The sequence below is a fragment of the Pleurodeles waltl genome, chromosome 1_2 (assembly GCF_031143425.1).
Source record: "Pleurodeles waltl isolate 20211129_DDA chromosome 1_2, aPleWal1.hap1.20221129, whole genome shotgun sequence".
NCBI lineage: Eukaryota > Metazoa > Chordata > Amphibia > Caudata > Salamandridae > Pleurodeles > Pleurodeles waltl.
Genome location: NC_090437.1, coordinates 572,459,612 through 572,531,700, shown reverse-complemented (window position 1 = coordinate 572,531,700; position 72,089 = coordinate 572,459,612).

Sequence of the window (72,089 nt, the reverse complement as noted above, 5' to 3'; positions counted from 1 at the left end):
TGGAGCTCTCTGCCCTTTACCAATCCAGCCACGGGCCCATCCATCTGGCCCATCAAGACTCACTCTCATTTCATCAGTCCATAAAACCTTAGAAAAATCAGTCTTGAGATATTTCTTGGCCCAGTCTTGACGTTTCAGCTTGTGTGTCTTGTTCAGTGGTGGTCGTCTTTCAGCCTTTCTTACCTTGGCCATGTCTCTGAGTATTGCACACCTTGTGCTTTTGGGCACTCCAGTGATGTTGCAGCTCTGAAATATGGCCAAACTGGTGGCAAGTGGCATCGTGGCAGCTGCACGCTTGACTTTTCTCAGTTCATGGGCAGTTATTTTGCGCCTTGGTTTTTCCACACGCTTCTTGCGACCCTGTTGACTATTTTGAATGAAACGCTTGATTGTTCGATGATCACGCTTCAGAAGCTTTGCAATTTTAAGAGTGCTGCATCCCTCTGCAAGATATCTCACTATTTTTGACTTTTCTGAGCCTGTCAAGTCCTTCTTTTGACCCATTTTGCCAAAGGAAAGGAAGTTGCCTAATAATTATGCACACCTGATATAGGGTGTTGATGTCATTAGACCACACCCCTTCTCATTACAGAGATGCACATCACCTAATATGCTTAATTGGTAGTACGCTTTCGAGCCTATACAGCTTGGAGTAAGACAACATGCATAAAGAGGATGATGTGGTCAAAATACTAATTTGCCTAATAATTCTGCACTCCCTGTATGTGTATGTGCCCGAACAAGTATGTGTGTGTGCTGTGGCAGAGAGCGCGCGTACGTGTGAGTGCGCCCGATGTGTAAGTAGGTGTCGGCATCTGAGAAAAGAACATCCTCGAAAGGGCCTTGGAATCTGCCCTTCTCACTAAACTTGATTTATTGGCCAAACGGAATCTGCGGCTACTTTCAGGGTTCATGAACGAGAGAAAAAAAAATCTCTTTAAACTGTGCATGACAATAAACGGTTAAGTTTGTTTTCCGCCAGGCTTCGTTTTCGTGCATTAATGCTGCTGCCAATTATTGTCAAATCTCTCTGCATCCCAGCTTTCCCTCCTTTACTACGGAGTTTGTCATGTCTTAGACATAGACACTGTGAAACCGGCAGATGCTTGAATACACCAGGGAGGGTTGCGGTTGTCCCAAGTCTGGGTTGGTAACAGTTAACATAATTCTCTTGTGTTGGCAGATAATTTAAGAATTTGGATGCAATGCGAGGCATTTGGCTGATAACATCATCAGTTAAGGTTCTATTCGTTTTTTTTAAGAGTCAACATATGTGTAAAATATGTTTACATGGTGTCATACGTAGTTCAAATGTTTTCGCTGTTTTCACCCCAATGTTCTTTAATGCCACTCACAAGGTATTTGTGGTGGTTAATTCATGCCTATTAAAGATTAAAGAAAACTCACGGAGCTGGTAAATATTCGAAATTGAATTCGAGTGGAAGTACATAATTTACCCAGGATCACACAGTGCTGTAAAATAAGAAAAATGAGATTACAGGCCAGGTCTTCTAGTTCCAAGTTCCGCTTTAAAGAGCGAAATTGTTTGAGTTTAGACAATCTGCAGCAATCCTGGAGCAAATCCAAACGTATCAGTACACATAGGAAGTGGAAACAGTGTCCTCTTAAAAGCCCCATATGTACTCCTAGGGGCAGTGTAAAAATAGCAGTGACAAATCAGAGGCACTAAGGCCCTAAGCAAACCTACTTGAATGGAAAGCTTTTGTGTGGGCCTACTACACAGTCAGCTATTTTAATGTGCAGAACTCAAGACATGTTGCTACGTTTGCAATAGGAGAAGAAAATATATCAAACATTGGTCGATGTAACTTCTTGTTAGAGGAGGATGGGCAAAAAAATGCTTTACTGAAACAACAGACTTTGCAGCAAAAGCTTAAATGATCACCTTTGAGATATGTGCTGCCTATGGGATCACAGATTCACATGTTGACAGGGCTGGCTTTCATTCCTTAGGGGTAAGTATATGATAACCTATTAAGAGTGGTTTTAAGTCAAGGTATATGTACAAATGTTTAACTTTAATGTACAGAATGACGGCGTTCTATAAAAATTAATTATTGTTTTATAATGATCTTGTTAGGTTCTCTTATTGTACACTCTTCCCTGTCAATAACATCTTAAATTAAACAGACATCTGTAACCCCAACAGAGAAATCAGTCGAACACAAATCTGGCCCTGCATTTATAATGTCAACAATCATTTGGGGCCAGATGTATCATGAATTTTGCGATCGCAAAAATGCATTTTGGTATGTATGAATCCCAGTATGCGATTCGGTAACCGGTATTAGGAAGGGGCGTGTTAAGGGCGTCCATTCCTAATTTCGAATCGCAGAGGTATGTAGGAATGTTTTGTGACTGAAATGCGGTCGCAAAACATTCGTATTTTACCACCTACTTCAAGTAGGTAGTAACTCATTCGCAAACAGGAATGGGTCGCAAATGGACCCCTTCCCCTTTGTGAATGCATGCAAAGACATTTTTTAAGAGCAGGCAGTGGTCACATGGACCACTGCCTGCTCTTAAAAAATGAAAAGAAAACTTTTCATTTTTCTTTTAAAATACATCCTGTTACAAATGGGGTCTTTGGTTTGCTGTCAGTTTACCCTCTGTCCAAGCAAGGACCCTCACCCTAGTCAGGGTAAGTCACACACAATCCAAATGATCCTGTGCCCACCCTCTGGTAGCTTGGCAGTGAGCAGTCAGGTTTAACTTAGAAGGCAATGTGTAAAGTATTTGTTCGATAACTCATGCAATAACACAGTATAACAACACAAAAATACAATACACAATGCTTAGAAAAATATATATTATTTATCTGGTTAAATGCAGGTCAAAGCGATCAAGATTTGGTAAGTTCACGTTAAAATATCACTTTAGAGAATGATAAAAGGAGTCTTTAGTCTTTAAAAAGCAACAAGTGTCTCTTTCAAGCACAAAGTGCCTGGCTTGAGTTCAAGTTATGCACAAGGGACCACAGAGGAGGGGATGCGTGGAAAACGGGGAGGTGTGCGTAGGTTTCTCCAGGCGCACACAGACGATGCGTAGGTAATTTTCCACGCATGGAAGGCTTTGCATAGATTTCTGGCGTGCTGATTTGGATCCTCTTTGGGTTGCGGGGTATTCAGACGCCCCGGGGGCTATGCGGAAAAATCCTGGGCGTGCAGGACGAAGTCACAGGGGCTACGTCGATCCAGTGGGTGATGCAGAGAAATTTCTGTCGCACGGCAGGCGCTGCTTCGATTCTTCTCACAGGAAGTTTGGCTGCGTCGTTCCGGCTCGGCTTTGCGGCGATCCAGTGGGCCGTGCGTCAGATTTCCAGTCGCAACACTGCCGCTGCGTCAATCTTCTCTCGGGGAGCCGGGCTGCATTTTTCCAGTTCGGCGTACGGTGATTTTCTCACCACGATGCAGGCTGTGCGTTGTTTCTGGCAGGCTGTGCGTCAAATGTTCGCCACACAAGGAGTTCTTTGCAGGATGAAGTCTTTTTGGCCCTGAGACTTTAAGGAACAGGAGGCAAGCTTTATCTAAGCCCTTGTAGAGCGTTTCTCAGCAGAGCCAGGGGGCTGCAAGACAGCAGGGCAACAGCAGGGCAGCGGGCCTTTGCAGAAAAGCAGTCAGGTGAGTCCTTTGGGCAGCCAGGCAGTCCCTCTTGGCAGGTTGAAGGTTCAGGTTCAGAGTTTCTTCACCAGTGGTACCTTGTCCAGAAGTATCTGAGTTGGTAGGGTCAGAGGCCCTGTTTAAATATCCAAATGTGCCTTTGAAGTGGGGGAGACTTCAAAGAGTGGCTTAGAAGTGCACCAGGTCCCCTTTCAGTTCCATCCTGTCTGCCAGGATCCCGCCTGGGGGTCTGGCAGTCCATTGTGTGAGAGAAGGCCACTGTCCTTTCAAATGTGTCAGGCCCTCCACCCTCCCAGCCCAGGAAGGCCCGTTCAGTATGCAGATGTGTGCCGGTATGACTGAGCATCCTGTGTTTGGGGTTGTCTGAGTGAAATGCAAAAGGGAGCTGCCATCTAACCTAGCCAGATGTGGATTGTAAGGCACAGAAGGATTTCAGTGCAGAGAAATGCTCACTTTCTAAAAGTGGCATTTCTAGAATAGTAATATTAAATCCAACTTCACTGTTAAGCATGTTTTTCTATTACCATTCTGGCCATACTAAATATATGACCTGGTTACTCCTTTCAGATCAGAATCTACCACTCAAACAGTATATGAAGATAGCCCTAATGCTATCCTATGAAAGGAGCAGGCCTCTCATCTGTGTAAAATGAATTTAGGAGTTGTACTCTACCAGAACATATAGAACACACATGTAAATGTCCTGCCTTTTACCTACATAGCACCCTGCCCTAAGCCTATCTAGGGCCTACCTTAGGGGTGACGTATATGTAGATAAAGGGGAGTTTAAGGCTTGGTAATTACTTTTCAATGCCAAGTCGAAGTGGCAAGGAAATCGCACACACAGTTCTTGCAGTGGCAGGCCTGGGATGTGGTTAAGTGCTACATATGTGGGTGGCACAACCAGTGCTGCAGGCCCACAAGTAGTATTTAAGTCTCCGGCCCTGGGCACATGTAGTGCACTTAGATAGGGACTTACAAGTAAATTAAATATACCAATTGGGTATGAGCCAATGTCACCATGTTTTAGGGAGAGAACATATGCACTTTAGCACTGATTAGCAGTGGTAAAATTTGCAGACTCCTAAAGCCAGCAGAAATGAGGTCAAAAAAAGAGAAGGAGGAAGCCAAAAAGTTTGGGGGAGACTCTGCAGAAAGGCCATTTCAAACATATCCCCCTTCCTGGTTAAGGCCAGGGTAGGCTAATCAACACTCTGATGGGCTTACCTGCTTAAGGAGATATAACATGGACAATGGTCCACTACTTAAGGGGCACTTGCCAGTTCTATGCCTTTCTGAACTCACTGAGGCTCCTCTGTCTATAATCTCTAGGTCCAGTGAACTGACCCATGGGGAACCTTTCTCCTCATCTGAGGACCTCATCTTTGAATCCCCCAACTTTAATTTGCTCACAGATGCATCCCAGTATGCAGACAGTACCACCATGGCCAACAAAGTGATGTGACCCGTTCCACCCCTTGGGTCTGATTTCTGTCCCCAACCCAGGGAAAACTCTGTCCACAAGGACAGTAACCAAAAGAAGCCACTGACAGCTGTCAGGAGCCAGGTCCTGACCATCCACTGCTAAGTGGAGGCCCTGAGTGGGGCCTTTGGGTGAGCTTCTCCTCCAGCTGGGGGGCTGGCATGAAACTCCCAAGGGGCTCCTGAGGCATCTCAGAATGGGGGGCAGGAGCCCCAGGGGTCTTGTACCCCTTCTCCATTCTACCTCCCACCAATTTAGGGGTGGGACCCTGATACTGGTCAATCAGCCCAGTATCTGTACCCTGAGGCTGAACAGGGGACAAGGGTGAGTCCTTCCTCACTTTGCACCTACCTCTGGGCTCATGTACCCTCCTCTGGGGAGTGGTACTGCCAGACAACTGAACTGTCAGGGCACCCTTAGGGTAACCTAGTTGTTACCAACTAGGGATAATTTATTTCTCAGAATGCAGTCAGTTGGCATCTAACTATGACCCACCTCTGGGTCACCTCCCCACCTCACTCCAGGGATACCAGGACCATGGAGTGGAAGAAATCCTCCCCATGGGCTGGAGTCACCCTACACACCTGGCCAGTGTACTGCTCTGGTGAAACTAGTCTCTCCACTATCATAGTGAGACTAGCCCCTGTGTCCCTCAGAGCGGTGACTGGGACCCCATTCTCTCCCACCTGGTGGAAGTGACGAATCCCACCCTCATTGATCACCAGCTTACCCTCTGAGTCTATCTCCCAATTGAAGGAGATGAAGGCATGGTCTACGACCTGCCCCTGGGGACTACTTTCCCCTAAGGCCACATGGACCACCCCTGTAGAGGTTCCACCAGTGGGTGAGTTCTTTGGACAGACAGAGTCCCCCTTCCTGAGTCCTATCTGGGAGACTTCAAAGCAGCGGGATTCGGGATGGGATGCTTTGGGCCACCGCCAACCAGAACCACCACCCTGTTCCTCAGATGGGGCATAGTAACCCCTTCCCCCTTACTCGGGGACTTGTCTGGGTCATCTTTAACCTCCCCCTCACTCTGTTGGTGGGAACTCGAACCACCCTTCTTGGGGTCACTCCCAGGTACCTTTTTGGACACTCTGGTTCTAACCCAGTGGTCCGCCTCCTCAGCAAGCTTTCTAGGATCAGTCAGCTTACTGTCAACCAGGTGCTGGCGCAACTCTATAGAACAAATACTGAGCATATGCTCTCTCAGAATTAAATTATATAACCCTGTGTAACTGTTTACTTTACTGCCCCGCACCCAACCATTCAGTGCCTTACTGGAGAAAAAAGTCTACCCAGTTCTGTGTGGAGAGTTTGGTGTTGTCCCTGAACCTCTGACGGGACTTCTCAGGTGTCAGCCCAAACTTGGCAAGCAAAGCAGTTTTCATGGGTGCATATCTGGTTTGATCCTTACGATCCATTGTAAGGAGTGTGTCCCTCCCCACTACTGCTACTGGTACATATCACCACAAGGCGACCCTGTATTACTCTTCAGAGACCCCATGAATCCTTAGTGCAACTTCATAAGCAGCCAACTACTCAATGTCATCTCCCACCACATAACTTGGCACTACATTTTTAGGTATATAAACCTTCCTTTCCTCTGCAGGTCCTGCATGTATGCTGCCACCATCACTGCCAGACTCAGACTGCCTCACCTTGATATCCAGCTTTTTGAGACTCAATTCATGAGCCAACAAAAGTTTCTTTTCAGCCAAGGCTCTCTCAGTTGCAGCCTCAGCTCTCGCAGCTACATCTTGTTTGGCTGCTTCCTCAGCCTCTCTCTCTGCTTTCCTCTCCTCTGCTTCCATGTTTAACTTTGCCATTTGTAGTTGAAATTCTCTCTCCTCCCTCCTTTCCTCTGTGGTAAGGCCATGGCTAAAGACACTGCTTCCTTTTTTACTAGGGGGCACAATTCCAGGGGTAACATCCCCCACTTCTGGCAAAAAATCCTCTGAGGTGCCCTCTTCTGGACCCTCCTCTTCAACATTCTCATCTGAATAGGCTTCTGCCCAGGCTCTCAGTGCCTTTCGGTATTCCTCCTTTTTGGAGGCACACATGGTAGGTACTCCCATCCCTTTGCCGAACCCCTTCAGCTGGTTAAAAGTGTATGTCTCCATCTTGGCTAAATCAAAATCTTCAGCTCCTGCCTGAGACCCAGCCAGAGACATGTTGAATGAGGATTTAGTTAAAATGTCAGGCAGAAAACGAAATTGCAGAAAAAGACAAAAAAATTAAGTTGACCTTCAACTGTGGATAGGTAGTGTACACATAGCTATTGTATGTCACTGCACAAATACAAGTCCTATCCTCACCGCTGATCACCAGTGTTAGAAATGGGGTCATTGGTTGGCAGTCAGGTTACCCCCTGTCCAAGCAAGGACCCTCACTCTAGTCAGGATAAGTCACAAACAATCCAAATTATCCTGTGCACACCCTCTGGTAGCTTGGCACTGAGCAGTCAGGCTTAACATAGAAGACAATGTGTAAAGTATTTGTGCAATAACTAAAGCAATAACACAGTATAACACCACAAAAATACACCACACAGTGTTTAGAAAAATAGATAATATTTATCAGGTTAAATGCAGGTCAAAACGATCAAAATTTGATAAGTACACGTTAAAATATTACTTTAGAGAATGATAAAAGCAGTCTTTACTCTTTAAAAAGCAACAAGTGTCTCTTGCAAGCACAAAGTACCTGGTTTGCATTCAAATTCTCCCCAAGGGACCGCAGAGTAGGAGATTCGTGGAAAGCATGGAGTGGCATGAGTCAGTTTCTCTGGTCGCACACAGACGATGCATCGGTAATTTTCCACACAGGGAAGGCTTTGCATCGATTTCTGGCATGCTGACTTGGATCCTCTTCGGGATGTGGGGTTTTCGGACGCCCCGGGGATAATGCTGAGAAATCCTGGGCATGCAGAATGAAGTCACAGGGGCTGGGTCAATCCAGTGGGAGATGTAGGGAAATTTCTGTTGCACGGCAGGCGCTGCGTTGATCTCCTCTCGAGGAGTCAGGCTGTGTCATTGCAGTTTGACATGTGGTGATTTTCTCACCACGATGCAGGCTGTGTGTCATTTCTGGCATGCTGTAAGTTCAAATTTTCACCGCACAAGGAGTTCTTTGCAGGATGAAGTCTTTTTGGCCCTGAGACTTCAAGGAACAGGAGGCAAGCTCTATCCAAGCCCTTGGAGAGCACTTCTCAGCAGAGCCAGAGGGCAGAAAGGCAGCAGAGCAACAGCAGGGCAGCAGTCCTTAGGAGAAAAGCAGTCAGGTGAGTCCTTTGGGAAGCCAGGCAGTTCCTTATGACAGGTTGCAGGGTCTAGTTCAGCGTTTCTTCACCAGTGGTATCTTGTCCAGAATTGTCTGAGTTGGTAGGGTCAGAGGCCCTGTTTAAATATCCAAATGTGCCTTTGAAGTGGGGGAGAAAACAAAGAGTGGCTTAGAAGTGCACCAGTTTCCCTTTCAGTTCCATCCTGTCTGCCAGGGTCCCAGTAGGGGGTTTGGCAGTCCATTGTATAAGGGAAGGCCACTGCCTTTCAAAAGTAAGTGTCAGGCCCTCCACCCTCTTAGCCCAGGAAGACCCATTCAGTATGCAGATGTTTGCAGGTGTGACTGAGCATCCTGTGTTTGGGGTTGTGTGAGTGAAATGTACAAGGGAGCTGTCAACTAACCGAGCCAGACGTGGATTGTAAGGCACAGAAGGATTTAAGGGCAGAGAAATGCTCACTTTCCAAAATTGGCATTTGTAGATTAGTAATATTAAATCCAACTTCACCATTAAGCAGGATTTTCTATTACCATCGTGGCCATACTAAACATGACCTGATTACTCCTTTCAGATCAGAATCTACCACTCAAATAGTATATGAGGGTAGCCCTTATGCTATCCTATGAAAGCAGCAGGCCTCACAGCAGTGTAAAACGAATTTAGGAGTTTTGCACTACCAGGACATATAGAACACACAAGTCCATGTCCTGCCTTTTACCTACGTAGCACTCTGCCCTATGGGCTACCTAGGGCCTACCTTAAGGGTGACATATATGTAGATAAAGGGGAGTTTAAGGCTTTGCAATTACATGTAAATGCCAAGTTGAAGTGGCAGTGAAACTACACACACAGGCCTTGCAATGGCAGGGCTCAGACATGGTTAGGAGCTAAATATGTGAGTGGCACAACCAGTGCTGCAGGCCCACTAGTAGTATTTAATTCACAGGCCCAGGACACATGTAGTGCACTTTGATAGGGACTCACAAGCAAATTAAATATACCAGTTGGGTATGAACCAATGTCACCATGTTTTAGGAAGAGGGCATATGCACTTTACCACTAATTAGCAGTGGTAAAGTGTGCAGAGTCCTAAAGCCAGCAAAAATGAGGTCAGAAAAAGAGAAGGAGGAAGCCAAAAAGTTTGGGGGTGACCCTGCGGAAAGGCCATTTCCAACACATCCCATTTTCCTTTAATGAAAACGGGCTGCATTTAAAAAAAAGAAAGATTGCTTTATTTTAAAGCAGTCACAGACATGGTGGTCGGCTTAGCGCAGCAGGCCACCATCCCTGTGAGTGTAGCCATTCCCAAAGAGTCGCAAATTGCAACCCACCTCATGAATATTAATGAGGTAGGTCGATCTGCGAGCCTTTGGGAATCGCTAAATGAAACTCCTGGAGTTTCACATTTAAATAGTGATTACCTAATTGTGATTAGCAGAAAATCGCAATTAGGTAATCACTATTAGGAAAAATTATACATCTGGACTTTAAATACTAAGACACAGTTCAGTTTGTGGTGTGCGCTATTCAGGTGACTACCCGATAAGCAGTGTTTAATTTGAACAAGTGGTTGCTGGTAGGGCCCAATGACCCTCACTTTGGGGACAAGCACTAATTTTTCCCCTCATTAGATACTAATGCGAGCAAGAGAGGGAGAACAAACACACACAGGAAAGGAGAAGGAGGATAATGGCAGAAAAGGGTGCACAAAGGGAGAAAGCAGGGACCTGCAAGAGTGAGATTAAGGGGCAGCAGTGTCTGCTAGTGGGTGAAAGAGGTCAGAGGTGAATTCAAGACAATGCAGCCTTGGTATTCTTCAAGCCTAATTTAAAAAATACAGTGGAACCAGAAATTTGGGCACCATGCTCGTTCTTTTACAAATTAAGCACTGTTCAATGCTCTGAACAAACGTTACAATACAACTGATACAGTCATTTTATTTATTTGTGCTCAATTATAGTATTTGTAAACCGCTTATACACTTCAGAGCTGGTAGCTATTAGGGGCCTATCAGCACATTAATATTAGAATGTGTATGTATTTTACGGTCTTGGGGTGTTCCTATACAAAAAAATCTTCTTTCCACCCAGGAAGCTGAACAGCATGTTTACCTGTCAGGCGTTTATTGTGTGCATTGATAGTGTCATTTATTTCTGTAACTTAAGTGCTCATGGACCCCTGACCTCCAATCTTAAAACGTTTACAATAGTACAGTCCTCTGAGAGCCAGATGAGATTTCTCTTCTCAAAGTGTAGCTTCTACTGGCTACTCCCTTGTTCTCTACAGCTAGATGGATAAAATCTAAAATCTTCTTTTTCGAGTCATTCATGTTTTATCTGTGACTAGACTCTGAAATTTAAGACGAGACTCTGGAATTTAAGAAGAACCATCATAAATTGTGAATATTATTTTCAGGATGGCAAGTGATTTTAATTTGTGGTCTTTCAAATATTTGAAAAACATTCAGCAATTGAATTTTGCTGTGTAAGTTAACAAAATTTAGAGAGCTTAAAGTGAGAAAGAAATATTGTAAGAGAAGAAGGGAGAGTGGAACGAATGAAAAGAAGAAAGAAAGCAAGAATAAAAATGGAATGATAGAGTGAAAGAAAGGAGGAGGATAAAGGCAGGCAAACAGCATGGAAGGAAGAAGGGAAGAAAAATAAAGTACGATATGTAGGTAGGGAGTGGCAGTTCCTACTTTCTGGCAGAGGAGGCTCGGTTCTCTGGCTAAAATGCCCCAGAGGGATGAAAAATAAAATGGTAATAAAGTTAATTTATTGCCATTTAATTTTCTATCCTCCCATTGAGTTCCGAGTTTAAGGATGGGGCATGGCCACTGCTGTTGAGTGGCAACAGTGAGCTGTGCACAGTTTAGAGTGTGCATGTCTTTTTGTCCGGCTGTATTGCGACGTTCAGCCAGTCATGCGCACTTTACACTTCTCTAACCCAGCTGTCCTAAGACAGCTGGGATACTGAAAGCACAGGCCTCCAGTGCTCTGAAGTCCTTCAGTCCTGACACTTCTTTCATGCTGGTTTCCAGCATGAATGCAGCACCAAGATTGCTTAAGGGAACTTGCTCGAGCCCAAGAAGAGACCCTATCGAGGACGTCGGTCATCGGGCAGCAAGGAAGGTAAGTGTTTTTTTCTTTTCATTTACACACACCACTCACCTTACATGCATGCATGCATGCACCAATACCACATTTGCCCGCCCCACACTCTGCGTTCATGCCAGCTGCTGCTGAAGTACAAATGGAGTGAAATAAGAAATAAAAAGGAGAAATGATTGAGCAAATAATGGGAAGGCGAGACAGGGAGGACAGATTTAATAAGGGTAATAGGGAAAATAAATACATATAATGAAAGACAATAGAGTAACAAAGGTAAGATTGTCTGATAAAATAAAGGAAAGAAGGTAACATAGAAGGATAAAAATGAGAAAATTTGTTTGTGTCTCAGTTGTTTTTTTGGGTGTTTTCTTCATTAATGGATATGAGACTTAGTGAGTTTGAGATGTCTCCTGTCTTTTTGTCAACAGGGGAGAATTTGGAAAGGTTGGTGGATCTCGGGAGAGTGGGGGAGGAGGGTGTTATGGTGTCCATGCTTGGCATATGTTGGAGTTTGTTGACAACATTCTTGCTAAGCATGGTGTAATCATGATACTTAACATATTGTGTGTTCTGCCTACAAATGTGAAACTCCGTTAAAACATTATGACCCTGGCTCAATGGTGATGATTCATGTGGCCATATGAGACAACATTCTGGATATCCCATGGATGATGCTGGTGAAAATCCCAGTAGTTGATGATGACAAAAGAAAGCAAAAGGCAAAGTCTGTTAATATGTGACAGTAGTACACTAGTGATAAGTACTATGAAAAAGTGCATCTTATTGTATGGTTCTTCCCCAATTTTGCAGACTGATGCTGTTGGTTTTTTAACTCTGCTTACTAGGAACAGTGCCCTCCAGTCCCCAGTACAGGTGCTATGACCCCTAAAATATGGTAAAATTGGTCAAACCCCAGATGGCATTTTGCATTCCCCGTAAGGCTGTAATGTACAGTGCAGGAAATACATCAGTGGCATGAAAGTTAAACTTCACCTGCCGACTGCAGCACATATTGTGCCATTCACCAGGCCGGCAAGGAAAAAAATAGCTTCAAACCTACAAGTGTAGCCTAACTGCTGCAGCTATAACCCCTTTTTTAACAGAAGGAAAGCCTACTTTTAAATATTAAGTAGGTCACTCTTCAGTAGGCCTTGCAGCTCACAAGATAGTGAGATTGGTATGTGAAAGTGAAACATGTCAAAGTTAAGGCTTGCACATTCCTGCAGTGCCTGGCCTCCATAAGCTATCTTCACTCCATAAGTGCAGTGGCTTTCTGCAATATATTTATTTAAAAAATCAATTCAAGGGGGTTGATGTTTTGGGAGTACAATACAGATAAAGTGACTGCTAGAAATTGGGTTTCTGGTTGGCTAGGGTATGCACCTCAGCCAGGCAGAACCTACCCACTCTAGTCAGGGCAAGGGAGTTACACGTCCAAGATAACCCCTGCTCACCCCCTTGGTAGCTTGGCACCAGCAGTCAGGCTTAACCCGGAGGTAATGTGTAAAGCATTTGCACAACACACACAACACATGTGACGCAATATCCCCACCACAAAGGAAACACAACACCAGATTATATGAAAATATACTGCATTGTACACAAGGCAATTATCAGACCAAACATCACATATCAGTACTATCCTGCTACCTTAGCAGTTGTCAGAATGTTACACATTAGTTACTCTGCAACCTAGCAGTAGTCACACATAACACACAGGTTACTCAGTATTCTGCAACATAAGCAGTAGTCAGGAAAACGTGTTATTACATCACAGCACTTGTCATAAGAATATCATAAAATGCCCATAGTAGGAACATTAGAAAACATATGGCAAGTTAGAAAAACATATTAGCAAGCATGTCCATAAAAGGAACATTTGCATACACATATGTAAAAACATCAAATGCAGGTAGGTACTATATGAATCAAACAAAAGTCTGTAGAAAGAACTTTGGATTGCAACTATATTGGTCCTTTAAACAGTACCTGGTTGGATGAAGGCACCTCCAGTGCCTAAAAGGCAAACAATGGGTCCCCGGCGCTCCTATGCGCAAAACGGGGGCCTCCCTTATACTCTGGGGTCAGAGGAGGGCGACATGCACCTCCTCTCTTTTATAGACAGTCCCCTCTGGGAACTGCGATTACTGGGGGCCCCCCAGGGCCTCAACCGTCCCTCACGAGGGGGGTAAAAGCCAGCAAAAACAACTTAGGAGAGGGGCATCACGCACCCCCTCCGGTTTAATAACAGGCCCCTCCTGGGACCCGCGATCTCTGGGGGCCCCCCCGGACCTCCACTGGCCCTTCCACCAAGGGGGGGGCTACAATAATACCCGTTTTACCTAACAGCAGAAAAGGAGCTTCCTGCTCCTAACGCAGAGGCCAGGGGGAAGGGGGCACTCCCCGCGCCTTCCCCTGGTCCTGCCGTGAAGCCACAAGAAGATCGGACCGCTCCTGGGGCCCGAGCAGACACTCGCCTGCACCTGATGGGGTGTGCAAGTGTTCTTCCAGCTTCCCTGGCCGCTGCGGTGATCTTATTTAAAGGGGCACAATGCAGCAAGGAGCCTACGAGCTCCCAAGGCTCCATAAGCGCGCTGCAATCAGGGCTATGGCAGCCGCAACCACGGAGAAGCACCCCTAGTGAAGAAATGGATGCAGGGGTCAGGGGCCACAGCACCCTGCCCCTGGGGAGCAGAATCTTAAGACAAGGTCCTCAGGTGGAGGGCCCAGCTACAGGCCAGCACAAGGGAAAGGCAGCAAGTGGCAAGTGTCCTTCACAGTGACCAGGCAGGTCACAGGTCAGCACAGCAGCAGCAGTCCATGGCGGTTCCTGGTGAGTCCTTTCAGCTTTTGGTGTCCAGTTCCAAGATGATTTCAAGAGTCTCAAAATTGTGGGGAAAATTCCCCTGTACTTATAGTCAGTTCTTACAGTGTTTTACAATGGTAGGGAGAGGAGGTTCCAGCCAGTTACAACTGGTTCTGGGAGTGCCCCCTCTCTCCTTTCAGCACAGGCTCCAAACATCAGTGGGGGGTTAACGACCCTATTGTGTGAGGCCAGGGCACAGTCTTTACAAATGCAGGTGTGCCCCGCCTCTCCCTTCTCTCAGCCCAGGAAGACTATTCAGTATGCAGATGCACCTCTGTGACACCTCCACCCTCCCTGTGTACAGGCTGTCTGAAAAATATGCACAAAGCCCCAACTGTCACTCTGCCCAGACGTGGATTGGAGTCAAGCTACAAAACACCAGAGTCATAAGCACAGATAAATGCACACTTTCTAGAAGTGGCATTTCTGTGATAGTAATAAAAAATACACCCACACCAGTAAGCAGTATTTATTATCACCATCACAACCATACCAAACATGCCTACGCTACCCCTCATAAATCAGACAATACCCCTTACACATAAGGCAGGGGATTTCTAATGCATTCCTATGAGAAGGCAGCACTCACAGCAGTGAGACACCAGTTAGGCTGTTTGTCACTACCAGGACAGGACACGCAACTTGGCACATGTCCTGCCTTTCTACATACATGGCACCCTGCCCATAGGGCTAGCTAGGGCGTACCTTAGGGGTGACTTACATGTAGTAAAAGGGGAGTTCTGGGCCTGGCAAGTAAGTTTAGATGCCAGGTCCCTGTGGCAGAAAACTGTGCACTCAGGCCCTGCGCTAGCAGGCCTGAGACAGGTTTGAAAGTCTACGTCAGTGGGTGGCGCAAGCAGCGCTGCAGGCCCACTAGTAGTATTTAATTTACAGGCCCTGTGTATAGAGATACCACTTATACAAGGGACTTATAGGTAAATTAAATATGCCAATTAGGTATAACCCAATCATACCAACTTTAGATGGGAGAGCACCTGCACTTTAGCACTGGTCAGCAGTGATAAAGTGCTCAGAGTCCTAGAGCCAACAGTGAGAGGTCAGAAAAAACAGGAGGAAGGAGGCAAAAAGACTGGGGATGACCTTGCGTAAGGCAAAAAGTCCAACAGTGACTTTTTGAAGGAAAATTGTTCCATGTTCAAAGCTCCAGCAGGCTAATTGGCATTAGCCTGCTTGCAGCTGGCCTGTCAATGCTGTCTTTGATAAGGTACAAAATTGCTCCTAGAGTGGAGACAAAGGCTTGAGCCTGGCATGATGATGTGGGTGAGGTATGTGACATGTCTTAAACAAAGAAGGGCATATAAGGAGGGTGCACAAACCTAATTAACTTGAAGGAGACAGGAGGAGACCTGTACTTTAATAGATTAGTGGTAAGGTAAGCCTGAAGAGAGGGGGTATTTGATTCAATGATACCCTTTAGCCCTACTGATGCAGGTCTCAGAGAAGGAGGTAACTTGCCCCAGAACCAATTGGGGTGCTAGAGTGGGAGGGGACTGCTCAATACCCTGGAAACACCCTAAGTTGTGCCAAAATCTCCCCTTGGTGAATCAGGGCTCTACTGTGTTAGATTTGACAGAGAATGGTGCACTGTGGGCTAGTTTTCAATGAAGATGTTCTGCAAAAAAGGATAGTTTTGCACTTGGGACCATTGTACTTATTGTTCAGGGAGCACCCCACCCACTTGCAAACAAATTAAACAAAAGTTGGACCTCACCCCAGCTCCTCAGAACATTTTCTCGACAACTAGCAGAAAAGAAGAGGACTGGACGTGCTGTCTGTGACCTGTGTGGAAACTGGAAGGGATGACCTGCTCCCACTTGTACCAAGGACTAAGAAGTGAATGTCAATGCTCAGGTGGCTGACCTCCTGTATGGCTGCAGAAACACAAAAAAGCTGCAAGATACCTTTTCCTGGAGTGACCAGTGGCAAGTGGACACTGATTGCACAGTGCTGGTGGCAGCTGTTGGAGCCAGTCCTGGGCTCTATGTGCTATCCTTGATGTGCTGGAAGAAGTGACCAAGGGCAAGTGCTCCAAAAGTTTGGAAAAGTTGAGACCAAAGGTGCAACCTTTGTGTGAAAGAAAATCAGGTTTGTCCCACTCATAGCTTTTTGCTGCCTGAAAAAAAGACGTCAGTGGCCACTTGCGGCTAAATTATCCTGTTTCAGTGTAAAAATGTTGGAAAATGGATTATTGGTATGGCCAGGTAAGTACCTACACTTAGCAATAGGCCTCTAACCTCCACTTAGCTCCACTTAGGTCCCAATAAATTAAACCCAGCTCAACCCTTGGTAGCTTGGTAACAAGCGACAAGGCTTAATTTAGAAGACAAAGCGTAAAGCATTTAAAAATCACAAAACAGTAAATAAGTAAAACACAAAACACAATACACAATAAAAAATAAAAAAATTACACCAAAATGATTAAAATCGGATAAAGGGAACCAGAGATATGAATTTTTAAAGAATGAATGTTTTTTAGCACTTAGAAACAAATAGTGCCAATCTGGTCACCTGGTCGCACCTCGACCGGGGCAAAGTCACAGTTTGAGGCCGACCATGATGGAGCCCTGCTCGGCTACAGCTCGCGGGAGGCCTCGGTCAAAAGTTTACCTTCGGACTTAGTTGTTTTCTTGAAGATTTTTTTCAGCGGGACCAAGTCGCCAGTCCAATCCGACCTCCTGGAACTCTTCCTCGGATGCGCGTCACGGGGGCCTCTCGGTGGAGATTTTTACCTTTGAAAGTAGTTGTTTTTTTTTTAGGTGAAAATCCTTCAACTGGAGCAAACCTGAATCTTGCTCGGGCGTCCCTGCAGCCCTCTTCGGATACACTGCCTGGGAGGTCCCGGTCAACTTCCTACGTTCTGACAAAGTCACTTTTTTGGAGATTTTCTTCACCGGGACGAACCTGCAAGTCAGGCCGGGTCGCGGTTGAGGCAATCCGGCTCGAGTTGCTGCAGTGGGTCGGTCCCTTTATGGAGCTTTTATCAAAAAGTTCTCCAAACGTCTCCAAACTTCTGGATCTCTCCCAGGTGGGGGGTGCGGACTACAACTCCCAGAATGCACTTGTCCAGGCTCCAATTTGACCACTGGACAGTGGTCAGCTGGTCAATTTCTTCAGGAGTTGGTGTAGGGCACACTGGTTAGCAATTTGTCACCTGTAGCAAACAGGGAGTCCCTCCTTGAACCAGTTGAAGTCAGGCAAAGTCCTTCTTGTGGTGGAGCCCAAGTGTGCAGCTGGTGCAGTCCTCCTGAGTGCAGTGCCCAGGTGCAGGTCAGGGGTCCAGCAGGGCAGCCCTTATTCTTCTGTAGTTCTTCCTTGTTGGAATCTGGTAGGGATCTGAGGTGTGGGTGCAGGCCTGCCAGTTATATCCTTTCTCCTGGGGGAAAACAGGGGTGTCCTGGTTCTCCAAACAGGTGCAGGGTCCTTCCCCCTGTGATGACCACTTCCTGTGAACTGTAGCAAAAATCAATCCCAGTGAGCAAGATTCTTCCAAAATCCACCATGGCTGAAAGTGATTTTTGTAGGTTATATCTGGCTGAGCCCACCCACTGGTGTGGCTACAAATCTTAAACACACCCTTCTCCTGCCCTCTCCTAATCTAGTCAGGGGGGCACCTAATTGTCTGGGTTTCCAGGATGTGAAGGAGGTGCTTGGCTACTTCAAATGTCCTTCCCTGCCCTTGGAGACTAGTTTGGCAGCCCTTCCACTTCCTGCTTTTCCATCTGCTGAGGGAAGTACTCCACCCCCAGGCACATTCCATTGTGCTGAGCCCAGGCTGCTTCACACCTCATCAAGGCAGCCTGGCCAGGCTGACAGAGGCTGGCCAATCAGAGCAGAGCACTATAGGGCTGAAGGTGGCTACTTTTTATGTAGAGTTTAAAACTCTTTAACTGCACAAGTTATATTAAATTCAACAATTGTAAGTTGTGGGATTTATTATAACAATTAATTTGATACCAAACGTAATGTAGTTGACACTTAAGGGGACTTTATAAATTAAAATAAAGGCTCCCCATTCTAGCCTATGGAGGCCATTCACTACAATGAGGGAAACATGAATTTGGCTGTTTTAACTCACCAGGTCTTATAAAACTATTTTTATAAGCTCCCTGCTTATAGGTACATGGCACCCAGCCCTGGAGGCACATAGGGCACACCTTAGGGGTGACTTATATGTAAAAATAAGGTAGTTTAAGACTTTGGAAGTATTTTCAGTTCCAAAGTCGAATTTGCATGTAACTTTAATTTAAAAGCAGCCAGCAAGGCAGGACTGCCTTTAAAGTGACACTGGGCACCTCAGCAGTGCACCTATGGGTGCATCACCTATGCTGGGGTCCCTAACCTACATGCCCTACCATATACTAAGAACTTCTAGGTAGGTTGACTTAGCCAATTATAATTAGCCTAATTTGCATTCAGATTTTACACAGAGTACATGCCCTGGGACTGGTTAGCTGTACCCAGGGCACCATAAGAGTCAGGAAAACACCAGCAAAAAGTGAAAAATGGGGGCAAAAATTTAGGGGGCCTCTGCAATCAGCAATGTTTTCTCACAATCCGGCTTTGGTGTGACCTGCTCACCTACAACTTCCATACTTATTCCAGTGGAGGTTTTTGAGCTCCAAAAAAGAGACTGAGGTGGTCATAATGTTATTGGTGGTGACTGTTAAAGTGGCGGTAATACCACCAACAGGCTGGCGGTAATTACCACCAAATTAAGACTCCCGTAGACAACCAATATACCACACCATCCACTAGGGCGTTAACACCACTTACCGCGGCGGTAGCCATCAACAGCCAGGAGGAAGAAAAGGTACTGCCCACCATTTATGGCACAGCACACCGTCACAATTTCCATGGTGGTACTAACGCCATCAAAAGCCTGGCGGAACACAACACAGAAGGCCAAAGACTCACCATCAGAGACACAGAGAAGATCAGCGCCGCCATGGAACTGGATCTGCAGGTCTTCCGGATGCCTTTCTACGCCATGCTCCACCTGGAACACCAACACCGATGAAGACGACGACAGTGAGTGCAGCCGCCTAGCACACAAGGGAGGGAGGGAGGGAAAGGAGAGTGACACACGCACAACACACACCATTTACACACACACCATACACACAAACAGCTGCAGACAAAAAAACAATGTCAGAAGACACACCTCATAATAATGCAAGAACAACAGTAAGGCAGAATTGAAAATTAATTCACATGCCAACAACCACCATAAGTACCGAAGTAACAAATATCATACATGAACAATTGTCCAGAAAGGGGCAATGCCCCGTCCAAAGTACACATGGCCACAGAGCACCGTCCAAGCCCCAACTTGATCCTGACATTCCCCGCACCAAACTGTGTAGGGGCAACATGTTGGAAGTGGGCAGGCACCTCAGGGGGCAGGGGGGTAGGGGGGCACCTCAGCTGAAGTGGGGAACTTGCCCACTGGTTCTGGGGGGTGCTCCATGCCCATTTCCCAATGCTGAGGAGTGTAAGGTCACAGTCTCTGAGGTGGGGAACTCGCCCACTGCTTCTAGAGGGGGCTCCATGCCCATTTCCCAATGCTGGGGAGCGCACAGTCACAGTCTCTGAGGTTGGGAACTCACCCACTGCTTCTGGAGGGGGCACCATGCCCATTTCCCAATACTGGGGAGCGCAAGGTCACAGTCTCCGAGGTGGGAAACTTGCCCACTGCTTCTGGAGGGGGCTCCTTGTACTACAGTTCTGGAGGGTTGCCTACATGCCCTCTGCTGGAGGCGAGGGCTGTATTGTCTCTGCTGGTGGAGGTGTCCCCTGGGCAGCCACTGCTGGAGGTGAGGGCTGCATTTTCTCTGCTGGGGCAGGTGTCCCCTGGGCAGCCTCTGCTGGAGGTGAGGGCTGCATTGTCTCTGCTGGGGGAGGTGTCCCCTGGGCAGCTTCTGCTGGAGGTGAGGGCTGCATTGTCTCCTGGGCAGCCTCTCCTGGAGGTGAGGGCTGCATTGTCTCAGCTGGAGGTGAGGGCTGGTGTGTCTCAGCTGGAGGTGAGGGCTTCTTACCTTTCATTGGTTGTTCAGTGGGAACCATTCTTGGCATTGGTTGTTGAGTGGGAACCATTCCTGTCATTGGTGGTTGAGTGGGAACCTTTCCCTTCCTGGCTGGTGGAGTGGGATCCTTCCCTTTCCTGGCTGGTGGAGTGGAATCCTTCCCTTTCCTGGTTGGTGGAGTGGGATCCTTCACTTTCCTGGCAGGTGGAGTGGCATCCTTCACTTTCTTGCCTCCACGATGAGGAGGTGCCTCAACTGTCCCTGTGGACTGTTTGGCTGAGGTGCTGGGCTGGGTCACTGGGACCCTGCTCTTACTGGCCAGATGGGGGCTGTGGGGGAAAGAGGTCAATTTGGGTAAGGAAAAGCTTTTTAGGGATGGTGGGACGGGATGAAGGAGGAGGGATGGGAGTGGAGGGAGTGGTTGTTGGAGGAGTACGTCTGCTGCACTTGGGTGTGAGGTGCATGGGCAGTGTGCTGAGGTGAGGTGGATGGCTGTTGGGTGTCTGAGTGCCTGCATTTGTGTCCCTTAGGAGGAGGGACTGACAGGGTAGGAGAGGACACAGGGGATGCGTGGATGGATGTTGTGGAGGTGTCTGCTAGTTAGGTGTGTGTGCTGCTTGGTGTGGTGATGGTGGTGCTGGCTGTTGAAGCAGTGCATGCAGGTGTGAGTGCAGATGTGAATGTGAGGGAGGAGAAGGAGGAGGGGGAGACAGTGGAGGCAGTGCATGTTGTTGTGTGTGCAACTGTCTGTTGTTTGTGTGAGTGCTTGTGGCCTGAAGTGTGCTGCCTGTGTTTGACTGTGCTACTCTTGTCTGATGTTTTGTGTGCATGCTTGTCTGTATGTGTGCATGGGATGAGTTGGGGTTGAGGAGACTGGGACTGGGAAGTGGTAGTTGGAGGGGGGACCGTAGGAACAGGGACAATGGCTGCCATCAGAGAGGAGGCCAGAGCCTGGAACGATCTCTGTTGTGCCGCCACTCCACCATGGATGCCCTCCAGGAATGCATTGCATTGCTGCATCTGGGATGCCGTCCCCTGGATGGCATTCACTATGGTTGACTGCTCTACAGGGATGATTAACAGGAGATCAATAGCCTCCTCACTCAGGGCAGAAGGGCTCTCTGGGGCAGAGCCTGAGTTGCCTGGAGTGAAGGAGATGCCCACCCTCTTGGGTGACCGGGCACGGGCAACTTGGTAAGAGGCAACTGGGAGGACGGTGCTGGTACGGGGGTGGCAGATGTACCTGGACCTGGGGTGGTCGCAGAGGTGTCAGCCACTACCAGGGAGTTCCATCGAATGAGGAATCAGAATCAGTGTTGTCACCTCCAGTCTCACTGTGGTGCCCTCCTAGCCCTCCATCCCACTGGTTCCCTCGGCGTTGGTGGACTCTGCCTCCTGGGTCCTGTGGGATGCAGCTCCCTCAGTCACTGGTGCCCCTGCTCCTCTGCCAGATGATCCTAATGCACACATGGACAGGATGACAGATGAAAAAAGGGGGGAGAGGGAGAAAGGGAACACTGGGTCAATTACAACACCAATACCACAGTTGCCATACACATTACCATCACACATAGGGTTCAGGATTGAGCACTATGCACCACACTAGCAATCAATTGGCTAGGTGCCACAGGAAGATGAGGGCCAAACACCCTCCTGGGACCCACTAAGCCCTGCCTGACATGGAATGCAACCTAGCTAGGTTTCCTGAATTTGCTATACTCCCATTACCCTTGAGCTGGGTCACACTGCAATGTCTGTCCTGGCATTAAGGGGTACCCACTGACTCACACCCACCACCCAGATCCCATGCCACCTACCAGTGATTGTAGTTATGCTCACTGTACTCACCCCCTTGTGGCTGCTGAGAAGCCCTCAAGCGCCCATCCAGCTCTGGGTAGGCCACTGCCAGTATGCAGGCCATCTGGGGGGTCAAGTTCGACAGGCATCCTGCCCTCGTTTTGAGGCCATCCCCAACTGGGCCCCCAGAGTCTTCTGTACCCAGCGTCTCAGGTCCTCCCACCTTTTCCTGCAGTGGGTGCTCTGCCTGCTGTAAACCCCCAGGTTCCACACATCCTTGGAGATGGCAGGCCACAATCACTTCTTCTGATGGGTGCTGACCTGAAGAAGTAATACAGATGGAAGGACACCATTACACATACAATCCAGCCTATCACACATATGACCCACAAATCCAATTTCCATCTCCATTGGCACACACATCACCCAGCGCCCACCATGTACAATACCAACAGACATACCACCCCCTCAAATGACACAGTGCTTGCACTCACATCTCCATGCAACCTTGCCACATGTCCCATGCCCAAGATGTAATCACCTGTTGGTCTGGAGGCCCATACAGCAGTCCATACTGGGGTAGGACCGCTTTCATCAAATGTTCCAACTCCTCTGATGTGAAGGCAGCGGCCCTTTCCCCAGTCACACGGGCCATGGTAGGTTCCAGACACAGGTCACATCAGCACAGGCAGTGTAGGTGTTGTCCTGTGGAAAGTCTGGAATCAAGTGAGGATTTACATAGAAAATGTTGGTCACGTCTACTGTGGTGTACACTGTCACTGCTGCCGCTGATCCCCATTGGCCACTGTACTTCATAGAGCCCCATATTAGCCAATGAGGAATTGCATGGTGGTGCAAGACTGCCTTCCGCCATGACGCCCAATGTCGGCGGAGTTACCTCACTTCCACCTGTCCCTCGATACAGGACAGGTGGTTGACATTTAATGGTGGTGGACAAAATTCAGATAATCCATAACTGCATAATTGCTGATGATTGCACGTACATTGCCATTCCCACTGTCTCATCACATTAATGCTTTATGCACACTGAGGTGGTGGTTCCATTGTTCAAATTGTGACAGCCTACTCACTCTTGTGTCCCCTTGTGGACTTGGCTACACTGGAGGCACATAATATTCACCTATAGACTGGACAGGGCCACAATCACAGAGCTGTGAGCCCAATTGGATCCTGATCCGATATCAGCTATCAGTCATACTACTGGGATCCCCCCTCTTGTGCAAGTCCTATCAGTGCTCCATTTCCTGGCAAATGGTTCTTTCCAAGTGACAGTGGGCTTGGCAGCACAAATGTCACAGCCAATGTTCTCAATCGTGCTGGCAAGGGTTCTGTCTGCCTTTGTCAAACACATTTGCAGCTACATTGCTTTCCCCCTTGTGGATGATTTGGCCACTGTGAAGGCAAGATTCTATGGAATGGGACATTTACCCAACATTTTTGGGGTGATTGACTGAACACATATTACGTTTGTCCCCACCTCTACAGCCAGAATGAAGAGTTTCCACTAACTCAATGTGCAAATAGTGTGCCTGGCGGACCAGTACATCTCCCACGTCACTGCCAAGTATCCTGGGCCGGTGCATGACGCCTTTGTTCTGAGGAATAGCAGCATCCCAAATGTGATGACACAACTACAGAGGCACAGAGTGTGGCTAATAGGTGAACATGAGTGTCCACCCAATATATGTCAGTGTATGACTTCTGGTGTTAACCCCATATCATTGTGTAAGGCTAATGTTTGTCGCTCAATACTTGCAGGTGACTCAGGCTACCCAAAACTGTTGTGTCTCCTGACCCCTGTGAGGAATGCCAGGACAGGGGATGAGTATTGTTACAATGATGCACATGGACAAACCAGGAGAATTATTGAAAGGACCTTCGGCCTCCTGAAGGCCAGGTTCAGATGCCTCCATCTGACAGATGGATCCACATGCTACTCACCCAAGAAGGTCTGCCAGATAGTGGCATGCTGCATGTTGCACAACCTGGCCCTCAGATGACATGTGCCATATCTGCAGGAGGAGAAGGCTGAAAATGCCCCTGTGGCAGCAGGGGACCCTGAGGACACTGAGGATGAGGAGGCAGAGGATGAGGATGTGGACAACAGAACATCAATTACACGACAATACTTCCAATGAGACACAGGTGAGACAGTGGAACTGACCATTCCTCTCACTATTGTTTTATCTGTGTGGCTGTAGCAGGATGGCATTCACTTCCTTTGCATCTCAACTTACTGTCACCTATGGCTTCTCATTTTGCAGATGTTGGTGATATTACAACGGTGTACTGATGTGATGACTACAGACAGCTTCCGGTCATTAATTGTATGCTATCACAGTTTTCAGATCATTTGCACATGATGTGACTGTTTCCATTAATGCACATTTTCATCACATAAAACACTATCAGTCAAGTTGTGTTCAAGGGTGTTTATTGTAGTGCAAATGACTGACAGAAAAGTGCAATGGAATGGGGTGATGGTAGAGGAAAGTCCAGGGTATGGTTCCATTCTGTTTGTAGCACAGGTCCAGTGTCCAAGGGGCCATAGGAAGGGGAGCAAAGGCAGTTAAAAGTGGACAAGGTGACGTGGTGGGACACAAGGGGGACATTCAGGAGGGTCTTATTTCCTGGTGGTGGTCTTTGTCTTGACAAGTGTCTCTAGGTTCCTTCTGGGTCACAGGGAACGTTTATGGGGTGATTCACTTTCTGCAGGGGGAGGGGTGCTGGTGGCCTGTGGGTCCTGTGGCATGGCCCTTCTTGTCCTGGGATTGTTGGTAAGCCCCCCAGACATTAGTGAGTGCCTCCTGGAGAGTCAGTTCCATGGGCCTGTCCTCCCCCGGCACACAGCGGTCCTCCCAGTGTCCCTGTTCCCCTGTGCCTCTGTCACCTGAACGGTGTGCTCACTGGCACTGACCCCAGGACCGTGATTATCTTGGGTGTGAGGTGTGGACTGGGGTCCCTGTACAGGTGGGCACACTGATGATTGATGTGTCCTGGGAACAGAGGTGTGGGGACGCCATAGTCCCATTTTCCTGGAAATGGATATTTGCTGTACCTGTGCTCCAAACAGCTGGGGCACCTGTTGGCATGTAAGTGATGTATTATGCCTCATGTCTGTGACAAATTGTACATCCCTCTATCGTTGCTGCTGCCCCGCTACCTTTGTTTGTGTATGGTGAAGTATTGTATGTTAGTTCTCCATGCTGTGCATGCTTTTGTGATGGGTGGCCATGCAGGGCTGAGAGGGCTGTCCATGCATAGGTATAGCATGCTGGGCTAAGCATTGGGGTTAGTCATATGTGTAGGTGCAGTGGGTGGGATGGAGTGGAGTGATGGGAGTCAGGGTGAGGGGGTGTGATGGCATGCAGGTATGGGTGGTGATAAGTAGAAAATATTGACTCACCAGTGTCCAGTCCTCCAGCAACTCCAGTGAGTCCCTCATGATGCAGTATTACCAAGACTTGCTCCTCCCATGCTGTGAGCTGAGGGGGAGGAGGTGGGGCTCCACCGCCAGTCCTCTGTATGGCAAGCTGGGGCCTTGCTGCACGGAACGTACCTTCCTCATAGGTCATTCCACCTCTTCCTGATGTCATCCCTTGTTCTTGGATGCTGTCCCACGGTGGTCACCATGTCCACGATTCTCCACCATAGTCCCATCTTCCTGGCAATGGATATTTGCTGTACCTGTGCTCCAAACAGCTGGGGCTCTACCCTTACTATTTCCTCCACCATGACCCGCAACTCCTCATCAGTGAAACGGGGGTGCCTTCGTGGGGACATGGGTGTTGTGTGGTGTGTGTTGGTGAGAGGGTTTGAGTAATGTGATGGGGTGTGGGATGTGGGGTGCGTGACAGATGGGTGGGTGTTTGTGGTGTGTGTGTCTAGTTGTCTCAGTGGTCTTGGTTTCAGTCTGGTGGCAATAATTGGTGTTCGTAAAGGGTTGTGAGTAATGTGGGTGTGTGTTTCACAGTGCTGTGGGTGGGTGGGTGTGGTGTGTGTATCAGTGTCAGGTGTGTGATTTTGATTTTGGCCAATGTAGTTGTATTTGGGTGTCCATTCTGAGCGCGCCGGTATGTACCGCCAATGGTTTAGTGCCACAGAATGTCCGCCGGTGTGAATCGTGGGTCATAATGTGGTGGACGTTGTATTGTTGGCGTAACGGTATGGGTACCGACACTTTACCACTTACCTTTGGGCTGGCCGATTTGTGTATGTGGCAATATTCTGTCAGATTGGTGTGTGTGTGTCATAATTTGGCGAATGGATATCCACCACCGCAGCGGTATGCTGATGGCCGTCACCGTGGCGGTAAGTGGGATTTACCGCCAATGCCTTAATGAGGGCCACAGTCCCAATGTAGAAATCTAGACCCGGTGAGCATGTGAAAAGTACATGAGGACAAGATATCTTCAGCGGCTGTGAAATTTGAAATTTCAAGCTCTGACCATTTCCTTCCAAAACCAACAGTTTCAGCTGGACCTCTTCCAAAGGGTAATCCGACTTCAAGAGAACTTTGTCAGATACAACCTTTAACCATGCCTCACTGGAAGATTTTGATATCTATAAAGAGACTAAGGGCCTTATGACGAGTGCTGCTGCTGGGGCATGGTCCATGCGGAATGGTCCATGTGGTGGTCCAGGGGCCCCCCTGCCCAGCACCATCGGAATACGCACTGCCTGCTTTGCAGACAATGTGCATTCTGATGGTGCTGGTATGCTACGGTTTTGGCCTTGGCTCCCTTAATGCAACAGAGCTACAGTATTGGCCTTAAGGGAGCCGAAGCCAATACCGTAGCACTGTTGCTACCGGCCAATCCGGTGGGAATGGCATCATACAATGTCCCTGCCGGTCAGCCTGTCAGGAACATTGTAATAGTCTTTAGTGGGTACGCCACCGCCATGGCGGTGGCATCCTCCTTGCAAGTTTGGTGGTCGGCTCATCAACCAATGGCCATACAATAACGACACGCCTTTTTCAGCCACCACCTGCAACCTTTCACCACTGAACCTTAACTTTTTTTTCCAATTTGTTTCATTTTTGGTTTCTGAACCGTGCTTCATTCACGCACCTAGATGTCCGCAGTTGGTGCTTTGAACTTTTAATCGCTAATTTTTGATGCAAACTTAAAAAAATCATAACTCCAGTTGTAATGATTTGATTTTTGTTGTTTTGATATCAAACAATTTAATGAACTGTACTCTATTTTTCCATATTGGTTTGGAATGTGTCTTGTATTGTGTTTTCACTTTCTGACTTTTTTTGTGCTGCATAAATACTTTACACATTGGGGGTGATTCTAATTCTGGCGGGCGGCGGAGGCCGCCCGCCAGAATTCCGCCCCCATAATACCGCTCCGCGGTCAGAAGACCGCGGAGGGTATTATGAGTTTTTCCCTGGGCTGGCGGGCGGTCTCCAAAAGACCGCCCGCCAGCCCAGGGAAAAACTCCCTTCCCACGAGGATGCCGGCTCGTAATCGAGCCGGCGGAGTGGGAAGGTGCGACGGGTGCAGTAGCACCCGTCGCGTATTTCAGTGTCTGCAAGGCAGACACTGAAATACCTTGCGGGGCCCTCTTACGGGGGCCCCTGCCGTGCCCATGCCATTGGCATGGGCACGGCAGGGGCCCCCAGGGGCCCCGCAACCCCCCCTACCGCCATCCTGTTCATGGCGGCTTTCCCGCCATGAACAGGATGGCGGTAGGGGGGGTCAGAATCCCCCATGGCGGCGCAGCAAGCTGCGCCACCATGGGGGATTCTGAGGGCAGCGGTAAACCGGCGGGAGACCGCCGGTTTACCCTTTCTGACCGCGGCCAAAGCGCCGCGGTCAGAATGCCCTGCAGGGCACCGCCGGCCTGTCGGCGGTGCTCCCGCCGACCCTCGCCCCGGCGGTCGAAGACCGCCGGGGTTAGAATCAGGGCCATTGTCTTTATGTTAAGCCTGACTGCTTTTTGTGCCAAGCTACTCAGAGTTAAGCACAGGTCAATTTTGTGAATTTTTGTGGTTTGCCTTGCATGGGATTGTGGCAGTTGCGTGAGCAGGCCCATACCCCAGTCAACCAACAACCCAATTTCTAACACACTTCACATCATATGTATTAATTAAATGGTAAAGAATAATAATGCAGTTAGTGAGTGATCGAGGGGCAACGGTTAGGAGCATTTCCAATGTGTTTATTGCTGTATTCTCGCAGAATGCTGTTTAGTTTTTTTAAAGCAGATTTTTAATTGAGCTTGGGTGCAATCACACATATATTTTCAAGGAAATCCACCTACATCCGTTTTCAACATGCAGGTTTGTGGAGGGCCATTGTTTATTGTGCAGGTCCTACTTCTTGTCACAATGTTGTATAGTGTTGCAGCCTGTCCGTGACATGGGGCCAGATGTATTAAAAAGTTTTGCACTCGCAAATGGTGCGAATCAGTAAATTCGGCCGTTTGCGAGTGCAAAACAGTGGTCTGCGATGCATGAAATGCATTCGCAGACCACAAGTAAGAAATAGCTAAAATTGCGATTTCTTGCGTTGCGACCTGGAAATTGAGAGTTGCAATTTGCGATTCGCAATTTCCAGGTCGCAAGGCTATGCTGGAAAAAAACGCAAATTGCGATTTTTCTAAAAATGGCATTTTGCACTTGCAAAATACCATGAAATGCAACCAGGTGGTAACCTGGTGCAAAATTTTAAAATGCAGTAAAACTGCATTTTTAAATTGAACATGTAAAGCATCCATGCCCTTTTGGCATGTGTGTACCTTACATGTTAAAAAAAAAAAATGTTGGGGTGCAGGAGATGGGGCCTTAGGCCCCCAGCACCCTGGCCTTTTGCATTTCAAAAATTGCGATTTCTGGTTCAGAAATCGCAATTTTGGAAATGCAAAATATTCGCAGCTATGGGCCAACAGGCCCATAGCTGCGAATGGGGCCGGTATCGCAATTTGCGATTCGATAATAGCATTTGCGATTTTTAAGAAACCGCTATTACCGATTCGCAAATGTGATACATGGCCCTTTGCGAGTCGGTACTAACGATTTCTTAAAAATCGCTATTACCGAATCACAATGGCCGTGATGATACATCTGGCCCATAGTTCCTGAGAAAATACATGGTGATCTGTACTAATTGGAGAATGTTACATTACTTCCTGCTTGCTAGGAATTATTTTATGCATTCTAACACGTTTATTCAGATTTATTATTGCTTTTACATTGCGTGATGTGTTTTGCGAGTTCACCATAGCTCACTGGTGCTGAAGCAATCCTCAGTTCCCTGCAAAATCATCCTAACGCCAAATTTGTTTTGCACATATAATAGCAGAATTAAAGGTACGTATATGATTTTAGAGCTGGGTTATTTACAAGTTAGACAACAAGCTGTTCAATCAAGAAAGGCAGGAAGCAGATTTTTAACTTCATCAAAAGCTGATCTATAAATAGACAAATACAGACATGCCAAGTTTGAAATCCCTAAATGCAAATTCTACCTCTGACAGGAAAACCTAAAAGGTCAAAGAATCACCTGTGAATCCCTGTATGTAGTTAATGCCAATAAGTGAGAATGTGTACTGAAATATATAAGAAGTACTACCTGCCTCAAAAAGAGAATACTTGAGCTTAATAGGGTTGTACAGCATAAAGGCACCAGTTAATGAGTAGCAAAACATTATTTGAAACGTCATAAGAATAATTTGAGAGTAATGAGATTTTATGCATAGACATGGTGATGAGACATCAACGAGGAGGAGACAGAATCAAAAGATTACAACAGTTTACATTAAAATACAACATTCGTTTAAGAACTATGGGCATGATTATGAGTTTGGCAGTCTGATAGCCATCAGCTTCACGGTCGTACCACTGTATTATGAGTCATAGGGGCCTATGGAGCAAAGACCGCCGTGGTCCCCCTGGCACCGCCAGGCGGCACAGACCGCTGTGGTCATGAGCCTGCATAAACAGTCCTGCAGATCCTGTGTTTCCGCCAGACATATTATGAGGTTGCACACTGCCAATGTGACCATGGCAGTTCAACCACTACATCTCAGCAGGTGTAAACAGAAAGTATAAAGGGAGCAATTCAGCTAAAGGGAACAATTCATCTGCAGGCAACGTTACACCGTGCCACCATGGAGCCCATCACACACATCCTGCTGCTGCTCATCAAAGATGCACAAAATCCACACCGCCGTGGACGCAAGTATTGGTACGAATATACACTTACCTGTGTCATTAACATTAACAATAGATCGTTGCACCGTCATCCACATGATATGGGGCACACAGTACGGGCATCAAGTACACTTGTCATTGTGTACACAGTAGGAGCAATTCACACAGAAGGACACATTTTCAGCTATTAAATGCCCCCTTAGGGCAGGTCACTCACTCTGCACCGCAGTACTACACAAAAACACACATCTGCACATCTTACGCACAGGGACTCTGCAGTGTACACAACATTGAGTTTTTGCAATGTTGTAATACATCGATTTTTAGAGTTAGAACAGTCCCATCTGTGTTCTCATGAGACACATGAATGTGATGTAAGAATGGACACTCTCAATCAATCAATCAATCAACCAATCATTTCTGGAGCGCACTACACACCCATAGGGTCTCAAGGCGCTTGGGGGTCCTCAGAAATCAGTTGAAGAGCCAGGTCTTGAGGTCCTTCTTGAACTGAGGCAGCGATATCGACTGTCTGAGGAGCGGTGGTAAGGTGTTCCAACCTTTAGCTGCCAGGTATGAGAATGATCTTCCTCCAGCTGAGGACTTCTTTATGCAGGTACATTGGCGAGGGACTGCTGGGATGAGCGGAGATGTCTGGAAGCGGAGTACCAGGTGATGCAGTGGTTGAGCTAGATGTGTCTGCTGTCGTGGAGGGCTCTGTAGGCAAGTACAAGGAGTTTGAAGTTTATCCTCTTCTCAACCATGAGCCAGTGGAGGGTATTCAGGTGTTCTGTGATGTGTTCTCGCGGGGAATGTCTAGGACGAGTCTGGCGGCGGCATTCTGAATTTGTTGTAGCTTGTTCAGGTTCTTCTTGGAGGTTCCAGCACAGAGGGCATTGTCGTAGTCAAGTCTGCTTGTGATTAGAGCGTTTGTCACAGTTTTCAGGCAGTCGGTTGATATCCATCTGAAGATCTTTTGGAGGAGTCAGAGTGTGTGGAAGCAGATGGAGGTGACGGAGTTGATCTGCCTGGTCATGGTGAGCATTGGGTCCAGGATGATGCTGAGGTTTCCTGCGTGGTCTGTAGGGGTGGTGGGCCTGCTGAGTGTAGAGGGCTACCAACAGTCATCCCAAGCTGACGGTGAGGGTCCCAAGATGAGGATCTCAGTTTTGTCTGACTTCAGCTTTAGGCAGCTCTCCCTAATCCAGGTGGCAACTGCTTCCATCCCATCTCTGAAATTCTTCATGGCAATTGAGGGGTTCTCGGTCAAAAATAGGATCAGCTGGATGTCAGCAGCGTAGGAGACAATGCTCATGCTGTAGTTCCTGATGATGGGGGCGAGTGGGATCATGTAGACGTTGAACAGCATGGAGCTCAGCAATGATCATTGGGGTACTCCACAGCTGATGTCAGTGGGTTCTAATAGGTGTGGTGGGAGCCTGACTTTCTGTGTTCTGCCTGTCAGGAAGGAATGTATACAGTTAAGGGCCTTTCCACGTATTCCTGCCTTATGAAGTCTGGTGCATAGTGTACGGTGGGACATTGTATCGAAGTCAGCTGAGAGACCCAGTAGGATGAGGGCTGCTATTTGTCTGTGGTCAAGGAGGGAGGTCATCAAATGGATGTGAGAAGGGTGGTTTCTGTACTGTGGCTGGTTCTGAATCCTGATTGGGAAACGTCCAGGATGTTGTTGTCCTCGATGTGTTGGCGAAGCTCAATGTTGATTGCTTTCTCTGTGACTTTAGCTGGGAAGGGTAGCAGCGAGATGGGGCGGTAGTTCTTGAGGTCCGCCAGGTCGGCTGTGGGTTTTTTCAGAAGTGGGCAAATCTCGGCATGCTTCCAGTCTTCGGGGTAGGTTGCCTACTCTAGGGAGCAGTTGATGGTCTTGCAGAGTTCGGGCATGATCAAGGCACAGACCTTGTTGTAAATGTATTGTGGGCAGGGTTCAGTTGGGGCCCCGAGTGGATGCTGCTCACGATGGAGGGGATATCGTTCATCTTGAGCGGGGTCCAGGCATGGAGGAGTTGTGTGGGTTCGACTGGTCCTGGCAGGGATGTTGTTGGTGGGCTCAGAGAGTCTTGGTGGGTATTCAAGACTGCGGCTTCCAGTGTGAACCTTGTCCTTCCTTTCTTTTAAGGTGTCTGACAGAGGGCAGCCTTGTTCCAGCCTATCCCCGGAGTGAGTCTTCTTTCAGGCCTCATCCCTATGTCATCACATTGTTCCCTTTAAATTGCCTGGAAAAAGTTCCTCGGGTCATTCCCAGCAAGACTACTGAGACGCAACCAGACCACACAAGGTATTTGCTTGACTGCTATGGTAGTATTTGAGATGCATCTCCTCCCTACCCTCCCATTTCCCTCTACACTCCTAGAGATGCTCTGCTTTTGGGGATGCAAATGTCTCTCCCCTTCTCTCTCAGCAGGATTAGGGAACTGTATTCCCACCCTTACATTCTTCAGACTGAAAGGTTAACACTTACGATTCCAGGTACGTATTTCTGACTTTTACGGTATGAGATCCATGCTACTTGACTTTCTTTTGGCCCCTCAGTGACTGTGGTTTCTCTGTTTTTTAACTCCCAGTTTTAAGGGCCGCACACGTGCCCTCTCGACCACTGAATTTTTACGTGCCTATAGATCACGGTGGTAAGCTCTGGGTGTTTCCACCCTAACTAATTTCCCTCGGTCAAGACTCCTGTACAAATTGATCATAAAGGACCTCAATAGCATGAGCACATAGCAGGGCCCCATCCTGCCTTCGCAAGACCGCCCTGTATTACTCTGGGCACAGTGCTAATGGTCGATCACTTCTTACAGGTGCCGTCTTGATGCACAGGTTCCACTTTTTCCCTTTCCTTTATTTTCCTCCAGAGTATGATTTTTCTTCTGCTTGGTTCTACATGATTCTGTTTCCTCTTTCTTTCCCTTTTCATCCCCCCATACTGTCTTACCTTAGCTAACTCTACAAACAACTCATGTATGACTTTTTTTTTACCTACAAGTAAACCTTTCAATTTTTCCCTTGCCGCATGCTAAACCCAATGCCTGATTTTACTGCCTATGCCACTTGGACAATATTGATTCACACCTGTTTGATGCTGTGGGGCCTCTCAGCAAACTGTATGTATGATGGGACGGTACTCCTCCCTGCACTCATCAATCTATTTCTGTCTATGGCCTCACACTGGACCTCACCCATGGTATATTACAGTATGCAAACCTTTGTACGACAATTGCTTGCCGACCCTTTTACTTTATAAATGGAGTCTCGTCTGCAATCTGATTACTGTGGTTTCCCATATGTGTTCTATTGGCGTGCAAATGGATGCCAATGGGTGCCACCGAATTCTATTGATTTGGTATTTGGGTACATTATCTATCCAATGTGACATTGCTGATGATATATTTGGAAAATTGTGTATATCTTCATGCAGTGGGTTTCTGCTATATATGTGTGAACTTATTTGATAAGTGAATGTGATGGTTTTAATATGTTCATATCGATTGTCAATGAAATGTTACAACTGTGTGGGGGGGTTTCTTCCTAACCCCCCTTTTTCACCTTGGCTATAGCTGCCAGGCTATTCTTATCTTACCGGGTTCTGTTGGTTTGACTATTCTCTTTTCTTTCGATTGATGCACACTGGTATTTGACCATCTAGGGGGGTTTTAATGTGTCTTTCTCCAAATTTGCTATAGTATCAGCCTTGAAAAACCCCAGGCCTGCAGGCCAAACATGTGTTGGCTGTTCTTTAACTATGAATGCATGGGAGAAATCCAAAGATGCACCTGCACAGAATAAACCTATATCTACTTTAAATGAGTCATACTTTCAATCAAGATTGGGAATATCCTAGGATTTAATTACTATATGTAACAGTTCAATCCTGAACAATCTCCAGATTACTCTATGAATGGGTAAGGGGTCGCCGATTCTGCAGGACAGAGTGCTCCGTGTATAATGCCATTTTATCAGGGTGGCAAACCAGTGTGTCTAACCCCTTCATTTGGATGGTACACAACATTGTGTCACACAACACCAACAACACAGCAACATCATATCTACCAATATAAATTACACCCTCACATTGCACACAGGTCATGGCCTGTTGTCAGATTCAACACACATAGCTATAGATGTGTCATGGAACACAAACACCACTCCCATAAAACATCCCCGGTATAGACCCACATTGCAACACATTGGAAGGACAATGGGATGCACACACCCATAAAACAACATTTGACCAGGAACTGGCCCTACATGTATCTCAGGGACAAACAGTACAAGAGCCAAGTGACATGCCCATCTGCATAATGCGGAAGTACAAGCTAAGAAAGCAAAAACAACTGAAACAGCATGGGCCATGCATCTGGATGAAGTGGCTGCAAGGTATACACAGTAAAATGGACACATGCACAGTCAATTGCAAACACCCTTAATGTCTGAGCAAAGAAAACTCAAGCTGCCACACATGAGACCAGTACACAATCCATATCAGGGGGACACGTCTAACACCATACCTGCTGACATTGGACCACACAAGATTAAATACTTACCATACCAAACATAATACAATGCCATGACACCCCAATTGCATTTACAAACACATATTCATACAGTCAACATATACCCTTGTCCTAAGTCACACCAGCACTGCCCACAAAGTCAGATTTTGCAAACAACAGCAAATGGATCAGCAATCAGGCTGAAACACACACAACTGTAGACAGACAACACAAATTACTCTGTAACAACATAAAGATAGAAAAGGGATTGCAGGACAAATGTGTACCCAAACCCAAAAAACAACTATTTGGATTTATTTTAAACAAAATGATAACGAGCAAAGGCCTTTGCCCAGTCCATCATAAAGTCATTGCACAGTACTCTGCCCACAATTAACTCCTATTACTGCCAGGGAACCTCCACAGGAAGGGGCATCAAGTGGGCAGGCAGGCACCTCAGGGAACATTCCTGTAGGTTGGGAGGGCGGTTGGAGTTGGGGTGGGTGGGTTTGGGGGGGTGGACTCTTATTTAGGAGGGGGGGGGCTTCATCTTGGGAGGAAATCGGTGTTTGTAGTGGGATGGGGCAGGTGTGACAGGGAAGGACCTGGATGTGGAAGGGATGGGTTGGGATGTGGGTCAGGGCCTCTTAGGTTTGGGACTGGGGATGGAGGGAACAGGGGAAAGGGCAAAGTCAAAAAGTAAACTCTAATTTCTAACCTAGGGACAATCATCAAAAGGGGTTGGGGATTACGAGGTTGAGGGAGTTGTCATGTGGTGTGTGGGTGTAGCTGTCTTGGGTGTTTGTGAGTGAGGTATGGTTCAGTTTGGGTGGTGTCTGTTGTATGTGTTAGTGTGGGTGTTTGCTTGTCTTGGGAATGGGAGGTGGACGTGCTGGGAGATGGAGTGGTGGATGTGTGTGTGTCTGATGGGGTGGTGTCTGCAGATATGTTGGTAGTAGTGGATGTTTGTGTGTCTGATGGGGTCATGTCTGCAGGTATGATGATGTGGTAGACGTCTGTATGTCTGTTGGGGGTGGTGTCTGCAAATATGATGGATGTGGTGGATGTCTGTGTGTCTGTTGGGGTGATGTCTGTGGGTATGGTGGTTGTAGTGTATTAGAAATAGTGTCTCTAGTTGGCAGTCAGTTTTCACCCTGTCCAAGTAGGGACCCTCACCCTTGTCAGGATAAGTAAGATACCTGCTCAGATAACCCCTGCTCATCCCTTTGGTAGCTTGGTACAAGCAGTCAGGCTTATCTCAGACGCAATGTGTAAAGCATTTGCACATAACACACAGTAACACAGTGAAAACACTACAAAAGGACACCACACCAGTTTTAGAAAACTAGCCATTATTTATCTATATAAAACAAGACAAAAAAACAATAACAATCCGACATAAAGAAACAATTTTGCAAGATTAAACTTTTAAAAACTGTTCCTTGAAGTCAATAGCTTCACCTGGGGCTATCACATCGCTGTGATCAACAACACCAACAGTTCAGGATGGCCACAGCGTTGCAGGCCAGCTATGGTGTCGGGAAGACCCACAAAGAGTACCTTTGAATTTGCAGGGCATTGTGATCCTCGTCATGAGCTCTGGAGGGCGGTGCCGCTGGCGTCGCGGTGTCAGTTCCGGAGTCGTCGGGGGGTCATTAGGCCCTTGAAGTCACATCTGCTGTGGATTGAATTCTGGGCTGATAAAGTCAGGAGCGCTGTCGTAGATGGTGTCAGGGCTGTGGTGCGAAGCGGGACGATGCGACGTGTTGCCCACAGGTCACGGTGTCCAGAGGCGTTGGTGAGACAAGGGCTGCGGTGTAAAACGGGATGGCGCGACATGCTGTTTCAGCAGGTCACGGTGCAGGCCGTAGCATTATTGTTGCTGAAGTGCTGTCATCGGTAGGCTAAAGTCGGCGGCGTGGGACAGCACTGGGCGGTGTCAATGGGTCGCGTGCAGACAGGGACGCCAATTGACGGCACTGGAGTTGATGTTCCTGGCGTCGGCGGACCGCTGCTACGGTGTGGGACGGGATGGTACTTTGTGCTCCTCATGAGCAGTGTCTGCAGGTCATGGTGCAGGCTGCAACGCTGGTGTCAGCAGGAGCGGTGGCGCTGAGGATGCCTAGGCTGGGGTGTGTGCAGTCGATGCCGGAGTGTAGGGCCCACAGGTCATCAGGGAGACCAGGGTTGTGGTGTGAAGCAGGGCAGTGTGGCTCTGTGTGGCGTTGGCAGGTCACGGTGCAGGCCAACGCATCGTTGATGGTGTCTCTGGGGTTTTTCTCCTTGAACAGCACAAAACATACAGTTCCCAGTGCTTTAGGAAGATGAAACTGAGGTATTTGATATCTCTGAGACTTCCAACAGGAGGCAAGCTCTACTCCAAGCACTTGGAGAACTTTCTAAAGCAGGATACACAGCAAAGTTCACCCTTTGTCCTCTTCTAAGGCAGAAGCCGCAACTGAAGGCCAATCCAGCAAAACAGCACAGCAAAGGGACAGCACTCCTCCTCCAGCTCTTCAGCTATTCTCCTTGGCAGAGGTTCCTCTTGATTCAAGAAAGATTCTAAAAGTCTGGGCTTTTTGGTCCACTACTTATGCCCCTTTCTGCCTTTGAAGTAGGCATACTTCAAAGGAAAGTCCCTGTTGTTCACAATATACTGCTTTGCCTAGGCCTGGCCCCAGATACACTCCAGGGAGTCGAAGACTGCATTGTATGAGGGCAGGCACAGCCCTTTCAGGTGTAAGTGGCCACTCCTCCCTCCACTCTAGCACATATGGCTCATCAGGATGTGCAGAGATGTTCCTCAGGAGGGCAATATCCTCCTCACTCAGGGCAGTGGGGGTTGCAGGGGCTGGGGAAGAGGTGTCTGCAGCAAAGGAGACGCCCACCTTCTGGGGTGAGCAGGTACGGCCAACTGGGTGGGGAGCAACAGGGAGGGTGGCAATAGAACTGGGGTTGGTAAACATAGATGGTACAGGAATACATCCTGATGGGTCCACCACCACTAGGGAGTGGCCACTGGTGGTTGAATTTGATGATGAAGATGTAGATCCAGTGTCATCTGTGGCACTTCCCTCACCCTCCAGGCCACTGGGTCCCTCTGTGTCAGTGGTGTTTTGACCAGAGGTACTGTGGCCAGATGATTCTCCGCCTGGCTGTGCCCAGTCTCCTTCGCTTGCTTGGGCTGATGCTGAAACTACAAAGAGAAAAAGGGTCACCACAGATTCCTGATCACTCTTGAACAAAAGCTCTGATTAACAAGTATTACCATGATGTCAAGTAGGCCCCAACAACAAACTTAACCTAAGTGGATCCTGCATGTACCATATCATATGCATGCATGCCATCTGAACTGTCAACAGTTGCCCACAGGAAAATCAGGATCTCAGACAGGTACAATTGCCCGGCTGAAGTTGTGCAATCACAGTAACAACTGAACAAGTAGGAGACCTCATCACCTTCAATGCTTTGCCTCATTGAGCATACCTCAGTTACCTGTTGTCATAGGCCAATGCCAACTTCATTCCCACAGATTCAACACAAGGTCAGGCAGACATTTATTTGTCACATACATAATAACACAACAATGTGAAATGATACTCCCAGAGCATGCCATGTTGCTGACAACAGTGCAGTAGCCTGGAGAAGGTGACATGGAAATACCCCTGTCACACTAGAAACATATCAACAATGCACACTTCACCAAGTGAAATTTGTCACAATGGAGTAATGAAGGTAGTAGCAATGTTGCTCTGATATGTCACATATTTGGCATGGAAATGGACACTGTCGACATCATGTGCAAATTGACAGGGAGATATGTCCCTAAAAATCCACAACACAATGAATCAGCAACCCCCAGGGAAATCACCACCAATGTCTGGCACCCCTTACAATTGCATACTCAGATTGCATCAGTAGATGCCACTAGTCCCTAGTATGCTGGAGAGGCCAAGAGATTTGCAAGTACCTGTAGAAGGCGCTCAACATGTTGTTCAATGGAAAGATACATCACTGTCTCCATTTTGGTCCTACAAACCCAGGTGTCTGTGGATGAGTGGTTACACCAAAGCACATGTGATTGCAACATAACTGCAAGTCACTCCATGATGTATGGCAACAGTCGGGTTACAAACCCTCCCCATTACACATGTGCAGTGCACTTTGCTACATGATGCCACATCACGGTCGTGGAAATGCACATTGTGGCTAAAAGATCTATTTATACACATCTTGTCCCTCATTGTTACTGCAGTTGTCCATGCCAAAAGACATTCAATAATGGGTGAGGGTATGTGTCAGCCGACAATCAACGGTGACACACTCCTGTCTGTTGCACCACATGAAATGTACTCCCATTGCAAATGTCCTATTCCACACACAGGTTGGCATTTAAATCCATGTGAGGGAATACAGGAACCATCCCATGAACACAGGTAGACCATGCATGAAACAGCAGTGTACACATTTTGCCAAAAGAGAAAGGGACACATGCTAACATGTAGGCACAATTAATGTTGATAATAGTGAAGGCACACAAATCATGTCAATGGGCAGTCCCCACTCAACAAGGGAAAGTACTGATCTGTAGCTGATCCAGATAACAATGTAAGCTCTGTTACATGTATGATGGCCAGCTTCACATTACAGACAGTAGTGAAGGACAAGCACTGATCCCGCGGTGAAGACAAGTAGCCCCTAGTGGGCAGATTCCAATATACTAATTCGACCAGACACATGGCTGAGGACAGTGATCCATGACTTCCTTACCTTTGGTCTGTAACCCTGAGGAGTAGTGATCTGTTGCATAGAATTTACACCCACTATAACAACAAACATTACTTGACTGATCAATGTACACAGCCATGTGTTGCCCCTGGGGAGAAACTTTTCTGTGGATTGTACCCAGTTGTGTCCTAAGTCCATGGGCCAATAGGCAAGGCACATCAGTATGCACACATGACATATCTTTGCAAACAGTCACTCATCTACTGTGTCACACATTGCTCATGCCTAACCATCAGGGGAAGATGTCGAGATGTCAGAACCAAGCACTTTAACTTGGCAAAGTGACAGGCAGAAATATGCCCTGTACTCACCCCTTGTGGCTGCTGTGCTCCCCTCAAACATCCAAGTTCAAGTTCTGGGTACGCCACCGCCAAGACGCCTGACATTAAGGGGGTCATGGTCCGACATGCACCCCGCCCACGTTAGGACAACAGCCACATCTGGACCTCTGCAATTGTCTGTGCACTACGTCTCAGGTCCTCACGACTCTTGCGACAGTGGGCACTCCACCAGCTGTGGACCCCAGGGTCCGCACCTTCCGGGCGATGGCTCTTCATATCTCCTTCTTCTGATGGGTGTTGACCTGCATGGATGCAAGAGACCAATCAAGAGATTGCAGTCACAAGTTTTGGCACTAACAGTTTAGTCACACGCATGTCAAAAATACCAAGCCAGAGAGGCACTGATAACGTTAATCAAAACATTGCTTTAACTCTAAACAAAGGCAGCCATCTTAAAAGAAATAATAAAATAAATAGGCTAAGAGAGAGCAGTCTAAGTAAGTTAAAAGTCACTAGTGACGGGGGTACAGGCTTGCAAATCAGAAGGCTAAGCTAAACTCCTGAGACCCATTAAAACTAAACAGGATCCACTACAGTTTTGGACTGCAGTAATTCAAATTACTTTGGATTGCAGTACAGCAGATTGCAATGGGGCATATTGTTTTGGATTGGGACAGATTGGAGTGGGGCAGATTGTTTTGGATTGAGTGAGGCGAGGCAGATTGTTTGGATAGGAATGGCGCAGATTGGAGTGGGGTAGATGGGAGTGGGGCATATTGTTTTGGAATTGGAGTGAGGAACATTGTTTTGAAGTGGTGCTTTGGATTGAAGTGGGGTGAAGTGGAGTGGGGAAGATTAGATTGGGGTGGGTTGGGAAGATTGCAGTGGGGTTTGTTGGAGTTGATTGGATTGGGGTGAGTGGTTTGGATTTGTGTGGGATGAGGTGGGGTGGATTGGGGTGGATTGTAGTAGGGTGGATTTCTAGTATACTGCATGATTATGTGTTAAAGCATCATTTCATAAATTACAAATAATAAACAATGTCGCTTTGCAATATTTAGAACAAGGTAATTGCCCTTTGAGAACAGAGCCCATGAGCAAAAACAAAAGAAAACATTAGTGCAAAGTGAGAAAAGATGACTTGACAAAATAAAAGAAAGTTAGCTATAAAAAAATAAAACTCTGCAGCGGACATGATTGATTAAGTTAATTGGCCCCTGATTCACACAGAGGAATGGAAATTATGCTTGGCCTGCAGTAATGAATTACAAGGCTGTAAAGAAGATTGCCAGACATGCCAACAAATGGTAAGAGACATGTGGGCTCTAAGCCCTTTACTTTACACAACAGTCTCGCAAGCGAGACGCATGTGCTAGTGGATGCACTCGCAGGCTCGACCCTAAAAATTGTAAAATCATTCATAGTGTCTGTTGTTGAAATATGAACAACCAGGTGGTACCAGCTATTTAGGTCTGGCCTTAGCCAATATCTTTTGATTAGACTAAAATCATATGGATAAAAATACACTTTGGATTATCAGCCCTCTTTATCCACAGGTATGTTGATGTGTCATTGTTGGAAAGTGGATTATTGGTAAGAGCAGGTAACAACCTACACTTAGCAATAGGCCACAAACCCCCCACTAGCTCCAGTCAGGGTCTCTATAAATTAATCCCCGCTCAACCCATGGTAGCGTGGCAACAAACAGTTAGGCTTAATTTAGGAGACAGGTGTGTAAAGCATTCAATAATCACAAAACAGTAAATTAGTGAAACAAAAAACACAATAAAAATCCAACACCAATGTATAAATATAGATTATATTTTTATCTTTAAAATTACAAAAAAATGACAAAAATCCAATAAAGGGACCCGGAGATATGAATTTTTAAAGATTAAGGCCCTCATTAAGACTTTGGCAGTAAGTGCTGCTTACTGCCATGATGACTGCTGTCAACATACCGCGACCGCGGCGGTACACCACCACCCGTATTATGACAAACACATAGAAATCCGCCACTATACAGACACACACACAAGTCCGCCACACCAAAGGTCAGTGATAAAATGGTGGTACCAAAACCCACACCGTTATGCCAACAGAAATACGCCCACAGCATTATTACCCACAAATCACCCCGATGGACATTCAACCACAGTAAACCATTGGCAGTACATACCGCCACGCTCACAATACTCACACACCTACAAAACACCACTACATTGGTCAATTTAAATAACACACACCTGACACCCATACACACAACAAACCCACGCACCCACAACACTATAAAACACACACCTACATTACCTGCAACCCTTTACCACTACAAATAATTGCCAACAGAGAGAGATACAGCAAGAGCACCCACACAACTAGAGCCACATAACACCATTACCCATATACCATCCATGCACCTCACAGCACACACCCCAACACATCACCCAACACACCCTCACACACACCACACACACTACACCCATGGCACCACAAAGACACCCAAGATTCTCTGAGGAGGAGCTCAGGGTCATGGTGGAGGAAATCATCTGGGTAGAGCCACAGCTACTCAGATCACATGTGCAGCAGACATCCATTACTAGGAAGATGGAGCTATGGCGAAGAGTCGTGGACAGGGTCAACGCCATAGGACAGCACCCCAGAACAAGGGACGACATCAGGAAGAGGTGGAACAACCTATGGGGGAAGGTGCGTTCCGTGGTTGCAAGACACCAGATAGCTATACAGAGGACTGGCGGTGGACCCCCACTTCCTCCCCCACAACCCTCAACATGGGAGGAGCAAGTCTTGGCGATCAAGCATCCTGAGGGCCTGGCAGGAGTAGCAGGAGGACTGAACTCTGGTAAGTCAAATCTTAAATACATTCACCCCCCCTACCTGCATGCCAAGACATACCCCCACCCCATCACCCCACCACCTCACATACACCATCACAACCCACCCCTCCCAGTATCCAGCACTGCATGCAACACCAATGCATGGACACCACTCACAGCCCTGCATGGACACCCATCACTACAGCATGCACACTAGAGAGAATCACCTAGCCCACCAAATTACAACTCACACAAGCCAAAGCTGCCTTGGTAATAACAACCATAGAGGTAAACATGCCCATGCACAGTTGTCACACACAGTAACAATAACACTGCTTTTACAACCCCACAGGATACCACACAACGTCACTGGAGAGGAGGTGCCAGCAACATCCAGTCACCCCCCCCAGAAGAGGCCCAAAGTGATGACAGCACCTCTGCACGCCTGGATCAGGATGACCAACCTGACCCATCAGGGACCTCTGGACAGTCAGTTACCCAGACACAGTCCCATACCACCACAAAGCCTCCCCACTCAGGAAACACCAGCACAGCACCCATCCAGTGGGCCCATAACACTGTCCCCAGGACACGTCAATCAGCAGTGTGTCCACCACTAAAGGGACCCCAGGCCACCTCACAAACACAGGACGATCAAGGACCTGGGGTCAGTGGCAGTGGGCACACGGTTCAGGGGACAGTGGCACAGGACAACAGGAAAGCTGGGAGGACTGCTGTGCAGTAGGGGTAGGACAGGCCCAGGGAACCGACTCTCCACGAGGCACTCACCAACATCCTGGGAGCATACCACCATTCCCAGGAGACCATGGGCCAGATACTGGCCAAGTTGCAGGAGACCCTGCGGCTGTAGGAAGGACATTACCTGGGGGGACCTGAAGGACCTCCACACCACCCTGGTCACCATTGCAAAGATGCTGGCAGACATGGCCAACACCATGAGGGAGGCAGTGGCACACCAACAGGCCCCTGACACTAGCCACACCGATGAACAGCCTTCCACCTCCGCTGATGCTAGTGGACAGGAGGCCCCGCCACAGGAACAACAGGCCACCAGCACCCCACCCCCTGCAGAAGGAGAACCACCCCGCAAACGAGCCCTGCGATCCTGGCAGAAGCCAGAGAACATTGCCAAGACCCCTACCAGGAAATAAGACTCTCCTGATTGTCACCCTTGTGTCCCACTCTGTCACCCTGTCCACCTTGAACTGCCATCGCTCCCCTTCCTATGCCCCATTGGACAATGCACCTGTGAAACAAATAGACTGGACCCTATCCTGGACTTTCCTCCACCATCACCCAAGCCCATTGCACATCCCCATTTATTTCTCAGCACTGAAATAAACACCCTTGGAAAACACAAGTGTGGTGTATGTCAAATGATTTAAGGATGTAGTTGTTTAACAATCTGTAGACATTGCAAATAGACTGTACAGTGATGTATACATACTTATGACCTGTAATGTTCTGCAATCAATACACCAGGAGCCACAGGAGGGCACAAATATCTGCAAATAGACATGTTAAAGGGTACATTAAGTGGCCCTTGTAACGTGAACAGCAGCCAGCCAGAGAAAATTCACTTCACAAAGTAGCAATGGAAGGTGAGGTTACAGTGCCTTACCTGTGTGTCACTGGAAGTACTGTTGTATTACAGTTGTTCTGTTGTCCACATCCTCTTCCTCTGCATCCTCTTTGTCACTGTCCACAGGCTCCACTTCTGGCACACGACCATCTCCAGCCTCATCCTCCTGCAGAAAAGGCACCTGGCGTCTCAAGGCCAGGTTGTGCAACATGCAACATGCAACAATGATCTGGCAGACCTTCTTGGGTGAGTATCACAGGGATCCACCTGTCAGATGGAAGCACCTGAACCTGGCCTTCAGAAGGCCAAAGGTGCGCTCAATGATCCTCCTTGTTCGCCCATGTGCCTTATAGTAACGTTCCTCTGCCCTTGTCCTGGGATTCCTCACTGGGGTCAGTAGCCATGAGAGGTTGGGGTAACCAGAGTCACCTGTAAATATCGAGGGATAACTGTTAGCTAGACAGTCACCCTTAGGGCCAACCCCACACCCATATACCAACATACACTGTGTGGGAACTAGGGCTCACCTATTAGCCAAAGCCTGTGCCTCTGGAGTTGAGCCATTACATATGGGATGCTGCTATTCCTCATGATGAAGGCATCATGCACAGACCCAGGATACTTTGCATTCACATGGGAGATGTACTGGTCCGCCAGGGACACTATCTGCACATTCATCGAGTGATAGCTCTTTCGATTTCTGTACACCTGTTCATTTCTCCAGGGGGGGACAAAGGTAATATGTGTACCATCAATAGCACCAATGATGTTGGGGGTATGTCCCAGTGCATAGAAGTCAGCCTTCACTGTGGCCAAATCCTCCATCTGGGGGAAAACTATGAAGCTGCGCATGTGTTTCATCAAGGCTGACAACACTCTGGTCAGCACGTTTGAGAACATAGGCTGTGACATCCCTGCTGCCATGGCCACTGTCGCTTGGAAGGAGCCACTTGCCAAGAAATGTAGCACTGATAGGACTTTAACAAGAGGGGGGATCCCAGTGGGGTGACGTATAGCTGAGATCAGGTCTGGCTCCAATTGGGCACACAGCTCTTGGATTGTGGCCCTACCAAGTCTGTAGGTGAGGATAATGTGCCTGTCCCCCATTGTTGCCAGGTCCACCAGGGGTCTGTACACGGGGTGATGTCTCCATCTCCTATTCATCCACAGCGGTTGAACTGTAGGGTGAAGAACGGTAAGCAGATGGTCATATTCAAACATATTTTCAGAGTAAAATGCTTTGCATGTTCTGACAGAAACAATATGCGAACGTGTATTTCTGTAAATGTGCCTATGTGTGCTGTGACGCAGTTAGATGCCATGGCCTGCGCCACCCCTGAAATGGCAGCCGCCTGACCTGTGTGGAGGGACAAGCGGAAATTAGGTAATTCCGCTGATGTTGTGTGCCATTGCGGGAGGCGGTTGATGACCGCCGTGCAACACCTCATTGGTTATCATTGGGCCCTATGGGTTCCAGTAGCCAATGGTGATGTACGCCGGTGGTGACAGTACACACCGCTGTGGACGTGACCACCATTTTCTATCTGTTCACTCACTTGCTACCTGACCTTCAACAGGAGATGACCTACACTGCAAGTGCTGCTGTGACCTGTGTCTGGAAGCTACCATGGCTCGAGTGTCTGGGGAAAGGGCCCCTGCCTTCACTTCGGAGGAGTTGGAGAGACTGGTGGATGGGGTCTTATCCTAGTACCGTTTACTTTACGGTCCTCCAGACCAACAGGTGAGTACACTGTGAGCACTATGCATGGGGCATGAATGCATGGAGTGCTGTGTGTGTGTGTAAGCCTCGTGTAAGGGGGGTGGCTGAGAGGTCCTTGGCAGAGTGCTGCGTGTATGGTGGTCAATGTATGTGCTTAAGGGGATGGGAGGAATATGGTGGGTCATGAGTGTAACAGTCCGGACGGTATGACTAATACCTTTTTTTATTTATCTTTTTCTGCAGGTCAGCGCCCATCAGAAAAAGGGTATTTGGCGTGCCATCGCCAAGGAGGTGCGGACCCTGAGGGTCTTTGACAGGCGGAGCACCCACTGTAGCAAACGGTGGGAGGTCCTGTGCCGCTGGGCAAGGAAGATGTTGGAGGCCCAGCTGGGGATGGCCTCCCAACGAAGAAGGGGTGCCCATCGTACCCTGACCCCTCTGATGTTCTGCATCCTGGCGGTGGCCTATCCGAAGTTGGATGGGTGCTTGAAGGCATCACAGCAGCCACAAGAGGGTGAGTACAGTTTCAGAATCAGAAAATAGCGCATGTTGAGGTGTTATCTGGGTGGGGGATGTGGGTCTGTGGGTTCCCCTGGGCCAGAACAAACATGGAAGGGTAGGTTCCATGATGGACAGGGTCCAATACAGTCCAACCTCAAGTATGCTAGAGGGCATCTACTATTGGGCAGGGTCCTGTGGGTTTCAGCTGTGCTGCTATTGGTGTTAGGCATTGTACTCCATGGCCTGGTGACTAGCATTGTAACTATAGTGCATGGCCTACTGCATAGGGCTGTTCCATGTGTATAGTGTGCGCCAAAGGTGGTGTTGTTGCTGGCACTGACCAAGGGTATCCTTTGTCTCTCCCCCCCTTTTTGTTTTGTCACCCTGTCCTTATGTGCATTAGCATCATCTGATGGAGGAGCTGAGGCACCGGCGACAGAGGGAGCTGCATCCCACATGGCCCATGAGGCCGAATCCACCGACGGTGAAGGCACTAGTGGGACGGAGGGTGAGGGGAGCACCATGGCGGAGACTGGAAGGGACAGTTCAGAAAGCGACACCTCCTCTGATGGAAGCTCACTGGTGGTGGTGGACACCTCTGTGCTCACCCCAATTACAGGTACAGCCGCCACCCCCGTACCAGTACCGCCCTCCCAGCAGCCCCTCAGCGTGTTTCCCGTGCCCGCTCATCCAGGAGGGTGGGCATCTCCTTTGCCCCAGGCACCTCAGGCCCTGCCCCAGTCAGCCCTGCTGTCCTCAGTGAGGTGTCTATTGACCTTCTGGGATCCATCTCTGTTGGCCAGTCAACCATGGTGAATGCCATCCAGGGTCTGGCAGGGCATTTGCAACAAACAAATGCAATCTTGGAGGGCATTCACTCTGGTGTGGCGGCCCAACATAGATCATTCCAGGCTCTGGCCAACTCACTGATGGCAGCCATTGTCCCTGTGTCCAGCCTCCCCCTCCAACTTCCTCTACCCAGTCCCACTCCCCTCAACCCCAGCCTATTCCAAGCACACCTTCAGACTAGCATGCAACCAAATCAACACACAGAAGTGGCTCAGGCAAACACAAGCACCACACTTCATCCCACAGGCACTCACACAAGCATCATCCAGATGCAGATACACCAACATCCACTGCCCCCAGTGTGTCCCACTCCTCATCATCATCCACCTCCCTCCCAGTAGCGTCTCCACTCACACCTGCATGCACTTCATCCTCATCGACTACCTCCATCTCTAGCGCGCCTATCACTACACGCCCCTCACTGGCAGTCACCATCCCCACATCCATGCACACATCCCCTGTTTCCTCTTCCACTGTGTCTGTGCCCCCTCCTCCCAAAGTACACAAATGCAAGCACTCAGACACCCAAAAGCCATCCACCTCACGACAGCATCCAGCCCATGCACATGCACCCAAACACAGCAGACAGACACCCCCATCACCACTCCCTCTTCCTCCACTCCGAAAGCTTCTCTCTCTACCAGAACCAGAGCTTTTCCTCTCCACCCTTGACCTATTCCCTGCCCCTCCCCCCATCCTTCACTTCAGGTCAGTGTGGTCAGGACCCAGGCTAGCACCTCAGCCACCAAGTCCACAGCCACTGTTTCTGCAACCACTGCAGTTGTGAGAGGCTCCGTGAAGACACCTGTCCACACAGCCAGTGTACCTGCACCAGCTGCCAAGGGCAAAAAGGGAGCACCTGCTGTCAAATCCACAAAGGGAGCACCAGCTGGCAGAAGCAAGGAGGCACCACCAGCGGCCAAGGGCAGGAAGGGAACACCAGCTGCCAAGGGCATAGACAAAGGCAGCGACACCACAGGCAGGATGGATATGGAGCCTGGTGCTGGAGCAGCATCTGAACATACACCAGCCATGGCACTTCAGCCATCCGAGGCTGCAGGGGAAGGGCTGGAGCCTCCCCCCACCACAAGCAGCACCGCCACCCTGCAGCCAGCACTGCCACCTACACCACCACCAGCGCCACTGCTAGCAGCAGCAGCCCCAGTGGGCAGCCATCCGAGGCTGCGGGGAAAGGGCTGGAGCCTCCCCCCACCACAGGCAGCACTGACCCCAGCACCGCCACCAGCACCGGCACCTGCACCGCCACCTGCACCACCGCCTGCACCGTTGCCAGCACCACTGCCAACACCACTGCCAGCACCACTGCCAGCAGCAGCAGCACTAGTGGGCAGCCGTCCAAGGCTGCAGGGGAAGGGCTGGAGCCTCCCCCGACCGCAGGTAGCACCGCCGCCAGCCCCGCCACTGCCACCACTGAGCAGCAGTTACTGTCGGCAGGCAGTGTGTAGTCATGCCTCCATAGGCTGTAGTGCGTCCTAGCCCCTGCAAAGACTATAGGTGTGACACCCAGGTGAGAGACTGTGACCTTGCACCCTCCAAGATCTGCATCACAGGGCACAAGGCCCCCACCATAACCAGTGGAGGAAGGCATCCATTCACCCCCTCCTTGCCAGGATGAAGCACACTGGGCACGAGGACCCCCCAGAACCAGTGGAAGAAGGCATCCACTCACCCCCTCCTTGCCAGGATGAAGCACACTGGGCACAAGGCCCCCTCCAGAGCCAGTGGGCAAACCACCCATTTGAGACACTGTGGCTCTGCACTCCCCAGGACCAAGCAGTGGGCAGACCCCCCACTTGGAAGACTGTGGCTTTGCACTCCCCAGGACCAAGCAGTAGGCAGACCACCCACTTGAGAGACTGTGGCTATGCACTCCCCAGGACCAAGCAGTGGGCAGACCACCCACTTGAGAGACTGTGGCTTTCCACTCCCCAGGACCAAGCAGTGGGCAGACCACCCACTTGGAAGACTGTGGCTTTGCACTCCCCAGGACCAAGCAGTGGGCATACAACCCACTTAAGAGACTGTGGCTTTGCACTACCCAGGACCAAGCAGTGGGCAAACCACCGACTAGAGAGACTTTGGCTATGCACTCCCCAGGACCAAGCAGTGGGCAAACCACCCACTTGAGAGACTGTGGCTATGGACTCCCCAGGACCAAGGAGTGGGCAAACCACCCACTAGAGAGACTGTGGCCTTGCACTCCCCAAGACATCACAGAGGAATGTGGACCCCTCCAGGAGCAGTGGCGTTGTACCATCTTCCAGCTGAGGTGCACCCCCTTCCCCTTCCCCCTGAGGTGCCTGTGTAATTTCAATCTGATGCCTCAGCAGTGTTCTCTCCATATTGAGGCAGGAGTCAAGTGGGGCCTTGCCCTATATGATATGGCCCTGTGGCCACAGGCAATTTGGACCGGGCAGTGTCCCTCCATTTATATATATTGTAGATACTGTTTTGTGCTTTGAGGACGTATTTATTGAAATTTATATTATTACACTGACTTTACTCACTTCCTTTTGTCCTTGCATTATTCCTGAAGGGTATGGGGTGTATATGTAATGGTCTTGCATCTGTTTGTGTGTATGGTGTTGGGGTTGGTGTTGGGGGTGGGGGTGGGGATGTTGCGTGTTGCGTGTGTGTGTGTCACTCTCTTTTTCCTCCCCCCTCCCTTGTGTGCGAGGTGCAGTATTCACCGTAGTCGTCTTTGCTGCCATTCGTGTTCCTGGTGTAGGAGGAGGTAAACCAGCATGGGGAAGATCTGCAGTTCGGGCTCCATGGCATTGTGGTTCTTCCTTGAGTGTCCAGAGGTGAGTCGTTTCCCTTCTGTGTACTGTTTCCACCGTGCTTTTGATGGCGTTGGTACCGCCCCGGAAAAGCTGGTGGATTGGCTTGTTGTAATAGTGTGGGCGGTGCATTGTCTTCCACCTGACTGTTGGCGGTTACAGCCACAGTTCTTGCTGCTATCGCCGTGTGCGGTTGGTGTGTTAAAGTGGCTGCCTGTGTTGGCAGTTTCCTCCGTGGTCATAATTCCATTTTTTTTCCGCTGGCCTGTTGGCGGTGTTACTGCAGCTTTATCACCATCTGCCAGGGTTGTAATGAGGGCCTAAGTGTTTTCTAGCGCATTGAAATCAAAAGCGCCAATATGGACATGTGGTGGCACCTGACTGGGACAAAGTCAAAAGTTGAGGCCGACCGCGATGGAACACTGCTTGGCTACACTGAGTGGGACGCCTAGGTCAAAGTGTTACCTTCACTATTAGAAGATTTTTTGAAGATCCCTCACCGACCGGGGCAAAGTCAAAATTTGAAGCCAACCTCATTAGAGCCGTCTATGGATATGAGTCACGGGAGGCCCCGGTAAAGAGTTCTACGTTCGAACTTAGGTGACTTTTCAGGACAGAAATCTTCATCTGGGACTAAGCTTAAGATGAAGCAGGCCTCGCTGGAGCTTTACTCTGATACACTGCGCGGGAGGCCTCAGTCAACTTTTTACTTTTGGTCTTAACAACTTTTTGGGAGTTTTTTCCCCCCCGATATCGAACGACCCTCCACAGCAAGCTGATTTTGCGGCAACCTCCTCGGATTGCCTTTCCATGATCCCCCTGTGAAATTCCTGGAAGTCTGGAGCTCTGGAGCTTTTCATTGGGAGAAACCTGCAAGTCAGAACGGGTCGACGTTAACCGGCTTGACTTGCGACGTCAGATCAGTCCACTTATGGAGATTTTTTCCAAAGTTGCTCCAAACTTCTGGATCTTCTTCCAGAAGTTCCTTCAAGGTTCTTCAGGAGTCCACAACTCACCCCAAGGTTACAGAAGCTCTGAGTTGATCCTTGGGGGTTAGGACTCCAACCCCCAGAATGCACTTGGTTAAAATCCAAGAGTGACCACTGGTCAGCTGGTCACTTTCTTCAGGGCTTCAGGGCTTCAGGCAGGGGACTCTGGTCAGCTATTTTCTACTGTAACATACAGGGAGTCCCTTCTTGAAGCAGAAGACGTTAGGCAAAGTCCTTTTGTTTGTGAAGCCCAAGTGTACAGCTGGTGCAGTCCTTCTAAATGCTGTGTACAGGTGCAGGCCAGGAGTCCAGAAGGGCAGTCCTTCTTCTTGTCTTGTTCCTGTAGGGATCTGAGGTGGGGTGCAGATCTGCCATATTTACCTTGCTCCTGGGGTGGCAACCAAGGGGGCCTCTGTTCAATCACATGCAGGCCACCACCCTCTTGAGTGACCACTTCCTGCGAAGTGTGGCAAAAATCAATGACAGGGAACAACATTCCTCCAAACTCCAACATGGCAAAAGCTCAGTCTTAGACTTTAGATCTGTCCGGGTCCACCCACTGGCGTAGCTAGGTTTCCCTTGACATACCCCTTTCCACCCCTCTCTTAATCTAATCAGGGGGTACCTGGTTCTCAACGGTTGCTGTCCCAAATATCCTTCTCTTCTTTGAAAATCTGTTTGGCTGCTCTACCCCCATCCTGTTCCACCATCTGCTGAGGCAGATCTCCTCCCACCAGATGTTTCCTTTGTTTCACCCCAGGCCACTTCACACCTCATCAAGGCAGCTTGGCTCATGCTGCCAGAGGCTGACCAATAAGAGAAGGGCACTTCAGGGCTGAAGTTGGTATCTTTTAGGAATAGTTCTTAAACTATTTCTAGGTACAAGTTATATTAAATTCAACAGAGGCAATTTGTTGGTTCCATTCTAACTTTTATTCTGATATAAACATGTCATATGTAGCTCCTTCCTATGGAAAATAAGACTTTATTGCTTTAAAATAATGAGTCCCTATGTTAGCCTATGGACCCCATTCACTCCAATGGGGATAATTAATTTAGCTATTTTCCCTCACCAGGGCTTATAAAACATGTTTTATAAGGTCCTTGCTTATAGTGACATTGCACCCAACCCTGGGGGCACCTAGGTCAACCCTTACAGGCAACTTATATTTAAAAAATAATGTAGCTTGGGACTTTGGACATACTTTTAATTCCAAAGTCGAATTTGGGGTTACATTTAAGTGAAAAGCAGCCAGCAAGGCAGGCCTGCCTTTAAAATGACACTGGGCACCACAGCACTGCACCTATGGGTGCACTACCTATGCTTGGGTCCCTAAACCTACATGCCCTACCATGTACTAGGGACTTATAGGTAGGTTGATACAGCCAATTATAATTAGCCTAATTTACATAATCCATTTTACACAGTGTACTGGCTGGTTAGCAGTACCCAGGGCACAGTCAGAGTCAGTAACCACCAGTATCAGTCAAATGTTTGGGAGTAACCTGGGCAAAAAGGAGGACTTTCCTACAGTCATTCCCATTTTGTCCCTACCCACTATAATATATACAGCTTAGGATAACTGTTAGCCCACTTCAGTCATTTGCTAACTTCCATGTGAAGACAGAATTCTGCTCTTTCACAAGGAGCACATCCACACACAAAGTACTTCTCTCAGTGCCAGGGACTACCATGCAATGTGTGCTTTATGAGACCAAAAAGCATTTGTGCTTTGAACCAATTTTCGTTATGTCAGATAGTGCCTTGCAGTTCCTTCAACAAACATATTTTACAAAAACCTTGTTTCATATTTCTGCCTGAAAGTCAAATTTGGGATTCGGAAAAAACACATCACAAGGTTAACATTGAAATATTCATAGTGGGTGATGAGAACATAGAAGTTAGTTCCTTGGTTGTAGTTTTCAGCGTGGGTGGATAAACTCAGAAAAGTACTTTATGTTACAAATATTTCCAGATGAATCTATAGAGTTGATTTGATTGTTTATCTTAGCATAATCTGAATTTGTTTGTACTACAGACCTTTCAAATATGCAGGACATAGAACTTCCAACTACAAAAAAATAATTATTGAAACAGTTAGACAAAAAAAAACATCAGTCAACACCAGACATAGCTTGGCTCTGATTCATTCCAACATTTTAGTGCTAGGGGAAAACAGAAGAAATTCCTCCTAAACCATAATGAATATATACCTACTTTGATAATTGTTGAGCTCTGATCTAACAAAATATATAATACATATAGAATGTAAAACAAATGGGCACCGTTATGAGCTGGTATGCAGCTGGACACACATCGAGAGGATTAGAGTGAACAACACAGCGAGAAGTTGGACAGTGTATGTTAGGTGGATGGAAGTTCTCAAAAGGGGTTAGGGTGAGGTCTGAAGTGTGCATGATGTTGTGCAGTCTTGCACAGAGCAGATGGATCCTGTTCACTGCACCTTTGGTACCGGCAATCCTGATACATAAAACAGCTTCGGCATACATGGGACATCACAATATTGTGAGAACATTTTTCATGCTCTCAGGCTGTGAAATTACAATGCATGGCTAAGCAGCAGCTAACCAGCTGGAGGGAGGATTCTACTCACAAGTCCATACATGCCTGTACATGTGTATATTCAAACGTGATGTCTATTTTATGTAAGGAGAATCCCCCCTCCAGCCAATAGAATTGTTTCTTTAATCCCCTGGTGAGTTACTTCTCCAAGTGCCACCAGCATCTGGATTCTGGCTGGGGTCCATTTGGTGGCTCTGGCAGGATTTGGGGCTGGATGCTGTTTGAGAGCAAAGCTGGAGGCTTCACTGAACGCAGTGAGTGGGGCTGGCATGGGTTCACTCTGGATGTCGCTGGTTGACAAAGCTGAAGGCTCACTGACCCTGGTGCCTCAGGAACACTGTTCAGCAAGGATGGTTAAATTGCAATGTGCCTCCATGGCAGAGTATGAACACTTACGGGGGCATTACAACTTTGGCAGTCTCCCCATTGGCCCTATTTTAAATTTCGCATTCGGCTGACGGGCAGGAACCAAGGTACCCGCTTGCCAGCTCAGCCCAGTTGGAAAGGTGCGGCAGCATTGCTCATAATTGAGCCGGCCGCAATGCTGCCGCATGCAGGGTGCACCAGCAGCCTTGAAATGTGCACTGCAGACAGTGCACATTTCAGGGTGCTGAGCAAGAGGACCCCTGTGGCCCCTTGCACCTGTTTTCCACCAGCCTTTTCAGACTGCCATGAAAAGGCTGGCAGATAACAAGGTTGTAATCAGCAGGGCATTGCTGACTTCAGCACCGCCCTGGCATATCACAATCAAGATCGGTGTCATCCCGTCAGAGATCCTGGCGGAGATGGCGGTCCCCTGGTGGTCAGACAGCCAGGGTCATAATGTGGCAGTCATACTGCCACAGCTACGGCGGACCAACTGCCGCCATGAGTCTGGCGGTCTTGAGACTGCCAGACCCTTAATCATGCCCTTAATGTCCATGCACTACAGTGGAAGCACACTTTGGCTGTGTAACAGGGTTACTGACCAGTGATGACATGCTATGACATTGGGGCATGTGCATTCTGAGCAACATCTTGAAGACCTGTCTTTATGCTGCTTTCTTTGCTTATGTTTTTTTTTTTACTATGATGTACTTTGGCAGACTGCTGTCTCCATCCAAACCTACAATGAACATGGTGTGGCTGTCTTGCTGTGACACATGTCTGGCCCAAGTGTCCATTTAGAGGTAGGGTTTAAGATGTCTGGAAGACCATGTGCACAGAAACTGCTTCAGTGGGGCTGTACATCACTCAGATAGCAAGAGTCTGAAAACGCAATTGCAGGGATGAAAGTCCAATGCGGACGTGGGGACAATGTTTCTGCCGGACACATTATGAGGCTTCACACCACCAGGGTTTCAACTGCGGCCGCACTGTCACCAAAAGCCTGGCGGAAACAAACTCTGTTAAAAGGAGACACTCACCTTCAGGAACACAGACATGTTTGGAGTCGCCATTAAACCAGAACTTGAAGTCTTCCCACTGCTCCTGATGGCCCTGTGTGTCCGGAACCAGCATCGACGAAGACAACAACAACTGTAAGTACACCCACCCAGTGCACACTGGAGGGAAAGCCACTAGAACACACGCACACACAATACACACAGCCAGGATGGCTAGTGACTGTCACACACACACACACAACCACAAACCCATACCAAAACACACACACCTACACCCACACATGGACACACATGCACACACACATGTACAATACATACACCACGCTCAACACAGCCCACCTTGCACACTCATTACTGCCACAGGCTAACACACATATACACAACACCACTGACTCACAAAGCATCATAATCACAACTACACAAAAACGTTGCCAACCCTTAGAATTGCACACTGACACATGACAACACGCAAAGACTACTCAAACCAATCAACAACACACACCCATACAATGTACCAAATGTCACACCACACCCACACAACATACAACACATATGATATAGCTACAAGCACACACACAGATGCACACACAACAACCACACAATGGCACACAACACCACCACAAAACATGATACTACGTACAATGCAGAACTCTGCGACAGACACGTATGGAGCCACACCATCATATCACAGACACAATACATACCAATAGCAGCAGGAAGCATGGCAGGCACACACACACACATGCAGCCCAGGCACAACAGCCAGCACAACCAACACATACAACTCACACACACACAAACCAAATCCCACAAACACAACAAGTCCAGGTCAAAGGAATGGCAAGACAAGTATGTCACCATTGATACCAACAGCAGGTTGGTCCAGTTGTAATTAAAAAGATCTTTCTTTGAATATAAATGATATATAAAAATAGGCCATTGGCCAGCCCATAGTCAGTATGGCACAACACAGTGTGCCAACTTGACTCCTGACTGCAAAGTGACCTCAACAGTACATGGGGCATGAAGAGGGCAGGCAGGCACCTCAGGGGTATTTAGGGGTGGTGGAGGTGGGGGTTTGAGCTTGGGAGGGGGGTCCTTGGGTTTGGTTCCAGGTTTGGGAGGGGGTCCTTGGGTTTGGGTTAGGGTTTAGGCGCAGGGCCATGGGTTTGGGTTTGGGCTTCAGAGGGGGACCTTGGGTGGTGGGGTCGACTTCTTAGCTGGGGGAAGGGCATATGCAACACCAGGGGTGGCAGCGGAGGACTGGGAAGTGGAAGGGCTGAACTTGGGGAGGGACACAGGGTACTTTGGGGAACTATAGGGTGGAGGAGGGAGAGGGGAGGGAAGAGCGAAAACCCATAAAGAAAATGTTGTTTGGGACACAAGGGCGGTCATAGGAAAAACATTTGGGAGTGGAGGGAGAGGGAGTGATTGTAAGATGTGATCTTGTCAGTGTCTTGGGTGCAGGATTGAATGTGTATGCTGGGTGTCTGTTGGGTGGGTGTTTAGTTGCCTTGGAAGGAGGGGGGAGGAGGTGCTGGGAGATGCCATGCTGGATGGGTGACGGTTTGCTTTGGTGGTGTCTGCAGGTATGGTCCATGTGCTGCATGTGGGGGTGTCAGTGATTGTGGCGAGTGCGCATGTGGTGAATGGGGTGGATGTATGCAGGTCTGCTATTGTGCTGACTGCGGGTATGATGGGACTGGTGGCTGGATCAGGGAGTGTTGGTGTTGTGACAGCAGGTGTGAGTGGTGTAGTATCTGTGAGGGGATGGTGGGGGAATCAGTGCAGGGAGTGGAGTTTGGTGTGTTTGGTGTGTCTGCAGGTGGGTGTTGTCTGTCTGTATGCATGCCGGTGGTGGGTCTGGTGGTGGCTGGGTTTGTCACTGCAAACCGTGTCCGATGAGGTGGATGAATGCTTGTGTGAATGTGTGCTCTGGATGAATGTGGGGAGAAGGGCTTGGTATTGGGAATAGGTAGGTGGAAGTGGACAGAAGACAAGGGACACTGGCTGCTGTCAGTGATGAGGCTAGAGCCTGAAAGGATCTCTGCAGGGAAGCCATGGCACCATGAATGCCTTCCAGGAACGCATTGCTCTGTTGGACTTGAGCTGCCAGTCCCTGGATGGCATTCACGATGGTGGACTGACCCACAGAGATGAACCAGAGGATGTCAATAGCCTCCTCACTGAGGGAAGCAGGGCTAACTGAGGAAGGGGCAGAGGTGCCTGCAGTGAAGGAGACGCCTATCCACCTGAGTGAGTGGGCACGGGTAAATGGGTGGGGAGTGCCATTGAGGGTTGTGGCAGACAATGATGTTGCTGGGTTGGTCCCAGATGGGTCCACCACCGCCAGGGAGTGTCCATTGGAGAAGGAATCAGAAGATTATGTGGTTCATCTGGTGTCCCCGTGGCACTCTCCTCACCCTATGTCCCCCTGGGTCTCTCTGCCTCGCTGGTATCAGCCTCCTGGGTACCGTAGGCTACTGCTTCCCCACTCACCTGTGCTCCTTCTCCTCTGCCAGACCATGCTGATGCACACAATGCACACAATGAGAGAGAGAGGGAGAGTGAGAGAGATAGAGGGCAAAATGGTTAACATACACCTCCCATTGACATGGTTAGGAAGTCTAATTTTCAAAGACATATTACCTACATCATGTCATGACATGGCACTACTTCCCACACCTGCCTGGTACACCTACACCAATACCTAAGTAGGAAAGCCCTAATAGACCTATTCCCATGATGCCAACCTATGCCCTCTTAAGCTAGCACAGCATGCCCTGGGTGCACTACCAATACCATGCATGAATGCACATCTTACCTCACCATACTCCTATCACCCCTTTTATATGCAGATTACACAACAATATACTGTACTCCTCTACAGTACCAACAACTAATTAGTCCCTGTCCACTGTCAAATGTCCATCACAGTATGTCAACTCCAAACACTGAACACACAACACTTACCTGTCGTTACATATGGCTGCCCACTCAGTACAGTGACACCATCATCGAGGACAACTCAGATTTGCCCAATACCAGTCAGACACCTAGACACTTCACAGCAGATGTGTAATGCAATACCCAAACCACTCCCAATCTGCCACAACCTAATAGCCAAGCCAAGCTGTAAAAGTCACAGGCCATCACAAATGCCCCTAACTATCCATGTCGACATGATGTAAGCAGTCAGTCAGCAATGCAGCAGAGGACAAGCCAGGGCTTTATTATGCATGCCATATATACACTATGGTGTCACATCTGGGATCCCCCAGAGTACCAACCCATTCTTAGGAAGGACACATCCCCACAAGTATAGCTCCCAGGAATAGCCGAACAGTGCAATCATATCCTTATTCAATCTGCATGTATCAGTGTCCCAGGTTGCCTTCCGCCAAATATCCTACAGTCCACACATCACCTATTTTTGCCTCGTCACTTCTCAGCCCAATATTCCTGTCCCATGAAGGGCAGTGCAGTGCTGGAACTGTCATGCCAGCCCCAGATTCTATCTATACCAGTTACAGTACATGATCTACAAAGTCCCAGGGATAGAAGGAGAGTTGCACTGTTGCATATACATAGTGGCTACGTAGATGGGAGTGGACTAATACCTGTGAGCAACTGATGCAGATGGTTGGAGATGGTTAATACACAATGCTTAGGGTACTACTGACACTCGTATCCATCGTAGGGCTAGGATGGAGTCACACATGTCTCCATGTCATTTATTCAGATTCACAATACAGACTTGGAGAGGCATGGAATAGGGAGATGACAATCCACTTACAGTAGAGCATGGGGACACAACTACAACTAGATACACAGCAACAATGCCTATTGGCCATTACCAAATGTAGATGCACATGTGGCATTGACTGCAATGCCACTTTGGTAGCACTTAGGCACCCACTCCCAATTATGGCCAGCCAAGTCTCAGGATACAGTGATTACTCACCCCCTTGTGGCTGCTGTGCTGCCCTCAAACGCCCATCCAGCTCAGGGTAGGCTACCGCCAAAATGTGGTCCATTAGGGGAGTTAGGCTCTGACGGGCACCCCCTCCCACATTGGGGGACAGCCTCAGCTGGGCCTCTTTGTCTTCCAGGCCCAGCATCTCAGGTCCTCCCACTACTTCCGACAATGGGTGCTCTGCCGGATATGGACTCCCAGGATCCACACTTGCTTGGCACCAGCACGCCAAACCCCCTTCTTTTGATGGGCATTGACCTGCATGGGTGACAAAGACAGAAGGCAACCGTTATGTAGACTGGCACCATACCTAAAGCACTGGTCTATAAACATCAGACACAATCAAATGCCCACACATACCCATCCTCACAGTTCACATGCCTAAACTCCATGCCCCCTGCATGAATGTACTCCCTGTCCGCCACATGTACGCCATTCACCCTCACACACACCCCTATCACACATGACTTTGGCATTTCCCTCACCTGCTCCTCTGGTGCCCTATAGAGCTGTTCATACATGGGTAGGACTTCATCCACCAGCCTCGCTAGTTCTTCTGGGTAGAAGGCGGGAGCCCTATCACCTCAGGACATGGCATGATGGTTCCCAGAGACAGAACACAGCAGCTCAGCTCATGGAAGTCTTGCTTGCTAGAGTGTCAGGAGTCAAGTGAGCATGGCTACAGAAAATGGTGGTCACAGCCACCACGTACAGCACCCGCACCGCCGGTGGTGATTGCAACTGGTCTCAGTCTTCCATAGGCAGCAATGTTACCCAATGAGAAGTTGCACAGCAGTTGCAACCTCCTACCACCATGACGATATATGCCGGCTGAATTAGGTCATTACTACCTGTCCAGTGCAGAAGGTCAGGCGGCTGACATTTTGAGCACATGTCATGCCATACTGCTGAATTAAAAGTGCACTATGCCCCTTATACGGCCGATTGCGGGGCAGGCCTAAGTGGTGCCGACATGTTTTGGCACATACATGTGAGGTGCATGACTCAGTGACCCTATGTGGTCTGATGACCATCATGTCCAGATTCTCGTTGGCTGAATGGCCATGAGACCGTATACGTATATGGCATGACTACATATATGCTCAGTGCAGGACAGGTCAGTGTACCACATATGGAACTTGACACATGTGAAGTACGTCAGACACTGAATAATCAGGGCCAGCAATGTACATCAAGGGAGAAGTCCATGCTGCTTCAGCATGCCCAATATGGTATGTGCCAGCAGTGTGCTCCATGTGATCAGTGTCAGGTGTGTGCATGTTGGATGTCTTCCACCAACATGTGTGGTGTGCATTTTACATTGTGCTATTTCTCCTCTCTATCCTAGATACACTGTCCTAAGAAGAATGAGACATGCACCAGTGTACTGTTCGCTAGTGGACCTTGCAATCCTGGAGGAGAGGCACACAATTCAGACCTATCATCAGAATCGACAGACCATCATGAACTATGTACCCAGTTGGAGCAAGATCTATGGCCCGCCATAAGTAATCCCTATGCCATTCCTCCCACAGTTCAGGTTCTATCAGTGCTACACTTTCTTTTCACAGGCTCTTTTCAGATGACAGTGGGCTTGGCAGCAGGCATTTCACAGCCCATGTTCAGTCTTGTGTTGAAGGATGTACTGTGTGCTATCATAAAACATGTGGACAGCTACATCAGGTTCCCCCAACCAGAGGATTTGGCACATGTGAATGCTGCCTTCTATGATGTGAGACACATCCCTCATGTGATAGGGGCCATAGATGGCACCCGTATATCCTTGGTCCCTCCCAGTGCCAATGAACAGCTCTATGGAAACTGTAAAATCTACCACTCCTTCAATGTGCAGGTGGTTTGTGTGGCCGACCAATACATCTCCCAAGTGATAGCCAAGTTTCCAGGATCTGTGCATGACTCCTACATTCTGCAGAACAGCAATGTCCCACACATCATGGCACATCTACTGAGGGAGAGGGTTTGGCTCATAGGTATGTATGCATTTTGTTGTATGACCCTGTTATGGTACCTGTCATCCCATTGTTCCCTGTGGCTGTACACATCCTGTAACAGGTCCTACCTCTGTGCACACAGGTGACTCCGGCTATCCTAACCTTCCCTGACTGTTGATACCAGTGAGGTACCCTGTCACTGAAGGGGAAAACTGTTTCAATGAGCTCCACAAAAGGACGAGGCGTGTGATAGAAATGACATTTGGCCTCCTGAAGGCCACATTCAGGTGCCTGAATGTCTTGCAAGGGGCCCTCCTCTACACTCCCCAAAAGTTATGTCAGACCATAGTAACCTGGTGCATGCTCTAAAATCTGGCCCTGAGGCATCAGATACCCTTACTAGCCGAGGAGGAGGAGACAGCTGGACCAGTGGCTGGTGATGCTGACATAGAAAGTGATGAGGAGGCAGATGAGGAAGGTGGAGCTGAGCCTAGGGCTGAGCTGATCAATCAGTACTTCCAGTGACATACAGGTATGTTTAACTGTGTATTTGCAGGTCAGGTATTTCAACATAGGTACTTATCTATCGTCCCCCTGTTTAGGTATGTCAGTGAAGGTGTAATGTGTTCCGTTCCCCATGTGCATGTTTGGAAGGTGCATGTATGCTGCAGTTCAGTAATGTATTCTCTCTGACATGTATGGTATCAGCAGGTTGGAATCATCACATCTGTCATGTGCAGGCCAGTATTGTGCAATGTGTCCTGCATAGTCCCATTCTCATGTCATTCCAGCTACTAATTATGCAGTATTAATCTTTGACACTCCTACCTATTGCTTGAGCCCAGCATGTTCTGTATCCATTGGTTACGTGCACAATGTGAAATTTAGCAAATGGGAGGTGCCATGTACCATGCCATTGGTGATGTATGTCCTGCAACTGGTGAGAAGAAGTGTTATCTGCTGTGCCCTGTTCAGATGTCTACTACACTGGGCACGCCCACTATGGACTATATATGTGTTTTAACTCTCACCATGCCTACTATCCTGATGGTGATCTATGTAATGGTCTTTTTGCAGGTTGGATGTGTAGATTTACTCACATGTGTGGCAACACTAGTGACTCCCTTACAGAAGCCGTGGCACATATCTGTTGTACAGTGACTGCTGCAGACGATACCTCCCTCTGCAATCCTTTACACTGCCAGTTGGTTTGTGGCTCATTTCACGTTGACACATAGGTAAACATACTTTTGTTACACGGGTCCTGTGTCCATGGGTCATGGGCAAATGGAGTTTAGGCATTGAACAGTCAATAGGGTGTCTCAGTGGCACACAAAGGCAAGCTATCAGGTGAGGGTCACTTCCTGGCAGTGGTTTTGGTCTTGGCATCTGCTCCTACCGGATGTCTGGATGGATGTCCACATTTGCGGGGTTCTGCAGCTACAGAGCGAGGGATGCCTGGGGTCTGTGCCTCCTCTGGCTGGGCCTCCATTCCACTAGCAGCCGCAGATTTTGAGGGCTCTGATGTGATGTGCTAGCGGAAGGGGCCTGCTGGTTGGTGGAGGAAGCAGGCAGGGTGGTGTTAATGTCCCTGAGTAACCCTGAAATAGAGGCCATGGTGGTATAGATAGCCTGCCACTGCTGCATGGCCTCCTGGTGGTATACCCTTTGCAGCCTCTGGTTTTCTCCCATTATGGATATGATCTGGCCCATCCTGTCCTGGGAAAGTTGACATGCTCCCAGGACTTGAGAGATGGTTTCCTGGTCAGATGTCTCCCTTGGCTGTCCTGTCCTCTGGCCCACAGGTTCCCTCCCTCAAACCCTGCCCCACGTGCCTGTGCCACTGGCATGGTGTGCCCACTCCCAGTTTCACCAGGACCTTCATTGTCTGAATTTTGAGGGGTCGACTCAGGTCCCTGTACTGTGGGGCACACTACTGATTGACCAGTCCTGGGGGCATAGGTTTGGGGAACAAGGGATGGCTGGGTTGTTGTTGCCACAAGGTGGGGGGGTTGTTTTAGGAAGAGTGAGGCTGCGAGTGGTAGACTGACCAGGGGTCCCAGATGGGCGAGGTAGGTCGTCTCTGTCCAGATATCCAGCGGCGTTGTCCTTACTGGGGCCTTCATCCTGAGGAGGGCTGGCAATCTCTGGTAACCTCTCTGTTATTGCTGTGGCAGGGGTACCTGTGGATGGAGTGCAAGAGAGTTACATGTTGTAGGTGTGTATGGTTGTCTGTTAGTCTGATGCATACAGTGGCTTGATTTGATTCCCAGCAATAGCATTGACAGGTGCAGACCTACTAACACTGTTTGTGGATGGTGGATCGAGACATGTGTACCATGCTTCTTGGGCTTGTTTGCATCAGGCTTGGTCACTTTGGCTGGGTGGGGGGAGGGGGGGGTTCTGTTCCTATGTGATAGTTCACTTGAAAGGTTTGCCCTGTCAGATGGTGGGCATTCTGATTTGGTATATGTGATTGGGAATGGCTGTACATTGCAGCATGTCCAAATGGGAGGTGGGTATGTGTGGATGCAAGGTTGTTAGTCCCGTATGTGCCTGTTTCACATGGAATGTAACTCCTTACTGCCATGGCCAGGATTAGTCCATGTCAGGGTAGTGTGCCAGGTGCCATGGCCCTTTAGATTGGTGACAGTGATGTGTCTGTGTCTGCGCTAGTTTTCCAATGTGTTGTGCCATCGTATTGCTGTATTTGCCATGTAGTGGTCCTCAGTCAAAGCAACCAATTGCTGTAGGTAGTGCAACCGGCATACATGCAAGAGGTGTGATGTGACGTGCACGATGCACGCTTTGTGGTGGATGGGCTAGTGCACTGTGGAAGTCGTAGTGATTGTTATTGGCAGTGCTATCAGTACACGTGGAAGGTAGTGTGTGGGCATTGGGGAGGTGGTGGTGTGGCTTGCAGGAGAGGGGCATTAGGAGAGTAGGTTGGTAGTGATTGGGTGGTGAGGAAGCATGCTGGACAGGATGACCTACTGGCAGGGGAGTGTTAGTTACTCACCAGATTCCAGGTATTCCAGTCAGGGCCTCAGGATGCAGGATGTCCAAAACCCTCTCCTCACATGATGTGAACTCTGGGGGAGGAGGCGAGGGCCCACCGCCAGTCTTCATTCCTGTCAGCTGGTGCCCACACACCATGAAACGCACCTTCCCCCGTAGGTCGTTCCACCTCTTCCTGTCCTGATGTTGTCCCTTGTGCGTGGATGGCTGCCCACTGAGTTGACACTGTTGACTATGCTCTGCCATAACTCAATTTTCCTGGCAATGGATGTCTGCTGAACCTGTGCTCTGAAGAGTTGTGGCTCTACCCTGAGGATTTCATTGACCATGACCCACAACTCCTCATCGGTGAAGCATGGGTGGTTTTGGTGTGACATGGTGGTTGTGTTGTGGTGGGTGCTGTGTGTGTGGGGTGCAGCGTAAGGTGCATGGTGGGGTGGAGTGGTGTGGGGTGGGGGTGTTTGGCAGTGGGTAGTGGTAGGTGGTGGTGGTTGTGTTCAGATGTGATATGTGTATGGTCCTGGTGGTGCTGTGGTGCGGTGTGTGGTGAGTATGAAGTGCATGTGTGCCTATGGTGTATCTGTTCTATGTGATTGATTTGTGGCTTCTTGGGGTCTGTGTGAGTCATTAATTGCGCAAAGGATGTGGACTTGGTGGGGGTGTGTTATATAGTTCTGTGAGTGGGTGTGCCTAGTGTGGGGATGTGTGTCGGGTGTAGGGTATTCGAACTGTCCAATGTGGTGTTGTGTTCTGACAGGAGTGAGTTCTGAGCATGGCGGTTTGGACCGCCAATGGTTTTCCGCCATGAAAGGACCTCCGTGCTGATTTGTGGCTCGTAATCTGGTAGGTGGAAAGTTGTCAGGCTGGCAGTGATGGTGGTGCAACCGCCTCTTTCCTGCCCTCCTATGTCCTGGCGGTGTCGGATTTGTGGCTGTTTTTAGGCGGTATGCTTTGTGGATTCTTAATGCAGCAGCTGGAATACCACCAACAATGGTGGTTTTTTGGTGGCCACCACCACAGCAGTCATACTGAAAGACTGCCAAACTCATAATGAGGGCCAAAGTGATTTGTCCAGAATCACAAGATGTTGAGCTCACACCGAGACGCGAACCATGTTCTCCAGCTGCAAAGTCGGCAGCTCTGGCCCTTATGCCACATCCTCTCCCCTAGGGTTCTCTGTCTGGTGCGTGCTGGGGCAGTCTAGGAATAACTCATATTTTTTATATATAGTGCTTGGTAATACAGGTTCTGCTATTTCATAGTGCTACAACAAAATCCCTATAATTCATTTGCATCAACCTTGCAGAGATGAAGAGGTGAGTGGGTGCATTAACCAACTGACTTGAGTAGAGCTTAACACTAGCTAATAGTATGTGCTCTTGACAATCTCCGGAGGGTCACCAACCAAGCACATAGGTTAGTTCTAGGCAAGAAGATGGCGAAATGTGTTGTCTTCAAAATGGTGGAAAAAGGAGTCATGACTCCAGACCCAAGCACTTCACGGCCTCAAGCTTGACAGTGAAAAAACGTCTAGCCTGTGGATGTAAATTGGGCCTCTTCAAATAGAGTTCAGTTAGTAGAGGCAGACATTTTCCTAACTCTGAAGCGCAAATAAGCTAATGCAAGGGTGCCACAGTGAGAGGAGCAGGGTATCGCAGGGCACAAAAGTGGAGCAAACTCCATCACTTCCTCCTCTCAGAATTCACTGGTGCCATGACTTTGACAGTCCCCTCACACCTACTGTGACCTTGCAGATGCCACTTACAGAAGTACTATCTAATACAGATCTTGAATAGCACTGCTTCCTGTTTGAAGATGCCCCACCTCGAATACCACCACAGTCGCTATCACAAACGTGGAGCAGTTGCCGTGGTTCCAAGTACATGGAAAATCAATGTCAAGAAAATATCTTTCTGACGTTATCAAGTGGCCCTTTTCTTACTCCTGCTTCTACTGGTGTCCCTCTCAGTGCTTCACCATGCCTCTCTGTGTCTATAGGAATATACATGTGTTTGTTTATATGGGTACACACCCCAAGGACTACATCTCAACAGCAATCCTGGACAGTAACAGTAAAGACTCCATGGGCAGGAGATGTTTTAAAAACGAGAACTGTTGTTTCACAAACATTAGCCACCAGGACCAGTTGTACTTATGTAACCCAAATGTGTCTTTGTGACTTAAGTTTTTTTTGTATAAGACAACAAAGAAAGACTACAAATAGATGCTGTGACGAGTCCAGATTTGTCTCTGGCACAACATTGATAGGTTAATATAATATGGCTCACACAGGGCCACAATGAAAAGACCCTAAACAATTGAAATAGTGTACATTAAGTGTTTTTTGTTTATAATTGCATCACACATTTTGTTCACATTACAAATATTTTAAATTTGAGGTCCCGGCATTTGCGTGAAGGTAGCCTGAATATCAGCTAAGGCCTAATATGTCCTCAGCAAAGATCTGTGTGACAGAAAGAATTAAATGTTGGATTCCCAGAAGGGCTAGCTTGGCCTTTCATCATCCAGGGTGATACTACCTGAGCCTTTAAATGATATATTGCACCATCACTGCATGTAAGAGACTGGCCATCACTTAACTAACACACTGAGCTCAGACCACCCCTATCCCAGTTAGTGAGAACTTTCAGAACCAAGTAGAAAGCGTGCCACAGCTTCAGATGACGCCATACAGAAGAAAAAAGTGTGCAAAACAAATGGTGGGAAGATAATATTTAGGTTTTGTCTTGTGCCTGTCTCTTGATCCTTTCCTTGTTCTACAGTCATGTCTTGTTATAGTTTTGTTGGTGATTCCATGTGGTTCCTCAGGATTTTGTATGTCAGCTGGAAACAGGAGAATTTACTCAGGGAAAGAGGTGATAAAATCACGCTGCTGGGGGGTCAATGCCACAGACATGACTGATCACCTACATTCTGTACTGTCTTACATGGTAATGAATGCTCCAGCACATGCATTTGCCTGCCTCATGTGCTGAGCATCTGTATCTTCTCTTCAGATCACCCATTATCAGGGCCACTGGAATTATGCAGCTAATGGCAGGCAAACATATGCAGCAGAGGTGCCTGAATTATGTGGCTAGAAAGTAGAAATTATGCTGCTTAATGCTACTCATTCAGTGGCAACATTATTTTGCTTTTTTGTCATTTAACACACAAATTAATACGGTCTGAGCCAAGATGTCTCCTTATTAGTACCAGTTTAACACGTGACCACAAGAGTCAACAACTAAAAAGTGACCAGATGACGTCTACAAATGATCTGCCTCTCTGCAGAATATGCCTGAGTCACAGAACTTCATCATTCCAGTGGCCCTTCCTCTTACTAACATGCACCAAGAGGAGACACTGTATGCTTAATGTGGGACACATAAATGATTGTTATAATTGTATTATTATTATTACCATTAAATTAGTTGTGTGATGGATTTATGAAGATCAATTCATCTTTACAACTGTACTACATATACATGATGCAGTCTAGGTTTTCAACACAGGAGTTAATATTCTCTCTAAAGTAATACATGATTTCTATTTATGACTTGTGAGGCACTGAGAATTTGTGGCTGGTGCAATATCTATCTAAGCTTCACAGACTTGGACACATCCACTCTTAGCATCGCCACAACATTGGTCTGTTTCAGAGCAGAGGTTCACTGCATCTTCACTGCACACAAATATTCCTGTCATGTGGCCAGAATACTTCAGGACATCTTCTTTGACATTAGGAGAGGTCAGAGCTGAGTCACTACCTGAGAGGGACATGACTTTCTTAGCTTATTCTCATTGTGTTCTCTACGACCACACACCATAAGTACACTAATGCTTCATATTTGTTGCATTTGGGGATTCACAAGTTCCCCTTCAGAGGGTATATGGTCTAACCAAACCCTGTGGTGTAAGGAAGGTGTCTTATGGAGCAACCTAGTGATTAGGTGAAATTATTGCCAATTTACCTTAAAAACCTATATGGGGACTGCACCGTTGACAAAGTTCTATTTTGCCCAAGGAGCTGAAAATTGCACCGCTTCCTGAGCCAGCCGTTCCAACAGAGCGTCCATGGAATAGCTGGGACAAATTAATTCTCAAATGGTTTGTCCCGGTCTATAATGGCAAAGACAAGCTAAAAACGATGACGCTGATATTACAATTAACACAGAGCTGCTTGCCAGCTGGAAAAGGTCTGTGTGATTTCTCATTTATGGCTTTGTCACACAACCAAACTGTGTCAAAACTAGAAAGGGGACCAAGCATCAACATGATATAACACAAAGGACCACGACTGCAGTATCCAGTGCCACAACAGTGACATGGACAGTGGCACCCATGGCTAGATCAATGTCCACATCATGGTCTGCAGGTATATTTTGAATGCAAACCTTTTCCCAGCACCTAATTGGGCACAATGAGATTTACTTGTCAAATGATTTCCTGGGAAGCAGGAAGTTTGTCTTCTGTGCCTGGCTTGATTCACAAAAGTAGAATATGAATTTGAGCTTATAACTCAATTCACACACACATAATATTACACCTTTATTAGGTAACATTAGGTTGGATAAATCTGCTCTCATGGGTGTGGAGTGTGCATTCCACAGTGGGTATGCCATAGAGAGTTTGTGCACAATGACAAATGTATGAATTGGTAACTACTCACAAACATTCTCAGTCTGGAAAGGTTTAGAGACTTGCTGTTGTTACAAACAGGAGTAAATCATTTCTCAGTACCAGAATGAGGGGAAACATCCCTAACATTTGTGGAGTTGTTGGAGATGTGGTTCTCCATATGGAAAAACATTTTCCCTGTGGAAATTGGGGGACAAAGTTAGAAAAGGTAAATGTCTTAGTAATCATTTTTTCCTCATATAAAATTGTTTTTCATGAGCAATTATGTATGTGTAGGAGCTTACAATTGTGAGTACTTCCAAAATGTTTTGACTGTTACAGGCACCCAGGATCACTTCTGGAATTGTTAGAGAATTCCAAAATCAGAATTGAAAATCTCCCCCTTAATGTAGGAGTAAACTTAGGACTGTAGGATTTCTTAGTAAATGTGGCCCCTTGTGTCTGAAACAAAACACACACACACACAAGTGTAAAACATAACCAGGCCAAGTGGCAGCCCAATGCCCACTCCTCCCTATGAATATTTATGTTACTGTTTTGCTTCTGTAATTCTAATTTGCCATTTAAAATGAAGCCGGTGGTTTGTGGCCAGACAGTCTTTGTTTGCTTCTTTACACAGAAGTTTGGCCTAATTTGCTAACTGTATGTCTTTGCATTCTGAAGCACTCATCTGCGGCTCAGGCCGCAAAGCCATGGCTGCTTCAAAGCATCTTCAGGTTGGGTAACTTTTCACTTCATAATTCGTATGGGCCTAAAGTACTTTGTTTTTCAAATATTTTTTAACACTAGATTTTTCTACTTGCTGGAAATGCTTGCTTTGGGCCTCTGTAGTCATTCTCCTCGCTCAAAGAGGAGAGACGTTGGTGACCTCACGAGCTGATAAAATGAGTGGCCTATTTATAGAAAACGAGGTGACAATGGAAGCAGTGCACTGCACAGCAGCTTTTTTATTTTATTTTTATGTTGTGGTTCTTATGTGCTATATACATATTATAGGTATACATTGATGGTAGACCTGACAACCTTAGGGTGGTCATCCCCCAACGTTTTGCCTGCCTCCCTCCACTTTTCTGACACTGTTTTTGCTGGTTTTAGGACTCTGCACACTTTACCACTGCTACCCAGTGCTAAAGTGAATATGCTCTCCCCCTTAAACATGGTAACATTGGTTCACTTCCAATTGGCATATTTGATTTACTTGTAAGTCCCTAGTAAAGTGCACTGCATGTGCCCAGGGCCTGTAAATTAAATGCTACTAGTGGATCTGCAGCACTGATTGTGCCACCCACATTAGTATCCCCTTAACCATGTTTCAGGCCTGTCATTGCAAGGCCTGTGTGTGTAGTTTCACTGCCACTTCGACTCAGCATTTAAAAGTACTTGCTAAGCCTTGAACTCCCCTAAGGTAGGCCATAGGTAACCCATAGGGCAGGGTGCTACGTAGATAAAAGGCAGGACATGTACCTGTGTGTTTTATATGTCCTGGTAGTAGAAAACTCCTAAATGTGTTTTCCACTTCTATGAGGCCAGCTCCTTTCATAGGATAGCATTAGGGCAAACCTCATATACTGTTTGAGTGGTAGATTCTGATCAGAAAGGGGTAAACAGGCCCTGTTTAGTATGGCCAGAATAGTAATAGAAAATCCTGCTTATTGGTGAGGTTGGATTTAATATTACTATTTTAGAAAGGCCACTTTTAGAAAGTGAGCATTTCTCTGCACTTAAAATCCATCTGTGCCTTACAGCCTCTCTCCAATCAACGTCTGGGTTGGTTGACAACTTCCTTGTGCATTTCACCCAGATAACCACAAACACAGGGTACTCAATCACATCTGCACGTATCTGCATGCAGAATAGGCTTCCCGGGCTGGAAGGTTGGAGGGGCCTGACACTAATATTTCAAAGGCTAGTGGCCTGCCCTCACACAATGGACTGCCAAACCCCCTACTGGGACCCTGGCAGACAGACTTGTACTGAAAGGGGACCTTGAGCACTTCAAAACCACTCTTTCAAGTCTCCCCCGCCTCAAAGGCATTTTTGGGTATATAAACCTGGTCTCTGACCCCACCAGATCAGACACTGCTGGACCTGAACCTGTAACCTGTCAAGAGGAACTGCCTGGCTGCCCAAAAGACTGAATGATGAAACATGAGGGCCCTTGCTTCTGAATTCACTTGTACCTGAGACACTAGATGTTCTGTGTATTTTTCTGCCTTTTTTTGGAACAGTGTACCTAATTTTTGCAATATCACAAATAGGGAGAGTGTACACTGGCCAATCAATCTCCCTGTCCCCCTCTTTTTTATGTGAATAGCGCAGCAGCTCAGCAGTGGGACTGGAAGGTTGGAGGGGCCTGACACTTATATTTCAAAGGCTGGTGGCCTGCCCTCACACAATGGACTGCCAAACCCCCTACTGGGACCCTGGCAGACAGACCTGTACTGAAAGGGGGCCTTGAGCACTTCAAAACCACTCTTTGAAGTCTCCCCCGCCTCAAAGGCATTTTTGGGTATATAAACCTGGTCTCTGACCCCACCAGATCAGACACTGCTGGACCTGAACCTGTAACCTGTCAAGAGGAACTGCCTGGCTGCCCAAAAGACTGAGGGGGTCATTACAACATTGGCGGTAAAAGCCGCTTACCGCCATGCAGAAGACCGTCAATACACCGCGGCGGCGGCAGGAGACCGCTACAGCTATTATGACACACATCACGGAATCCGCCGAAATTCAGACACCCACACAAGTCCGCCACACCAAAGGTCAGCGATAAATATGCGGAAACAAATCCTCCACCTCCACGCCAACAGAAACACGCCCATGCTATTATGACCCACGAATCCACGCAGCGGTCTTTCAACCGCGGTATTCCATTGGCGGTACACACCGCCGCGCTCAAAATACACACACATCTCCAAAACACTGCCACATTGGACAATTCCAAATACACACACCTGATACACATACAAACACCACTCCCACACACCCAACACAATATGAAACACACACCCACATCACCCACAAACCCCTACGACCACAAATTAGAGACGAAGGCCAGAGAGAGACAGCACAGAATAGATAACACCATCACACAGAGGCACACTACACCATCACCCACACAATATCCACGCACAAAACACCACATACCACTACACTCACCACACTCATCAACACATACACCACCCCACACATCACACACACCACCCCATGTCACGCCAAAGACAACCCCGCTTCTCCGAGGAGGAGCTCAGGG